This window comes from Paroedura picta, chromosome 4, assembly GCF_049243985.1.
Source record: "Paroedura picta isolate Pp20150507F chromosome 4, Ppicta_v3.0, whole genome shotgun sequence".
NCBI classification, from domain to species: domain Eukaryota; kingdom Metazoa; phylum Chordata; class Lepidosauria; order Squamata; family Gekkonidae; genus Paroedura; species Paroedura picta.
Window position 1 is genome coordinate 140482043 of NC_135372.1, and position 71355 is coordinate 140553397.

The following is a 71355-nucleotide window of genomic DNA, read 5'->3' on the forward strand; positions in this document are numbered from 1 at the left end:
TGGACACTGTGTGAGACAGGATGCTGGGCTAGATGGACCCCTGGTCTGATCCAGCAGGGCTCTTCTGATGTTCTTATGAAGGCCTCGGCCTCCCTGCCCTGTTGTTGGCCCTCCAGAGGAACTAGTTGGACACTGTGTGAGTCAGGATGCTGGGCTAGATGGACCCCTGGTCTGAACCATCAGGGCTCTTCTGAAGAGAAGTCCTTGACCTCTATGTCTTGTTATGGGCCCTCCAGAGGATTTATTGATTTATCATACGGCACCCATGTTCAAGTTTTGCAAAGTTGATCTGCAGTTCTGTAAACGCCTGACTGGCTCATCTGATCCGGGCCATCTCGAAACGAGGGATTAAGAAGAATAATTATATTTGACTTGAAATCAGCTGAGTTCTTGTATTTAAGGAGACCGGACGATTCAGCAACTCTGTGCCCGAAGTGCGTTTGCTTTCTTTTTTTTTTAATTGGATTGCAGAGAAATGACATTGCCTTCCAAAGCACTTCATTTGAAACTAGCCCAGTCAGCTGATTTCCCAAAAGCTACTTAGGGCCTGTCAAAGAAGGTGAAATGGTCGAAACTGAGATAGCGGGAAGTGTTTAGATTTCAAAACAGGCGAATCACAGAGAGTCTGAGTGGGAAGGGAACTTGGAGGCCCTCTACTCTGGGCAGGACTATACTGCTATTCTCTCGGAGAGTGTAAGGCCCATTCCGCACAGATTCATTGTAGTAGGAGTGTGGCAAATTGTACTCACTACTAAAATGTAGTTATGCACAACGTTGTACACAATCTGCCACAATCCTGAAACAGTCCCGCTAGAAGCGCTTTGTTGTAGCGCTTCCAGGGAAATCCCAAAAAGTGGATTCACCCTCTGGAAAGCGCTACACTCTTGCAACCAATCTGCAACATTAGTGAAAAAGTTCTGTGCGTTACCAGTGTTGCGGTTTCAGCAAAGTCCCTTCCCCTGGCTCTCTCCTCTGAACTTCCGGCGGAGCGATCGCCATTTTTTTTTCTCCGAGCGAGCGGAGAGCAACGAACCGGTGAGCCTTCATTCATCCAGCGAGGCTTCCCCAGCTTCAGTGTTTTAAGTCACCAAGCACCACACAGCCCCGTTTGCTGGTTCCCTTTATTTTCGGCCAAAAATCACACCCGATTTTTTTTTCACTTGGGGGAGCAACGATGAAATGGCAGCTCACACGCCACCTGCCAGCTAGATGGGTCTCTCCGTTGCAACGAATCAACGCAGATTCGTTGCAATGTGTGTGTGTTTTTTTTTAAACCTGCCTTAAAGGTAAAGGGGCTTTTCAGGAGCATGATAATGGCCGCCCATTGGCTGCTCGTTTGATTGACGGCCAGGGGCGGGACAAAGCTCGGCAAATATCGCTTCCTGGCTAGCAATTTTTTCCGAGACCAGAAACCTGTGGGAAACGATTGAAACGCAACTGGATTCCACTACAAAGGCAGGTATGCATAACGTCGAATTCCACGTTTTTTCTTTCCGTGATCAATTTACCACATTGATCCTGGTGCGGAATGGGCCTAAGACTATGCCACTACTTTCCGTCAGACCACCCAGCCTCAGTTTGAAGACCTACAGTGTAGGAGACCCCAGTACTTTCCCACCGAGGAACAATTCATTCATTCATTCATTCATTCATTCATTCATTCATTCATTCATTCATTCATTCATTTTTGAATTTATCAGCCGTTCCTCGTGAGCTGGTCTTGGGGCAGCTCACAACAATTTAAGAACAAAAACCCACACAATATAAATTACAAAGCATTATATTTTCAGCTCTGGCTCCAGCCTGGTAGAATGAGTGGCCAACACAGATTGGGCCCTTTTGGAACTATGAAAATGGCCCTCTTCCCCTGGGTTTATGGTTGAGGCCAAGGCCAACACCTGAATGGGCTCCCTCTATCCCCTCCTGTCCCCTCCATTTCAAGCCAGGGCTGTAAGACCTGATCTACCTGCCCCCAGATTTTAGTGATAGAGCATGTTTTTTTTCTTCCTTTTAACGGATACCGTATTAAATGGAAATGATTTATATATTTGCATGGAATCTTAATCTGTTGTTAGCCACCCCAAGACTGCTCCTAGAGAGGGGCAGCTTTAAAATATAAAACTAAATAAATAAATACAGTGGCCAACCAGTTCCTTTGGAGGACTAAAAACAGGGCATAGAGGCATTCCTAAGGGCATCAGAAGAGCTCGGCTGCTTCAGTCCAGGAGGCCATCTAGTCCAGCATCCTCTCTCACGCAGTAGTCAGAACTCCAGATGCCCTCCCACTGCTCCATATAGGAACATAAAGAGAATCCATGCTGGATTGAGCCAAGGGCCCATTCACTCCAACGTTCTGTGTCACAGACTGTTCCAAACCCAGGGGTTATTAGGTGGTCCGCCCAGATGGCCAGAACTTCAGAGCTCTCCCATAAGAGGGCATAGAGTCTGAGGCCTTCATAAGGATGTCAGAAGAGCCCTGCTGGATCAGAGCAGTGGTCCATCTAATCCAGTATCCTGTCTCACATAGTGGCCAACTAGTTCCCCTGGAGGGCCAACAACAGGGCAGAGAGGCCGAGGCCTTCCTAAGAGCATCAGGAGAGCCCTGCTGGGTCAGACCAGGGGTCCATCTAGTCCAGCCTCCTGTCTCGCTCAGGGGCCAACCAGTTCCTCTGGAGGGCCAACAACAGGGCAGAGAGGCCGAGGCCTTCCTAAGAGCATCAGGAGAGCCCTGCTGGATCAGACCAGGGGTCCATCTAGTCCAGCCTCCTGTCTCACTCAGGGGCCAACCACTTCCTCTGGAGGGCCAACAACAGGGCAGAGAGGCTGAGGCCTTCCTAAGGACATCAGGAGAGCCCTGCTGGATCAGACCAGGGGTCCATCTAGTCCAGCCTCCTCTCTCACACAGGGGCCAACCACTTCCTCTGGAGGGCCAACAACAGGGCAGAGAGGCCGAGGCCTTCCTAAGGACATCAGGAGAGCCCTGCTGGGTCAGACCAGTGAGGGTCCATCTAGTCCAGCCTCCTGCCTCACACAGGGGCCAGCCAGTTCCTCTGGAGGGCCAAGAACAGGGCAGAGAGGCCGAGGCCTTCCTAAGGACATCAGGAGAGCCCTGCTGGGTCAGACCAGGGGTCCATCTAGCCCAGCCTCCTGCCTCACACAATGGGCCAGAACTCCAGAAACCCAGAAGCCCCCCAAGCACCAAGAAGACAGAGCATCTCTGCCCCAGACGAAATGTTCCATCTATACCATGTGGCTAATAGCCACACATGGACCTGTGCATAAGAGCATAAGAGAAGCTGAAGCTTTTGGGAGTCAAACCCTCCCTCCATCAAATGGAGACAGAAGATCACAAGCTAGATATACAGTTCGATAGATCTTCAATCTCCTTCGCATCTCAGGAAGGGAACGTTGACTCTCCAAAGCTTCAACCGCAAACGTCTTATTTTTTTTGTATTTGAGCTGCTACTGGCCTCCAGTCTAGCTTCAGGAGAGGCTTCCTGGCTGGCTGTCCTGGCTCTGGACCATATTTGGAGGACCCCGAAAGGCAATCAGTGAGCCGGGTGTGAAGGGGAGGTGTCACGGTGTCTATTGACTGCTGGGGCTATCACCACCCTCCTCCCCGACACCATGTGCCTCCTGGTGCTGGAGGGCAAGTTGACGGTGCGCGGACGCGCATAGGGGGAGTGGATGCCATGTGGCCTGCGCAACTGGTGGTTATGCCCCCGGGCACCTGCCAATCTTGTGGCTTCACAGCTCCCCCCCTCCCCTACGCCTTATACGAATCTACGGCGTGCCGGTACGTCCGCAGGGCTGCCGAGATGTCTTTTTCTGCTCCCCTGCCTTGGCGCTGACTCGGTTTCGCTTTTGTCCTCTGCCTAAGAAGCGGCGGTCTTTGCCGTGAGGCCTGGAAGCCTCCCATAAAGCCCCAAACCGGATTAGAATCACAAAGGGGCCCTGCCACACTTCGGGGAGGAGATTCGGGCCTCATTAAATTAGCGGGCACAGCTAATGGGCTTTAGACACTCCAGAGCCGGAGTTTGCCCCCCCCCCTAAGTCCAGCTGTCGTGCAAAGGGGGTGTTAAAAATAAATATATCGAGAGGGGCCCGGGCCTTGAGGGCTCTACTTTGTCCCTCTCTTTCTCTCTCCTCTCCCCCTCTCTCTTTAAGAAATTTATTTCAATAGGAGGGGTGGAGTCGATCCCTGCCAAGTGGTGAGCAATTAAGACGAAACAAAGGGAAATGAATTCGCAAGGCTAATTGTATGGGGTACAAAATCCAAATAAGAGGAGTTGAAGAGGGAAAGAGGCGGGCGGGCGGGTGGTGGTGCGGGGAGCAGGGGTAGGGGGGAGAGAACAAGGGTGTCCGCGAATCCTGGAGAAAGCCATCGGCTGGCGCGCTCCTGGATCTGCATACATTTCTTGGAGCCTCATAAAGGAGCCAAGAGAGGGTGGGAGTTTTTGGGAATGTCCCCAAGTGAGTCATTCTTTAGACGTCTGTCGGCTTGGAGCGGCCCATGGCCTCCTCCTCCTTCTTCGCGGGGCCTCCTGCGCAAATGGCGAGCGAGCGAGAAGCAAGGAGGCGGGGAGGAGGAGGAGGAGGAGGAGGAGAGAAGGAGCTGTGCTGTTCTGGGGAGTTGTTCCGAGGGACGGTGGGAACAATATGCTCTCAAGTCCAATCGCAGGGTGCTAATTGAGATCGAAAGCCTTGCCTCCTCCTTAAACTGAACGGAACTTTTCATGTTGGGCAAGGTGGTAGAGTGGTTAGAGCAGCCTTTCTCAACTTTTGTATTATTGAGTAACCTCCAAAACAGTCTTTGGGGGTTGAGAAACCCCAGAAGAGGTGCAATTGTGCAGAATAAGGGTGGGAAGTAGAGCCACCTGGTACCCTTCCCCTTCCTCCAGACCCATTATGGACTATTTTGGTAAAGGTAAAGGTATCTCCTGTGCAAGCACCGGGTCATGTCTGACCCTTGGGGTGACGCCCTCCAGCGTTTTCATGGCAGACTCAATACGGGGTGGTTTGCCAGTGCCTTCCCCAGTCATGACCGTTTACCCCCCCAGCAAGCTGGGTACTCATTTTTCCGACCTCGGAAGGATGGAAGGCTGAGTCGACCTTGAGCCGGCTGCTGGGATCGAACTCCCAGCCTCGTGGGCAGAGCTTTCAGACTGCATGTCTGCTGCCTTACCACTCTGCGCCACAAGAGGCTCTCTATATGGTCATATTGCCTGATAAATGTTTAACAAAATATATTTTAATAATTAACTTCCACCCACTCAGGAAACCCTTCCCAGGGTTTCACAATTCCCTGGTTGAGAAAGCCTGGGTTAGAATCTTGGACGTGTTTAGGGGAGATCAAGTTTTGAATTCTCCCTCGTTCCTAAGAAAAATAATTGGTTTTATACCACGCTTTTCAGTACCCGAAGGCATCTCAAAGCAGCTTATAATCACCTTCCCTTCCTCTCCCCACAGCAGGCACCCTGTGAGGTAGGTCTGGTTGAGAGAGCTCGGACAGAACTGTGACTGGCCCAAGGTCACCCAGCTAGCCATAAGTGGAGGAGTCGGGAATCAAACCTGGCTCTTTAGATTAGAAGCCACCAATCTTAACCACTACACCCTGTTGGCTCTCAAAGCCAAGGCCTTCCACTGATGCTGCCTCCTGGCTTTGGGAATCGGAAATTTAGTATCTATGAAAATTGAGGTTCCCTCACCCCCTGTGGCTAGTAGCCATTGATAGGCGCCTTCTCAATGAACATATCTCTCCCCCTTTTAAATGTTTGTTCCTTCTCTCGATCGCTGACTCTTCTGGCAACGAATTCCATGTTCTAAACCCTCCCTGTGTAAAGTAGTATTTCCTTGGCTTGCAAAAGCCTTTTTCTAGGCATTTTCTCTGAGAAGAAATTCCGAGTGGGGACAAATGGGAGGAGCCAATGGGGGAGTGCAGCAGATTCAGTCCTTCTTGTTCTGCGGCGGTCTTGTTGGATTCACACACCATGGAAAAGGAAGGGGAGGGAAGAACTGAATCTGCTGCACTCCCCCATTGGCTCCTCCCATTTGTCCCCACTCGGAATTTCTTCTCAGAGAAAATGCCTAGAAAAAGGCTTTTGCAAGCCAAGGGATTCAGATATCCAAGCAGGAGAGGACTGTGTCCAATGCCACAGTCTGCCTTCCAAAGCAGCCGTTATCTCCAGGGAAATTGATCTCTGTAGTCTGGAGAAGACCTCCTCCTCCTCCTCTTCCTCCTCCTCCTCCTTCTTCACCCTGTTGTCAGTCCTCAAGAAGAACTCATTGGCCATCTTGTGAGGGAGGATGCTGGACTGGATGGACCACTGGCCTGATCCAGCAGGGCTGATATTCTTATGAAGGCCTCGGCCTCTCTGCCCTGTTGTTGGCCGTACAGAGGAACTGGTTGGGTACTATGTGAGACAGGAGGCTGGACTAGATGGACCCCTGCTCTGATCCAGCAGGGCTTTTCTCATGAAGGCCTTGGCCTCTATGCCTTGTGGTTGGCCCTTCTGAGGAACTGGTTGCAAGTGATGGGAAAGACCTCCACCTGAGACCCTGGAGAGCGGCTGCCAGCTTGAGCAGACAATACTGACCATGATGGACCAAAGGGCTAACTCAGTAGAAGACAGTTTCATGTGTTCTGTAGAGCAGCGTTTGCTGGCAGGGGCTCATGGGAAAGGTAGTCAATGAACATCTGGAGGACCACAGGTTGACTACCCCTGCTATAGAGTCTGCCTTCTGAAAAAGCTATTCCCTCTACGACAGTGGTTCTCAACCTTCCTTATGCCGCGACCCTTTAGTATAGTTCCTCATGTTGTGGGTACTCCCAGCCATAAAATTATGCAAGGGTTCTTTCACAGAAATTGATCCAAAACTGACCAATGGCGTGAAGATCCGTTGTTCAGGACTGTATATAAATTGAGGTTTTTTTGCGGTTTTTCAGTTCAGTTCTGCCTCTTGTCCCACCATGCCGATCTCGCTCTTTTCCGCTGCTCCAGACAGACGAACGCTCTATCTCAATCTACCCCACAAGGCTGTTGTGTAGATGGCACCCCCCCTCCCGGCCATGCTGCTTGCCCTGCCGTGACCCCTGTGAAAGGGTTGTTTGACCCCCAAAGGGGTCCCGACCCCCAAGTTGAGAACCTTAGCTCTAGGGAACCTGATCCACATAGGCTGGTGATCAGATGCCATTCCAGGAAATCTCCGAACTCCACCCGTTTCCCTCTGTTCCACTCCCCGATTGGCCCAAGTTTCACTCTTCGATTTTGTCTTTTGCCCAGAACCCCCTGTCCAACTTGGAGGGATCCGCATACGTTTATGTGTGTGGGTGGGAGAACCTCAAAAACTCCAATTTTCCAAATTGGATCCATGGACTTTGAGGTGGCTCAGAAACATCACGGATACATTATACCTTGGAGTGGATCTCGACTTTGGGTAGGGGTGGGTGGGAGAAAAGATGAAAGCACACAAGTGTCTGCCTGAGATGTATCTTTGTGGAGGCGTGGAGGGCCGTACTCGTAAAGGAGTCCTTGGTCAACATCAGTGGAAGGGGGGGTCATCTTATTTATTCAGCAATCATTGGCCAAGGCTGGGCCCATGCCAAGTGCTTGTTTTAAGCGTCTCCAGGACAAAAGAGACACACTCTCCTGTTTCTCAAGGCTGCGCTTTTGAGAAGAATGCAAAACAACTGAAAAATGACTGGGGGGGGGGACGGGCATGACGACGACACCCCCTCAGTTACACTGTCTTTTCCCAAAGCAAAAGAAACAAGGAGGAATTATTCATTGGTCAACACACATTCCTCTGATGCTTTCTTCCGTTGTGATTGCCAGTCACGTTCAGCCACAAAACGATCTGATTTATGTACCGGCTTCTTTTCGACTTGTGTTCATCCCTGGCGGGAGCCTGAAGCAACTCATGTTGTCCTCCTGTTCTCCGTTCGGCCTTCACAACAACCCTGCGAGGGGCTGGCAGAGTTTGAATCGGCAGAAAGGGGTGCAGCACCAGGCTGCTGAAAACAACAAAATAGTGTTTTGTTTTTTTAAAATGAAGAGAAACCACCATGTATAGAAAGAGAGGGAGAAAGACAACTAGCTAGCTAGCTGTAGTCATTCTTGCTGGGAGTGGTGGTATACAAACTGAATGAATGAATGAATGAATGAATGAATGAATGAATGAATGAATGAATGAATGAATGGATGGATGGATGGATGGATGGATGGATGGATGGAGGATGGATGGGTGGGTGGGTGGGTGGGTGGATGGATGGATGGATTCTTCAACTAAATTCTGGAGTCAAGCAGGGAGGAAGTGCACTCAAAAAGCAGGTATCTCCTTTGAACCAAACCCCCCTCCCCAACTTAGGGCTCAGCTAATATGAACAGGCTGGTGATCCCTGGCCCTTAAGAGCTACGTTTAGCCACATCCAGGGACAGGGGACCCTTCAAGAGTTAGCCCAGTTTTGAAGGGCCGGCAAGCTAGAGCTCTTCCGGCAGGCATTTGGGGGGGGCATTGATTAGAAACATCTCCATTGGCCCCCTCCTGTGGCGATCTCCCCTGGATAGGAGTAATTATGGATCCGCGACTCCTAGATACTGCTGGCAATCGAATTTTAAAGGTTTGTTTTAACTGGTTTCCCGCCCTCTAATTGGCTATTTGATTGCATAATTGTTTTACGTTGAAATTGCATTTTAAGTTGTGAACCGCTCCGAGCCAAATTGCTGGAAGGGGCAGCATATAAATACAACAGTAAACAAACAAACAAACAAACAAACAAAGACAGACAGACAGACAGACAGACCCTGGAGGAAATAATTTGAAAATCATTCGGAAGTTCCTATCCTAACTATGCTAAATATACATGTCCTACAATGCCCCCTGCAGGATATCCCTTATATTCTGGTCAATTATGCGCACTGCTGATCTGGCATATTCCAGATGAGGCAGGGGAGGCGGAGGGCGCTGCCCAAGGCCCCCCATCGAGCTTCCAAGGCTGTGCGGAAATTCAAATTTGTGTCTCCCTGATCCAAGTCTGGCACTTGAACCTTTACGCCACACAACAGTTGCATGCCTAGAAGGCAGAAATCGTGTACATGCCAAGAGTTGCTGAGCTCTCGCCCTCCCCGATCAAAAGCAAAGGGGAATCTGAGCATTAGGGGGTATAATCTGACTTCCCCCTGGGCACACGCATGCCACCAGGGCAGGGGTAGTCAACCTGTGGTCCTCCAGATGTTCATGGACCACAATTCCCATGAGCCCCTGCCAGCAAACGCTGGCAGGGGCTCATGGGAATTGTAGTCCATGGACATCTGGAGGACCACAGGTTGACTACCCCTGCCTTAGGGTACTGGCCACTTTCTGCGAGATCACATGAAAATGGGGAGCCCTTCCCTGGACTTTGCTTTTAAGAAGGACGGACAACCTCATCCAGTGACTGGGAGGCTGGTTTTATTGATTGTGTATATTTTATATGATTTCATGGTTTGCGAACGGTATTTATTTGTCTCTGGGTCCTGGGAAATGATTGCATCCTAAATTATAAAAATCGAATGAATGAATGAATGAATGAATGAATGAATGAATGAATGGATGGATGGATGGATGGATGGATGGATGGATGGATGGATGGATGGATGGATGGATGGATGGATGGAGAAAAACAGGAAGAAAAATCGTGACAACCACGTGGAGCTGGTGCCAATTTTTACAGCTATTCTGACCTGGCTGGCCCAAGCTGGTGTGATCTCAGAAGCTAAGCAGAGCTGGCCCTGGTTTGGGATAGGAAGAGAGACTATTCTTTTAAGCAGCCTGGTGCTCCACATTCTTGCATATTTAAAATCTGTGTTCACACAAACCTCTCTTGCCTTGAAAACCATTCGAGGCCACCAATAGTGATGTGTAGAATCTTAGAACCCTAGAATTGGAAGGGTCCATGCAGGCCATCTAGTCCACCCCCCTGCTCAATGCAGAATCAGCCTCAAGCATCCAGGATAATTACCTGTCCAGCTTCTGCTTGAAGACCGCCAGTGAGGAGGAGCTCTCCTTAGATTTCACTGGTAAACTATTCAGTGAAATTCACCCCCTCCGCTGATATCTAGCCATTATAGTTCTTCACACGGTGTAAACACATCCTTGCAGCTCCTAGCCTCTGATGCCATCAGGAACCTTTCCCTGCCCTCCTCTGAGTGACAGCCTTTCAACTCTAAAGGTAAAGGTAAAGGTATCTCCTGTGCAAGCACCGAGTCATGTCTGACCCTTGGGGTGACGCCCTCTAGCGTTTTCATCGCAGACTCAATACGGGGTGGTTTGCCAGTGCCTTCCTCAGTCATTACCGTTTACCCCCCAGCAAGCTGGGTACTCATTTTACCGACCTCAGACGGATGGAAGGCTGAGTCAACCTTGAGCCGGCTGCTGGGATTGAACTCCCAGCTTCATGGGCAAGGCTTTCAGATGGCTGCCTTACCACTCTGCGCCACAAGAGGCTCTCTACCAACTCTATCAGTGGTCTATAACTTGACAGTGCCTTCCACCACCAACGCAGGTGCTGGGGTGACCCCTATGGCTTTTCCAGGAAGACAACTGGAAGGAACAGCATTTGTGTTCAGGCTTGCTGGCATTTGCGTCACGGACCTCTGGCATGCCGACACAGCATTCTGGATTTCAGCAAGGCTTTCTTTGCGGGGTGGGGACAGCCTTTGGGCCTTGCCCGTCTCGGCCAGGAGTGCTGGCGTCTCATCCATTTCGGATACCTGAGCTCGGATTCCGCTGCAACCGTGTATCTGCTGCACAGATCTCCTTGCATGCCCTGTTCCTGCAACGGTGCACATTTCTCCCTGACCGGACATTCGTTTGCTTCTATGGATCTGCCCTACGGGGAATCTGAAGGCCAATGACATGGGGGGGGGGGGGGAGAGAAGAATTTACAATCAAGAAAGCTACTCACTGCCTGGTAAAGGAGAACCTTCCAGGGGTTTGGGCTGCAGACCCCCAGCTCTGACGCTGACCTTGCTGCCGAGAGGAACAGGCATCTATGGGGAGAGAAAAGAGGGAATGGAAGGATTTCTGAGCAACTCCTGGACAAAAATGCCCCCTCCCTGGCACGACACACAGGCGTGTGCTGTCAAGGACGGCGACATGAACGGCACATACTGTGCGCCTCCAAGAGCTCTCCACGCGCTGGGGGGGAAGACGCAGAGCTCAGAACTATAAAAGCCTTTCTGAAGCATCATTGTTCGGCCACCTGGACCCGGGGACCCGGCAGATTTCTCTGTCTGGGCAGAGCCTGGTGCTCCCCAGGCCCCATTTGCCCCTCCTGTTAAGGCCTAGGGGGGGTTTTGGGGTGGGGGGAGCAGTGACGACGGCATTGGTGGTAAGGAATCTGCATAAGCATCTGTATGCAAATTACATGCTGTCTGGGGGAAGGGGAGAGGTTATGAATGGAGCACGACTTTGATAGGAAGTTTATTGGGGACTTGGAAGACGGAGTGGTTTTCGGGGTTGGCAACTCCAGGTGTTGGCCTGCCAGGTGAGAACTGGGGAATCCCTGGAATTACAGCTCCAGACTGCAGAGATCTGTTCCCCTGGAGAAGACGGAGGCTTTGGATGATGGATTCTGTGGCATTGTACCCCACTGAGATCCCTGTCCTCCCCAGACTCCAGCCCCAAATTTCCTGGAGCTTCCCAACTTGGATCTAGCAGCTCTACCCCCATCCCATGCTGGTAGCTGGTGCGGGGGGGGGGGGACATGGGGAGGGGTTTCTCTATGCTCTGTAGATGGTCCTCCAGAGGAAAAGGTTGTCCACTTTGTGAGACAGGATGCTAGAGGGATGCTTGGTCAGATCCATCAGGGCTCTTGAGAGCCAGCTTGGTGTAATGGTTAGGAGCACCGACTTCTAATCTGGTGAGCCGGGTTTGATTCCCTGCTCCTCCTCCACAAGCAGCCAGCTGGGTGACCTTGGGCTTGCTGCAGCACTGATAAAACTGTTCTGACCGAGCAGGAATATCAGGGCTCTCTCAGCCTCCTCTCCCTCACAGGGTGTTTGTTGTGGGGAGAGGAATGGGAAGGCGAAGGTAAACCGCTTTGAGCATCCTTCGGGTAGAGAAAAGCGGCATATAAGTACCAACTCTCTTCTTCTCTTTTGAAGACTTTGGCCTCTAAGCCCTGTTATCAGATCTCCAGAGGAACTGGTAGGCCACTGGGCGAGACAGAAATCCATAAGAAAAGTAGCCCATGCCCCCTTGGCTATTCATTTGACGTGAATCAAAGTCAAAGCATCCATAACTACAGTCTGAGTATTTGGTATCCCAATATCTGCCGAATTCCAGCTGATGTTGGCCTCACTGTGCTAAACAATTGGTGTCGTCAATCCGGATCAAAGCAGCGGAAACGTTGGGAGGGCCTCCATGCACTTGCCCCAGTGTCTTTTAAAGGGCTGATCCTGCGTTGAGCAGGGGGTTGGACTAGATGGCCTGTGTGGCCCCTTCCAACTCTATGATTCTATGATTCTATGATTCTATGAGCTGATCCTGCGTTAAGCAGGGGTTTGGACTAGATGGCCTGTGTGGCCCCTTCCAACTCTATGATTCTATGATTCTATGAGCTGATCCTGCGTTGAGCAGGGGGTTGGACTAGATGGCCTGTATGGCCCCTTCCAACTCTATGATTCTATGATTCTATGAGCTGATCCTGCGTTGAGCAGGGGGTTGGACTAGATGGCCTGTGTGGCCACTTCCAACTCTATGATTCTGTGATACTGTGATTCTAAATGGTAGCTCTGATTCCAATGGAGATCACTCCCAGGAGGGAAGAAGTGCTTAAACTCTTTCATGTTCATCAAAGCCACCCACCATGCTGGTGTGAGCTCTTCAAAGAGAACCCAATAAAAAAAAGAAAAAAAAACAGTCAAAAAAAGACAGTCTCCTTTTTTTGAAAGAGAGAGAGAGAGAGAGAGAGAGAGAGAGAGAGAGAGAGAGAGAGAGAGAGAGAGAGAGAGAGAGAGAGCTGCTAATAGCTTGTTTTAGAATTTTAGAGGAACAATGTGGAGATGGGAGTGCGGAAGCTAAGATGAGCACAATAACTCATAGAATGGTTGGGGGATGGGAGGTAAGGGGGAGGACATGGGCAATGCCGTGATGTCACTTCCTGGTACAGCCCAGAAGTGACACGATGTGGCTCTAGACAATGTCGGATACCCTAAACCGCATAACGTTCATTTGTAGGGATTCCTTCCAGGCATTCTGTGACAGTCGCAATCGGACATGGGCACCCCCCTCCCTCTCACTCCGTTATGAGTTGTCTTTGGGGCTATTGAGAATAGTTGTTTTTCTGCCGTATCTTTTTTTTCTACTTTGATTGCTCTACAATTGTGATTTTATGTCTGGTTTTAATTGGGGCTTTTGTGGGGGGTTTTATGCATATGCATGTAACCCGCCACGAGCCGTTAGGGAATGACAGGTAATAAATTGAAGGAATAATAATAATAATAATAATAATAATAATAATAATAATAATAATAATAATAATAATAATAATAATAATAAGACCCTGATGGACCTCTCCTACATAGTTTCTCCAATCCCCGCTTGAAGCTGTCTGTGCTTGCAATAGCTACCACTTCCTGTTGCAGTAAATTCCACCTGTTCATTCCTCTTCAGTACCTGATTCTCTCCTTCTTCAGTAAATATCCGAATCCTACTGGCAGGAGGCAGCATCAGGGGAGCACCTTGGCCTACATGCCCTATTATTCGACCTCCCAAGGAACTGGTTGGCCACTGTGTTGGCTACAGGATGCTGGACTAGATGGACCCCTGGTTTGATTCAGCAGGGCTCTTCTGATGTTCTTAGGAAGGCCATGGCCTCTCTGCCCTGTTGTTGGCCCTCCAGAGGAACTTGTTGGCCCCTGTGTGAGACAGGAGGCTGGACTAGATGGACCACTCGTCTGACCCAGCAGGGCTCTTCTGATGTTCTTAGGAAGGCCTCGGCCTCTCTGCCCTGTTGCTGGCCCTCCAGAGGAACTGGTTGGCCCCTGTGTGAGACAGGAGGCTGGACTAGATGGACCCCTGGTCTGATCCAACTGGGCTCTTCAATGTGTGTTCAATCTGTCATCACAACAGCCATTCGAGGTACGCTTAGCTGAAATAGGATGACTGACCTAAAGTTTCCCAGTTAGTCTTGAAGCAATGAGGAATTTGATCCCAGGCTTCCCTCATCAAAAACTCTTCCCACTACCCCACAGGATCAAGGAGCAAAGGGTGAAACGATCACGCATCTCACACCTCTCCCCTTGACCAGAGTAGCAAGCCTCAAAGTCAGCCCCAGGGGGTGATGGGGAAGCTTGATTTCCAATTAGATTTACAACCTGATCATTTTTAAGGTCTCCTGAGACTCTCACAGTGATGGCTGATTTGCCCATGTTGGTGACCTCCCCTTTTGACCTTGGCAGGTCTCCTGCCAGAAAAAGAGGGCCACCCATCTTGAGAAACCTGCTCTTCCTCCTTTGAAGAACAGCCAGCCATAAACCGGAGGGGAGGGGAGGTCTTGTTAGATACCACCGTTTGGAACCGAACTCAGACGAACGTGCGCCTTGATTGGTGTCCGGTTCAGAGCCAACAGTGTGCTTCAGTTGCAATGCCAGAGGTCAAAGGCTGATTCATTCATGGCCGTTTCTACCCCGGTTTCCTCTCCTCCTTTTTCTCTCTTGACCTTTGTGACCCCCGCTTCATGATCTGGCATCCTTTCAAAAGACCCCTTTCAAAAGGGGCCTTAATTAATGGGGAACTTCATGTGACAACGGTTTGCAGTACGGAACATCTGCCGGTCACGACAGCTCTGACTTTCACATTCCCTGTTTTAAAAAAGAATTAAACTTTCCAGAGGTTTGTAAGTGAACCAATGCATGGTGCTTTGTAAAAAATCCGATTACAGTTTTTGTTTTGTGTTTTAAAGATAGTTGAAAAATGGCTATAGGTGGTGGTGGTGGGGAAATATCTGGGAGGAAATATTTCATTTTTTTTACAGTCCCCCCATGGATATTCAGTGAGTTAGAACTGATTTGGATCCTAAGTCTGCAATAGAAGGAGACGAGTTGGTTCTCATCTGCTGCTTCTCTCTACCTGGAGGAGTCTCAAAGCGCCTTATGTTTGCCTTTCCTTTCCTCTTCCCACAACAGACACCCTGTGAGGGGGATGATCGTGTTACAATGCTGCCTGTAAGAAAAAAATCAGTCTTTATTTTAACACAGCGTTGTAACGTGATAAACGAAGGATTATTTTTCAAAAAATACATCCAGTATAACCAGGGGGAGGTGAGGAATGGGGGGGGGGGGGAGGTGGTCAGTAATGAAATCACGTCTGAGGAAGGGCATAGAATGGTGGAATGAGACAAATGGGGCCAGTTGGGTGATCTTGGGCCCGTCACAGTTTTCTCAGAGCTCTCGCAGCCCCACCTCCCTCACAGGGTGTCTGTTGTGGGGAGAGAAAAGGGAGGCGATTGTAAGCCACTTTGAGACTCCTTCGGGCAGTGAAAAGTGGAGTATAAAACCCAACTCTTCTTCTTCTTCTTTGGCACACAACTGCACATTCTTTGAAGTATCCCTGCTACTGCAGACTCACAGCATGCGCCACTGTGTGGCCCATCTCCGTTCAGGATCCGCGTTATGTTAACGGGTCGCTTAAAACGGCGCAAGCTCTGTGCCCCTGTTCGCTTAACTTCTCCCCTGTTGTCTGGCGTGCACGAGTCAAATCAACCACCGCCAGGCGGGGAGCGGGAGAGGTGTGTGTGCGTGTGCGGAATCCACCTCAATGCATGTATTCAGATAGGCCTCCCTAATGGACTTCCAGGAGCAGGGCTGTTATTTCCCCATAATGGTGTGCGTTTTCCTTCCCTGCGCTTTCCCCTCTCGGCTGCCCTCTTTTAAAATGCATGCGCTCACTCCTGAAGAGGGGTTGTGCGTGTGGCGGGGTGGGAAATTGCTGCAATCAGAGAGCCCTCACCATTAACAACATCTGGGCCTGTGTTTTTCTAAAGCGTGGACCCTTTGCTTCCCCCTGAAACAATTACCGCTAATAATCAGCGAGGAGAGGGTGGGCTCTAAAAGCCCATCAGGACGGCAATTGGATTCCGTGCCCGTCGCCCTGCAATCCCCCCCTTTTCCTCCCCGACCCCTTTTCAAGAGGTTAGCCGGCAGGACAAACACAGCCAGCTTCTGTGGGTCCTTTCTTCCCCTGGATAGAGAGTTGGCAACTTTCTGGTGAGTCCTGGAGATTTCCCGGAATTGCAACCGATCTCTAGACAGCGGAAGGGTTGTGGCTTGGCGGAAGAACCACTGCTAGGTGCACAGAAAGTCCCAGGTATGGGGAGGGCGTGGAGGCAGCTTGGCTTGGATGTGCTGATTGGTAGATGTGGTGAATAGGGCGGAGCTTTGCCCAGTCATAGAATTGTGATCCAGATTCCAATAAATGAATCTCACTCCACCCTCCCTCCCTGCCCTGAGAGCCAGCTCAGTGGTTAGGAGTGCCAACTTCTAATCTGGCGAGCCGGGTTTGATTCCCCGCCCCTCCCTCATACGCAGGGTGACCTTGGGCTCACCACAGCACTGAGAAAGAGTCCTTTCCCTTTCGCAAGGGGCCGGCTTGTCCAGCATCATGCATGTAGGGGTTTGAGGGCATTGTCCTTGCAGGAGAGACCCGCACAGATGTGTCCCCATGGAAAGCCATGTAGAGAGTGTGAGAGGAGAAGGGAGAGAGGAGGGGACGGTGGGCAGCTCCCAGGATAAGACAAAAGGGGGAATCCCATTCAAGGAGAGAACACCTGCACACATTTAGGGTGATGTGGCGCCTCCCAATGTCCAGGCAGGCTGACTCCGACAGTGATGCCACATGGAATCCTCCCTGCAAAGCAGGCTAGATATCAGGAAAATAAATCCCCCAGTCCGAGTAGTTCAGCAGTGGCGTCGGCAGCCTCAGGAGGTGGGGAGCTCCCCCTCACTGGCTGTCTTCAAGCAGCGGCTGGACAGATCCTTCTCCTGGATGCTTGAGGCTGATCCTGCACTGAGCAGGGGGTGGGACTAGATGGCCTCCATGGCCCCTTCCCACTCTAGGATTCTAGGAGTCTAGTTCAGCAGTGGGATGGGCTGCCTAAGGAGGTGGGGAGCTCCCCCTCACTGTCGGTCTTCAAGCAGCGGCTGGACAGATCCTTCTCCTGGATGCTTGAGGCTGACCCTGCACTGAGCAGGGGGTGGGAATAGATGGCTTTAAGGGCCTCTTCCCAGCTCTAGGATTCTGTTTCCTACAGGGCCTTACGCTCCACGGGGACTAATTTGTTGGTTGTTCCCGGCCCCCAGGAGGCGCATCTGGCCTCAACCAGGGCCAGGGCCTTCTCGGTCCTGGCCCCTACCTGGTGGAATGAGCTCCCGGAAGAGCTGCGGGCCCTGAGGGATTTACCAGCTTTCCGCAGGGCCTGGAAAATTGAGCTCTTCCACCAGGCTTATGGCTGAGGTCGGTGCCTCCTGATGAGATTGGGTCCCCCTCTTCTGCAGTCCGTTTAGGCTATCCCTGGTCTCCTCTTTGGGTAATGTCTCCGTGTTGGGTTGGCTGAAGTGTTTATGTATTAGAATGGTTTTTATGTATTATGGGTTTTTATCGGGGGTTTTATATGTTGTTACCTGCCATGAGCCTTAGGGGAGTGGTGGGCTATAAATCCAAATCCAAATCCAAATCATAATCATGATTGTTGTCATCTCAAGTTCCATGTCCATTTTTTGAGAACTCCAGGCCCCACCTGGAGGGTGGCAACCCTATTGGGAGGAAAGGACACTTTATTATATCATATGGAGATTCGCTCTTGCTCTCTTGGGCAGTTTTATGAGGCAGGATTAGGGCACAGGCTGCTGGCAGTGAGTCCAGAAAGAGGGTACACACATTTGCATGAAAATTTAGATGTGTCCCTCAGATGTGCATTTCAAAAGGAATATTAAAAAAGGTTTAAAAGCTTTATCCGAACTCTGGAGTTTTGCCAGCTGTCAAAACCATGTAATTGTTTTCATCTATAATGTAGTCCAGCATCTCATCTCACACAGTGGCCAGCCAGTTCCTCTGAAGGGCAAACAACAGGGCAGAGAGACCAAAGTCCTCACAAGAACATAAAAGCCTTGATGAATCAAAGCAGTGGTCCATCTAGCCCAGCCTTCTGTCTCACTCAGTGGCCAACCAGTTCCTCTGGAGGACGGACAACAGGGCAGAGAGGCTGAGGCCTTCCCCTGAGAAGAACATCAGAAGAGCCCTGCTGGATTAGTCCAGTGGTCCATCTAGTCCAGCCTCCTGTCTCGCTCAGGGGCCAGCGAGTTCCTCTGGAGGGCCAACAACAGCAGAGAGGACAAGGCCATCCTAAGAAGATCAGAAGAGCCCTACTGGAGCAGACCACTGGTCCATCCAGTCCAGCAACTTATCTCCCACTGTGGATGACTAGCTCCTAGGTCAGCAACGAGGCATGGAGGCTGAGGCCTTCCCCTGATGTTGCCTCTTGTCTCTGGGGTTCAGGGGATTATTGTCTCTGAATGTTCCATTGAGAACTTAACATTGTCCTAATATTTGTCTCAGTGGGCATAAAGATACCAGCCTCCAGGCGGGACCTGGGGCTCCCCCAGAACTGCAGATCATCTCCGGAGTACACAGATGTGTGCCCCCGGACAAAAGGAGGAAGGACTCCAGAGGATGGACACAACACCAAGATCCCTTCCTGTCCCAAATCCTGCCAATTCCTCTCCTTGCTCCCAAAGCCTCCAAGCATTCCCCAACCCAGATCTGACAGCCCTTCTGGATCTTGATGATTTTAAACTTTTTCTTGGCTTGACTTTGTTTGAGGGCTGGTTCTTTACTTGAGTGAGATTGTGCTGAGAATTGGCTAAATGTCTGGTTGAGAAATACCTGGAGAATTTGGGGGTGGAGCCAGGAGTGGGCGGGATTTGGGGTGGGGAGACCTCGGTGGAATAGATTGCTACGGAGTCCCCCTTCTGAAGCAGCCATTTTCTACAGGGGATCAGATCTCGGCCACCTGGAGGTGAGTTTTAAAACCGAGCGATGGGGCCGGGTATCCCTATTGGGCAAAGGTACCATCCGCTGGGTCTCGAACAGAGTTTAAATATGCAGAGAAGCAGAGCACCAATCTGCTTAGAGAAGAAATGACTTTGCTGTTAAGAGAAAACTGTAAAGAGAGTTGCAAGAGTCCTAACCGTCTAAGTCAGGGTTAGTCAACCTGTGGTCCTCCAGATGTCCATGGACTACAATTCCCATGAGCCCCTGGCAGGGGCTCATGGGAATTGTAGTCCATTGACATCTGGAGGACCACAGGTTGACTAACCCTGGTCTAAGTGACTCACTTCTGTTCTTTCTTTCGGGAGGCTCACTGTTGCCTCAGGGAGATGCTTTCTTCCTCCCCGTTTCTTTTCTCCTTCATCGATTAAACACCAGATTGGGGCAGGGAGTGGTCCTAATTCACTTACGGCCCCCCCACACCCGTCCCATCCAATTTTTCTCTTGCTGATATCCCCAACCCGAAGAAAGCTGGGTGTTCTGTCTCCGTTTGGTTGAGTAGGCAGCTCAAAGAGCACATTGTGGGAGAGTAAATAAATTATTCTCTGCCCTCTTGCCCTTTCTCCCGTAGCAGACGGCCCAGTTCCAAACAGCTGCCTTTTGCGCATGGGCAGAGCTGGGCTGGGCGAAAGGGGGCAGGATGCCTTAGCTGCATCTGGCACGCTTCGGGGTCAAGCCTGGCCTTGCTTGGGGCTTTCCTCCCCCCCACAGCCCTCGAAATGCTTCACTAGGGTCACACATGTCTTCATTCCTGGGTGTTGTGTGACCACTTTTTCTACGAGGAGGAGGAGAAAGTTAACAATGTTCTAACTCAGGAGTAGTCAAGCTGCAGCCCTCCAGATGTCCATGGACTACAATTCCCATGAGCCCCTGCCAGCAAACGCAGTTTGACTACCCCAACTGATTAAAAACTTTCTTTCTTTCTTTCTTTCTTTCTTTCTTTCTTTCTTTCTTTCTTTCTTTCTTTCTTTCTTTCTTTTTTGTCTGTCTGTCTGTCTGTCTATCAACTGCTTTGAAACTTTTAAAGCTAGAGGAAAGCTGAGTATAAAAACCAACTCCTTCATAGAATCATAGAGTTGGAAGGGGCCACACAGGCCATCTAGTCCAACCCCCTGCTCAGTGCAGGATCAGCCCAAAGCATCCTAAAGCATCCAAGAAAAGTGTGTATCCAACCTTTGTTTGAAGACTGCCAGTGAGGGGGAGCTCACCACCTCCTTAGGCAGCCTATTCCACTGCTGAACTACTCTGACTGTGAAAAATCCTTCCTTTTCTCCCTCTCTCCCTTCCTTTTTAAGCTGCTTTGAGACTCCTTAAAGTAGAGAAAAGTGGTATATAAAGACCACATGCAGCTGGCTGGGTGCCCTGAGGCTAGTCACCGTTCCGTTAGGGAAGTTATCATAGAACAATTCTGTCAGAGCTCTCTCAGCCCCACTTACCTCATATGGTGTGTTGTGGAGAGAGGAAAGGAAAGTGATTGTAAGCCACTTTGAGACTCCATTGGGTCGTGCAAAGCGGAGTATAAAAAAACTTTCCTTCCTTCCTTCCTTCCTTCCTTCCTTCCTTCCTTCCTTCCTTCCTTCCTTCCTTCCTTCCTTCCTTCCTTCCTTCCTTCCTTCCTTCCAGGGAAAAGTGAACAAAGACCAGCTGTCCGGTTTATCTGAAACGGACATGTTTGGCAAGTGAACAGGCCTCTCATTCCAATGTGACCCATTTTGTTCCATCTTTGCCGTACGACTTATCTTTTTCCGCCTGCCCCCGTTCCGGGTCCCTCCGGAAAGGCTCATTGTGAATGCACAAATACCCTAATCGCGCTTTTGAATTACGAGGCTGCACGAGTGGAAAGGCAAATACGGGCCTGTGACTCAGGAAGAATGCTAACCAGGGTGTTTTTCTCTTTTTAAAATTCCCTTCTCTAAATGGCCACTTTCTCCTTAGCGCGATGCTGCCGGTTGAAGGGCAAACTTCCGATTTCAAGAGAGAGGCTGTTATGACTTTGGATATTTCCATTAGAGGCCAAGCTGGCGTTGCATCCTGGCGCCTTTGGAAAGATGAGAATCTTTTGCATGGGGGGAAACAAATGCCTCTGCAGGGTCCCCCTTAACACGTGCGTGTAATTATATTACGAGGAATTGATAGGGGCATATTATTTACCGATCTCACAATACAAGGACTCAAAGACACCCGGAATACTTCAGAAAGGTCACTTTGTGAGATCTGTTTTTTTTTTTGTTTCCTTTCCCACCTCGAAAATGCACCATGGCTCGCTTACTTGAGCCAGCTGATTTCCAACTTCCTTTCTCGGCATTGGTCTGGCTTTCTCTGTGGGCAGAAGGAGCTGCTGGAGGAGGCAAAGGGCTTCCTCCCTTTCCCCCAAGCATCTCTTGCTTTTCAAGATGACAGCCAGGTTGTTGCATTTGTGGAAAGCAAAGAGACGGTTCGTTGTGAAATTTCAGTTTCAGCGGAAATGTTAGAGAGGTGTGTGTCTTAAGTGTCACTTTCAACTTATTTATCATGCCCCCTCCCCTCAACCTCCCTTTCTCTATACTGAACTTTCCCAAGTCCCTCAGCCTTTCCTCACAGGGCTTGGTCCCCGGATCACCCTTGTCACACTCCTCGGCCCCATCTCCATGTTGTCCACATCCTTTTTGAAGGGAGAACTGCAAACATTCTTCTTCATTCTATAATGACAATAATATTTTATTTGAGTCCCATCCTTCTTTGGTCGGCTCAGGACGGGTGACAATCAACTTTAAACAGTCCTACAAACATTAAGCATTAAAACATTTAAAAAACTGTGTCCGCTTGATAATTCAAGCCCTTCTGATGTGACTGTAAGCCGCTTTGAGACATGTGGCCAGCTGGGCGATCTTGGGCCAGTCACAGTTCTCTCAGAGCTCTCTCAGCCCCACCTACCTCACAAGGTGTCTGCTGTGGGGAGAGGAAGGGTAGGTGATTGTAAGCCGCTGTGAGACACCTGCAGCCTGCTGGGTGACCTTGGGCCAGTCACAGTTCTCTCAGAGCTCTCTCAGCCACCCCTACCTCAGAGGGTGTGTGTTATGGGGAGAGGAAGGGGAGGCGATCGTAAGCTGCTTTGAGAGTCCTTTGGGAGCAAGGGGGAAAAAGAAGGGGGCAGCTGCCTTCCCCAGACGAGGAAAGCCCTGCCGACTTCCCAGAGAAGAGAGTTCTGTTTCTCGCGGCTCCAGTTCCCCCCCAAGCCCACGGCGCTCGCTTCCTGATGGAGAAGCTTGTTTAATGTTGCCGGGGGCCGCCAAGCAGATGGCGCATCCTTCCCCAAAGGGAGCCAAAGGATGTTACACGGCAAATTGATAAAGCTCATGGCGTGATTTCAGCTCCCTGTGGGAGGCCGACGCAGGGCCCTGGAAGGACAGACGTTCCCCAACAGATTAGCAAGGGAAACGGAGGCGCCTGCCAAAGGATCCGCGGGGTTACAGTTCCGCGTGCCGGAGAGCCGTGCCAAACCTGAATCGTGGGAGTGCCATGCTCGCTGCAGGACCAACGGATCAATGCAAAGGCCGTGCATTGGCGTAATACGTCCAGAGCTCACAGAACACGGGACTGGGGGGACCAGGAAATGGCTCGGCCTTAAGTGTCATTGGGGTGGGGTGGGGGTCAGAAATGTCCTGTCTGGTGAGGGTATGAGGGCGGGGAGGAAAACTTCCGGCAAAGATGGAGAAATCAGAGGTGGACAAGGATGGCAGAAGCGTCCGTGGAGAGTGGTGGGATGTAAATCTAAATAATAAACAAATAAGAGTGGTTATCTGTTTCTCTCTTTTTTTACTACCTTCAGGAGTCTCAAAGCGGCTTCCAATTGCCTTCCCTTTCCTCTCCCCACAACAGATACCCTGTGAGGTGGGTGAGGCTGAGAGAGCCCTGAGATTACTGAAGAAGAAGAAGAGTTGGTTCTTAGATGCCGCTTTTCTCTACCCGAAGGAGTCTCAAAGTGGCTTACAGACGCCTTCCCTTTCCTCTCCCCACAACAGACACCCTGTGAGGGAGGTGGGGCTGACAGAGCTTTGGGAGGACTGGGACTGATCAAAGGTCACCCAGCAGGCTTCATGTATCTCTCCCTTCCTCTCCCCATAACAGACCTCCTGTGAGACAGAGGATGTTCTTATGATGTCCTTAGGAAGGCCTCGGCCTCTCTACTCTGTTGTTGGCCCTCCAGAGGAACTGGTTGGCCACTGTGTGAGACTAGAGGATGGACTAGATGGACCAGTGGTCTGATCCGGGAGGGCTCTTCTGAGGTTCTTATGAAGGCCTCAGTCGTTATGTTCCGTTGTTGGCCATCCAGAGAAACCTTTTGGCCACTGTGTGAGAGAGGAGGCTGGACTAAATGGACCACAGGCCTGATCCAGCAGGGCTCTTCTGGCATTATTACGTTATTATACCCCACTGAAAGAGCCTCTTGTGGCGCAGAGTGGTAAGGCAGCCGTCTGAAAGCTTTGCCCATGAGGCTGGGAGTTCAATCCCAGCAGCTGGCTCAAGGTTGACTCAGCCTTCCATCCTTCCGAGGTCGGTAAAATGAGTACCCAGCTTGCTGGGGGGTAAACGGTAATGACTGGGGAAGGCACTGGCAAACCACCCCATATTGAGTCTGCCATGAAAACGCTAGAGGGCGTCACCCCAAGGGTCAGACATGACTCGGTGCTTGCACAGGGGATACCTTTACCTTTACCTTTATACCCCACTGAAAGCGCTCTCCTCACCTGCAAATCTCCAGGAATTTCCTGATCCAGAGTTGACAAATCTATACTTCTAGAAACCCAGCAGTTGCCTACAGACATTTGGAACATGCCCAGGTACTACGGGATAGGGAAGAAAATAACTGCATCCTATTGGTAGGAATCACATCTCCTGCTTTTGGCAAAATAATCAGATTTGGTTTCTCGCTTTGTTTTATGAGGCATCTGTGAAATCTGCAGAAACGTTTCTTTTTCCTGTCCTCGTTCAGCAGATTCGCTCAAACGTTCCAGCTGCTAATTCCATACTCAGCAGAGGATTCTTTTTATGTTGCGTGTTTTGCTTGCCAGGGCATGGCATCGCTGAGTCCCCGCACTGCCTCATTGTCTCCGTAGTCTCCTACCGGCAGAAACACAGCGTCCCTGTGTGCTCCACGCGCCGTATTTTAAACAGCGTTGGGTGGAAAGGTAATATTGGGATTTGGCAAAATGAAGAGGTGATTTGTCGCCCGGGAGCACGGCAATAAAGACCGGGAGGGGATACAGAAATGTTGGTTGCTATGGTGCCGAAAACACGAAAGAGGTGCCTGGATGCAGCGGATTCAATGGAAACATCGCCGACTTCAGCAAGTCACCTGGCAGCTCTCGACTGGGATTTGGCTTCGCGGGGAAAAGGGCCAAGGCCACCCAAAAGTGACTTGAGAGTGATGGGAGGAACTGTTTTGCAACCTCAATTTTAGAAAAACACAAAATCCCCATCCCTATCAGGGATGGAATTGAAATTCTTCTCATGCCACCTAGATTTTTTTTTTAAATCTATTTTGATTTTGCTTCTTGTGTGTGCAAACAGAACTGTCTTTCTTTACATAAGAGGTCAAGCTGGCCTAGCCCCAGCCTGGTGGAGGGAACTCCCAAGAGAGATCGGGGCCCTGCAGGACCTAAAACTGTTCCGCAGGGCCTGCAAGACGGAGCTCTTCCGCCGCGGCCAAAAATAACATCCAGGAAAGTAGCTGGCCTCAGCGTCAGAGGAGGAAGAAGTGGAAGATAGAATCATAGAATCATAGAGTTGGAAGGGGCCATACAGGCCATAGAATCATAGAATCATAGAGTTGGAAGGGGCCACACAGGCCATAGAATCATAGAATCATAGAGTTGGAAGGGGCCACACAGGCCATCTAGTCCAACCCCCTGCTCAACGCAGGATCAGCCCTAAGCATCCTAAAGATCTGTCTCCTGCCAAACCTCCCCCTGTCCTATCTCTGTTTGGTTGAGGAGGCTGCTTGACTTAGCAGGACTGGCAAAAACTGGAATGTTTTCATATTTTCACCTTGTATATGAATTTAAGACTGTAGCCTGGCCTGAGCACTGGAAGGGTGGGATATAAATAAAAGGTGGCTAACAATTCAAATCATAACGATTTCCCCATAGAAACCCCATTAAAACCCCATTAAGCGATAACAGTACACATAAAGACCCACAAGATGGCGGAAACAAATTATCACCCAACATAATTTACTAAGTATAGACAGACAATTAGCATTAGTTGTTATATATTAAAAGGGATGCTCAGCTAGGGTGGGGCCCTTGATCATGAGTTGGGGAATCCCCAAAAGTGGATTCCCCAACCTAAAAAATGCTATTCCCCAGCGGACAACCTGCAGGACAGCAGTGAAATAAATGTGTGGAGGCAAAGAAGTGCTACATCCGCCTCCAATGTCCCACTCTCTCACTCACCTCCCTCTCCCTTCTTCTGGGGACAGGAATTTCTTTTCTTTTTTTTAAGACAAACTGCCTGGAGCAACGAATAGGCGGACACACGCCTCGGCAAGCCTGCAGATACACAGAAGCACTTTATAATCAGGTTCCCATTTCACACTGGTAACATTTTAACACATCCTCGCCAACGCAATATTCTCATTGTGTACGTGGGAAACACACCCCCCCCAGAGATTGTCTACACTCCTATGAATATGTGAATAGGCATTCAAACTAATAAGTATATTTTTTAAAAATTGGCAATTGCTGGAAGTGCTGGAAGGGGATTGGTTGCCTAAAGTGATTGACAGTGCTAGGCAGGCCAAAGCGCAACAAGCCTAAAGCGCATTGCTCTCTCTTCTTGCTTTTCTGGCAGCGAGTGAGGAGTGCAAGATGCACGAAAAGCAGCCAGAAACATGTGAGATGGGTCGAGAGGTGTGGAGTGTCAGTGAATCACGATTAATTCTAGCGCTTTGTCATACAGCAGGCTTCACGCTACAATGCCCAATGTGCGGAAAGGCCCTAAGAATCTCCCTCGAAACACTCTCTTCTGCACCATCTAGTTCTGGCAACTCATAGGACTAGCAATGTGGGTGAGATAGGAATGTATCAGACACTGCTTTTTTAGAGATTTTTTAATAGAATTTATAGAGTTGTGTTAACAACACTGATTTTATCTGATGTGCATCGGCCCAAGACGGCCGGGCTGAATTTGCACTGCCCTCTTTGAGAAAAGTCATCGAAACCATTAAAAGTAGAGTTAAAATCCATACAAAACGTTAGAAAGAAACGCTACCAGTTTTGGAAGGAGGCATCATCGAGCAAATCTTGTGTTAGCTAGAGGAGAGTTGGAATCCACCACCTCATTAATATCAGTTCTAATTACTTGCTCAGCCACTCCGGAACGTCTCCCCAATCTCCTCCAACCGTGTCCTGATACGCTCTCTTTCCCCCAGAGTCTAGTTAAGCTCCCCGAGTCGGTCATTAATTCAAACACGGCGCTGGATGGAGCCAAGGCCCACCTCTCCCTAAGCGGATCTAATTAACGGAGCCCCTCTCCTTCCAGAGTGGCTCGGCTGATTATCAACCCACCATATGGCCCTGGAGACCGGCCGCAGGGTCAGGGGTTGGAGGGGCAGGGGACGCTCCGAAATTCCGTCTTTCTTCAGCTTTGACCCGGGTAGGCAGCTAATCTGGTGGTTCGCCAGAGAGTCCTGCAAAAGGCCATGAACACACTTCCCTCCGCAGCCCTTTCAAAGGCGAAAAGGGTCACGGGGAGTCTGTCTCCCCCCCCCTCCGCCCCTTCCTCCCCAACCCACTTTGGGGATGTTTAACTGGCTCATTGGAGAATCTCCACCATCTGCAGCGAGGTCCTTACAAGTGATCTTGAATGTACTCAACGGCTTAACGCAGGCGACACTTTAATTTCATTAACATTTTAATTAGTTAGCAGATTCAGCGTGGAACGGGGAGAAGAAAGGAGGGATTGAGTGGGGAGCACGTGTGTTGGCGGGATGAAACTGCGCTCCTGGAAGGAGGAATTGCGGGCCTGCATTTCACTGGGAAACGGTGGAATAATTTCAGGTGGGGAGCCATGTTGGCCTGAAGCAGCAGAACAAAGTTCCTCTCCAGGAGCACCTTGAAGATCAACTAAGTTTTATTTGAGGAATATGTCTTTGGGTCCATACACACCTCAGATAGATTCAGGTGGGGAGTCACGGTGGTCTGGAGCAGTAGCACAAAGGGCCCCTTGTAGGTCAACAATATTTTATTCAAGCTGTAAGGTTTGTTGGTCTTAAAGGTGTCCCTGGGCTCAAATTTTGTTCAGTGGGATAACTTGTTTTTTGAAAAAGGGAAACACTATGCTTGTATGCTGGAATTCCCTGCGTTCCATAAGGGAGCTAGATTTGAGTCCAGAAAGATTTTCCTTTTGAAGGGTCACCGTTCTCCTCCTCAGGTGATATAGAATCACAGAATCAGAACCATAGAGTTGGAAGGGATCTCCAGGGTCATCAAGTCTAACCCCCTGCACAATGCAGGAACTCATAACTACCTGCCTACCCAAAGTGACCCCAATTTCATGCTCAAGTGATTCCCTCCTCCAAAAATCACTGAATGTAGCCTGGCCTGGAGGAAATTCACCTACCATTCCACAGTGCTGATCAGCAATTCCCTGGGGAAGAAGAAGAAGAAGAAGAAGAAGAAGAAGAAGAAGAAGAAGAAGAAGAAGAAGAAGAAGAAGAAGAAGAAGAAGACGACGACGACGACGACGACGATGACGACGAGGTGGTGTTGGAGGAGGAGGAGGAGTGGATTCTTACATGCCACTTTCCTCTCCCTACAACAGACACCCTGTGGGGTAGGTGAGGTTGGGAGACCAGTGATATTACTGTTTGGTCAGAACAGCTTTATCAGTACTGTGATGAATCCAAGGTCACCAAGCTGGCTGCACATAGGGGAGTGTAGAATCGTTCCCGGCTCGCCAGATTATAAATCCACACTCCTAACCACTTCACCAAGCTGGCTGCAAGGAAGGGCCACAACACTGGCACATCCCTTCCTGACCACCCACTCCCAATCTGCCTAAGTTAATAAAATCAGCATTTCTGTCATATGCCTATCTAGCCTTTGCTTAAAAACGTCCAGAAAAGGAGAACCCACCATCTCCTGAGGAAGCCTGTTCTACTGAGGAACTGCTCTAAGTGTCAGAAACTTCTTCCGGATGTTTAGCCAAAAATTCTTTTGAATTAATTTCATCCCATTGGTTCTGGTCGGTCCCTCCGGGGCAAGAGAAAACTCTGCTCCATCCTCCATATGGCAGCCTTTTAAATACTTGAAGATGGTGATCATATTACCTCTAAGTCGTCTTCTCTCCAGGCTAAACAGACCAAGCTCCCTCAAACTTTCCTCATAGGACTTGATCTCCAAACCCTTCACCATCTTTGTAGCCCTCAGTTACTCTACATCTTTCTTCAGTGTGTTTGACCCCCCAAAGGGGTCCCGACCCCCAGGTTGAGAACCACTGATCTAGTTAGGAGCTAATCTACTCAGACCCTGCACATCTGACAGAATTGTCTCCATTTAATGCTTTTTCCCAATGACATCATCTTTCCTGGTAGCTTTTCCCCATCAATTGCTGGTACATTCAGGTGAGACCACCATGTCTAGGCATCCACTTGTCCCCGAGAATCAAATAGGGCCAACACATGAGACACTCCCTGTGTATTACACCAACTCTGGAGGTCTCCCGGTAAAGCAGTGAAGGCATGATTGCCAAAGCCTGGCTCACTGTTAGCAAAGTCTTTGCTTCGTTTATTTTGCAAAATTAATCCTACCAAGACATTGTTGCTGGGCTGCCATGTCCAAACATAGCCTGAAGATATAAAAAAGGGACAGAGACTAGCCATCCCTGTTCTTGTGATTTTGGCTCTCAAACTTGTGATTTTGTTCTGTTCTTATGATTTTGGGTCTCATACACAAACCCAGCCTGCAGGCTGGGCTTCTGCTGCTTCTTCTACTCCCCAGTCCTGGCCTGTCTTCACATTGGATGGTAATTATAACTTTCTCTGACCCAGATCTTCATTCCCTATCGCAAACGATCACCTCTTTTGTTTCCTCTGCATTTACGCGTTAGCTTAAATTTGTGTGTTTGTATAATAGGGACTTTTAATTTTGTTTTCAAATTTAAATCCTTAAAAAAAAATTAATTTCCAAAAATTGCCTCTGCCTGAGATTTCCAGCCAGATACTCTCCCTACTTACAAAGGTGGAGGATCTCACTAGTAGCTCCTCTCACAAAACTTTATCTCCTGGAATTGGCCCTCATAAATTCAGGAGACAGGTCTATTTCAGGTAACCTTTTTGGACCCCAGCTCAATCCGCTAGCAGCAGATCTTTCCAAAGGCCCACAAAAAATTAGCTCCATAGGGGCTCAGGGCCAGCAGGAGGTGCTCGGGATCCAAAACCCTTGAGAGGAAAGGAGGGAGAAGGCGAGAAACTCTCTTTCCCCAGTAAGATAGTTTCGTCGGCAGCGAGACAATTGAGATATTTCCAGAAAATAAACGGCATTAGCGAGCCAGTGAGGCAGTTCAGCCATCACAAGATCTAAACATAAATAAATGATTTAAATCAAACTGCGCTAAGAGAACTATGCAGGGAACAGCTATTCAGTGGCTGTCGAGATGCAAGTTTCATTAATGTTTGGCAACTCTGAGAGGTACACACAACGGATGCAGACAATAGTGCTTAATTGCCTGTCAGCTTTCTTCGAGGTGTTCTGTTTCTGGAGCCTTGTTAATTCTGGAGGGCGGAGTGGCGCCTGGGGGAATGGCGCCGCTTTGCAGGCAGAAAGTCCCAGGGTCAGTCCCCACCGTTTAGGGTTGCTAGTCTCCAGGTGAGGCCTGGAGTTCTCCTGGAATTATGACTGACAACAGCGATCAACTGGGATCAGAACTGACCACTGAGTCCCCAGCTGGCCCTGAACGCTGCCTTCGCTGGGCTACACCCCAAATCTCCAAGAATTTCCCAAGCCAGAGAAGAAAAATCTACCAGCATCTCTACTTCAGTGTTCAAGACATGTATGTGTGTTTAGTGCCATAGAATTATAGAATTGGAAGGGACTTGAATTCATAGGGCCACGAATTCATAGGGTCATGGTTAAGGGTAACACATACACACACACAGCGCATGCATGCATGCATACATGCACACACTGGAATGATCTAAGTGGGAGTTTTTGGGGGGAGGGGGTAACACGAAGATGATCTGGGGCCAAGGGACCAAGCCCTATGAAGATAGGTTGAGGGACTTGGGAATGTTCAGCCTGGAGAAAAGGAGGTTGAGAGGGGACATGATAGCCCTCTTTAAGTATTTGAAAGGTTGTCACTTGGAGGAGGGCAGGATGCTGTTTCCGTTGGCTGCAGAGGAAAGGACACGCAGTAATGGGTTTAAACTACAAGTACAACGATATAGGCTAGATATCAGGAAACAATTTTCACAGTCAGAGTAGTTCAGCAGTGGAATAGGCTGCCTAAGGAGGTGGTGAGCTCCCCCTCACTGGCAGTCTTCAAGCAAAGGTTGGATACACACTTTTCTTGGATGCTTCAGGATGCTTAGGGCTGATCCTGCGTTGAGCGGGGGGTTGGACTAGATGGCCTGTATGGCCCCTTCCAACTCTATGATTCTATGATTCTATAATTTCAGTTTCTAAATGTCTGTGTAGAACAATAGACATCTTCTCTGTGAGTTTCTTCCCTTCATGTAGAAAATATGGATGATCATTCCATCATAACAAGAGAACAAAATCTGGGTCCAGGGACCAAGCCCTAGGAGAAAAGTTGGAGGGACTTGGGAATGTTCAGCCTGGAGAAGAGGAGGTGGGGAGGGGACAGGAGAGAAGAGTGGGATATGAACCGAGTAACGAAAGCCTATGATTTGGAAGAGCAAAAATTGAGTCCAGGGGCACGTTTAAGACAAACAAAGATTTATTCAAGGCGTGACCTTTCATGTGCAGGCCCTCTCCCTCAGACAAAATTGATTTGGAGACATCAGTAAAGGGATGTGGCCCACTTTGGGTCCCCTTTAGAATCATAGAATCATAGGATCATAGAGTTGGAAGGGGCCATACAGGCCATAGAATCATAAAATCATAGAGTTGGAAGGGGCCATACAGGCCATCTAGTCCAACCCCCTGCTCAACACAGGATCAGCCCAGAGCATCCTAAAGCATCCAAGAAAAGTGTGTATCCAGCCTTTGCTTGAAGATGGCCAGTTCTCTTTGTAGAGAAGGGAAGGGGAGAAGCCAAGAAAACCAATGATTTGGGGGAGGCGACACAGGTGGGCTTGAGAGTAGAGCATCTTGTTGCGTTTGGGCCAGGCCAGGGCATGTGTCCAGCAAGGGCCACTCTCCGGCTGCCTCCTCGGGCCGTCCAGCTTCGGCCACCCACTCCCCACCCAGCCGGGGCTGGACCCAAAGCTGCTTGCCCTGCCACAACCACTGGGAAAAGGTTTGACCCTCAAAGGGGTCCCGAACCCCAGGTTGAGAACCACTGATATAGATATATTTGGCAGAGAAAAATGAGTCTACACAAGTCAACAAGAAGGTATCAACCTTCCCCCCCCCCCCATGGGCCCAGTTAGGAAAAACCAATAGGAAACTCCAACCCTCGTCCATCTGCTCTTTAATTCCCATTCCGTCGAAGTCACGCGGCTGGCAAAAAAACAACGTTTTAATTTAAATTCAATTTCTGATCCCGCATTCATTCCCCGGCACGGCCGCAGAGAGGGGATTTCATTAAAGGGTTTAATAGATTTTGCAAGAGTTGTCAGATCCAAAAAGGTTATGGAGCAAATGCATTCTCTCTGCTTCTGGAATTTCAATAGCAGTCCGGTAAACAAATTTACCATGAAAATAGAAAGGGGAGGGTCAGGAGGCTCCCCATGCAAATCTTAGGCCTCAAACCTTATTGGAATGACTTGAAGATCTCCGGGTGAAGAGTTAAGTTCCTTTACTTCTCTTTATTGTTTGCTACTGTGCGACATTTGGGAAGAACATAGGGGGACAGAGAGAAACATTAAGATACAAAAGACATCTGGGGTTGCCAACCTCCAGGTGCAGGCTGGAGATCGGACGATTGAGCTCCCGGTGACCTAATTCAGTTCCCCCGGAGAAAATGGCCATACAGGTGGACTCTACGGCCCTGTACCCCCACTTTATATGGCCCTGTACACTCCACTCGCAGAGTCTCAGGGAGGGTAACAAGAATAGGATTTACAATGAAACCTGCTCGTTAAGGAATAAAATTAAAGAATAAAAATACTCATTTAAAATACCAAGTGGACACTGCATCTCCTCCATAAAACTGACTACCGGATCCCCACCTCATTGATCTCAGGGTGGGTATAATAGGGCAACCTGGGCAAAGGTGGTAAGAATTTTACCCTGGAGATAGAGGGGGCAAAGAGAAGAAGAGTTGGTTCTTAGATGCCGTTTTCCTCTACTCGAAGGAATCTCAGAGCAGCTTACAATTGTCTTCCCATTCCTCTCCCCACAACAGGCACACTGTGAGGGAGGTGAGGCTGAGAGAACCCTGAGATTACTGAAGAAGTTGGTTCTTATATGCTGCTTTTCTCTACCCGAAGGAATCTCAGAGCGGCTTACAATTGCCTTCCCTTTCCTCTCCCCACCACAGATACCCTGTGAGGGAGGGGAGGCTGAGAGAGCCTCTAAATCCTGCAGCCAGGAGGCAACCTCAGGGGAATGCCTCAACCTCCGTGCCCTGTTGTTTGCCCTACAGAGAAAGTGATAAAATGGGCCACTGGTTTGATTCAGCAGGGCTCTTCTTAGGAAGGCCTCAGCCTCTCTGCCCTGTTGCTGGCCCTCCAAAGGAACTGGTTGGTCATTGTCTGAGACAGGATGCTGGATTGGATGGACCCCTGGTCTGATCCAGTTGGGCTCTTCTGAGGTTCTTATGAAGGCCTTGGCTTCTATGCCTTGTGGTTGGCCCTCCTGAGGAATTGGTTGGCCAGCATGTGAGACAGGAGGCTGGACGAGATGGACCACCAGTTTGATCCAGCAGGGCTCTTCTTACATTCTTATGAAGACCTCAGACTCTATCCCCTGTTATTCCTCCAGAGGAACTGGTTGGCCAGATGCTGCCATCTGACCCAACAGGGCTCTTCTTAGATTCTTATGAAAAGGAAAAACAGAGTGAGGCTTAAGCATCACTCATGAAAATGGCCTTTGCATTCCCCTCTCCCCACCCTTGTAAATGAAAATATTCTTACGTTCTTATGATCCCTCACCATGGACATCAGTTGTTATTCCAGATCTCCAGGTCCCACCTGGAGGTTGGCAATGCTAACCATTGTTAGGACACCAACCACACAGTTCCTAGATGGTACAGAATGACAGGACACCCAATCAATGGTATTGGAGGTGCCTATATTTAGCCAGGCCTCAATGGATTTTATTTTCTCTTCTGCCACCTACTGTTTGTAATACGCAAGGACCACTAATGAAGAAAAGCGTTTTCTCACCATGGCATCTGCAGAAGGGGGGTTCTGACCACAACATTTCATAGAGAATCATAGAATCATCGAGTTGGAAGGGACCTCCTGGGTCATCTAGTCCAACCCCCCGCACTAGGCAGGACACTCACAACCCTCTCGCTCATCCACTGTCACCTGCCACCCCCTTGAACCTTCACAGAATCAGCCCCTCCGTCAGGAATAAACATTGTTCATCTTTAAGGCGCCACACTGAACTTCGGGTTTCTTTCACGAAACACGAAGCCGGCAGGCTTGCCCTCTTCTCAACTAATAAGATTTGGACAGATGTCCTTTGTGAGATTCTGAGAGCCATCCCAGTGGGAAATGAAAGCACATCCAATGGCCCCCTCCTCCGCCCCTAGGATCAAAGTGTTTCAGAAGGCATCTGGGTGTGCCCAGATTTACTATATGGCTGATGGTTGCTGTTACAAATATGAATGGTACATGGCCTACCACTGAGACCGCTGAATTGCAACTGAGAATGAAGCAATGCATCCCTCCTGGACTTAATCGAGACCTAGGTTTTCTTTTTTATTGCCAGTGCTGTTTTCCCCAGGCCTCCTACCCCTCAGCAGATCACACCTAATCCAATCACACCTGAGATTGTCATTCACCTGCCGTTGTCATTTCCTTTGGCACCTGAAATTCACTCAGCTCTGTGATATAAAGACAGGGGGAATCACATTCCATCTATATCTGAAGAAGTGAGCAGTGACTCATGACATTTTTGCTACTTTTTAAGGTGCTCTATATATCCTCTCGCCCAGGAAGGGCTGATCCATGTGATATTTTGAATGGTCTCTAGGAGTACTGAGTTCAGTTTTGGGCACCCCCATTGAGGAGGGATGTAGACAAACTGGAGCGTGTCCAGAGGAGAGGAATAAAGAGGGTGAGGGGTATGAAGACAGGGTGGGGGAGCGTGGTCTGTTTCACCTGGAGAGGAGACGACTGAGAGCGGATCTGATAACCATCTTCAAGTATTTAAAAGGCTGCCATGTGGAGGATGGAGCAGAGTTGTTCTCTCTTACTCCAGAGGGACAGACCAGAACCAACGGGATGAAATTAATTCAAAATAAATTCCGTCTAATCATACAGAAGAAGTTCCTGACAGTGAGAGCGGCTTCTCAGTGGAACAGGCTTCCTCGGGAGGTGGAGGGTTCTCCATCTTTGGAGATTTTTAACCAGAGGCTGGAGAGCCATCTGACGGAGAGGCTGATTCCATGAAGGCTCAAGGGGATGGCAGGTGACAGTGGATGAGCGAAAGGGTTGTGAGTGTCCTGCATAGTGCAGGGGTTGGACTAGATGACCCAGGAGGTCCCTTCCAACTCTGTCATTCTAGGATTCTATGATCTACACATCTGCATCCTGCACACAACAGATCTTCCACGTTCTAGCAATAACTCCACACAGTCCCCCTTCCCAGGGGAACTGGTCCAGAGGTCCAGAGATCAGCGGTAATCCCGCGAGACCACCAGGCCCTGCTGGGGTGTTTGTGTTCAGCAGCCTTATCCGGCACCCGTACGTGCAAGCGGAAAGCTCAATAGGTGTCACTTAGCACGGAGAGAGCTTACGGTCTCTGGCCTTTCAGCCCGCTCTGCTAGTCCAAGCGTGGCAGACAAGTGGAAACATTAATTTCTCTTCCGGGCGGGTTGAAGGCTGAGATGATGGAGAGGACCTACTGCTTGCTGGCTGTGCAGCGAGGAAGCTGGCTCCCATAAATAAAAAAGCAGCAAATCAATCCCCGGGAAGCCGAGCAAAAGAGTGACCCACACAGGCCTCCCTCCACTTCACAGTTCAATGAGGCCATCCCCGCAGTGGCAGGCCTTGAACACATGGCCCTGCAAATTAACGGCCTGTTGATTAGTCTCGACAGCCGCCCCTGCCCCCCTGGCCTATTTTTTAAATGTTGACCGGAGTGGAGTTTTTTTTGTTTTCTGTACAGAAACTGGGGAAAGCCTCTCCTTTTAGCTCAAGGGCGTGACTTTGGGGAATCGGCAAAGCTAGCGATCGACGAAACATAATAAAAATTGTCATCAGTATAATCGTCTTCCGGGTCGCTCAGGGCAGATTAGAATATATTAAAATAATCCATAGTTAAAACCAGGATTGTTGTTGTTAGGTGCGAAGTCGTGTCCGACCCATCGCGACCCCATGGACCTTGATCCTCCAGGCCTTCCTGTCCTCTACCATTCCCCGGAGTCCATTTAAGTTTGCACCGACTGCTTCAGTGACTCCATCCAGCCACCTCATTCTCTGTCATCCCCTTCTTCTTTTGCTGTCGATCGCTCCCAGCATCAGGCTCTTCTCCAGGGAGTCCTTCCTTCTCATGAGGTGGCCAAAGTATTTGAGTTTCATCTTCAGGATCTGGCCCTCTAAGGAGTAGGCAGGGCTGATCTCCTCTAGGACTGACCGGTTTGTTCGCCTTGCAGTCCAAGGGACTCGCAAGAGTCTTCTCCAGTACCAGAGTTCAAAAGCCTCAATTCTTTGACGCTCGGCCTTCCTTATGGTCCAACTTTCACAGCCATACATTGCGACTGGGAAGACCATAGCCTTGACTAGATGCACTTTAGTTGGCAGGGTGATGTCTCTGCTTTTTAGGATGCTGTCTAGATTTGCCATAGCTTTCCTCCCCAGGAGCAAGCGTCTTTTAATTTCTTTGCTGCTGTCCCCATCTGCAGTGATCTTGGAGCCCAGGAAAATAAAATCTGTCACTACCTCCATTTCTTTCCCAAAAACCAGGATACATATCAATTTGAAGTCCTAAAAGTAAAATTATTAACAATATTCTAGATACAGTTGCAGAAGTCAGCTGAAGAAAGATGTAGACAAACTGGAGCATGTCCAGAGGAGGGCAACAAAGATGTTGAGAGGTTTGGCGACCAAGACGTATGAGGAAAGGTTGGGGGAGATTGGTCTGTTTAGCCTGGAGAGAAGACAACTAAGAGGTGATATGAGAACCATTTTCAAGTACTTGAAGGGCTGTCATAGAGAAGATGGAGCAGAGTTGTTCTCTCTTGCCCCAGAGGGACAGACCAGAACCAATGGGGTGAAATTAATGCAAAAGAAATTCCATCTAAACCTCCGGAAGAAGTTCCTGACAGTTAGAGCGGTTCCTCAGTGGAACAGGCTTCCTCGGGAGGTGGTGGGTTCTCCATCTTTGGAGATTTTTAAGCAGAGGCTGGAGAGCCATCTGACAGACAGGCTGAGTTTATGAACGTAGGCAGATTGTGAGTGGATGGGCAGGAAGGGATGTGCCAGTCTCTTGTGGCCCTTCCTTGCCTACCCAAGCTAATTGCTGGTGTGGGATGGTAGGTGAATTTCCTCCAGGCTGGATACGGAGATCTGGGGGGGGGGGGGAATCACTTGGGCATGAAATTGGGGTCATTGTGGTTTGGCAAATAGGCATCTTTCAAGGCAAGTATTCCTCTGCAGAGCCTTCCTTGGTGGTCTCCTTTTCAGGTACTGACCCTGCTTAGCTTCTCAGATCTGACCAGAGCAGGCAATATTATGTCCTCTTCCCTCCTGAGGTGTGTTAAAGGGCCGGAGGAAACCGAGCTGGCTCTGCAAGTTGAGCCTCAGCCCCAATCAACGGGGTGTGCCGTGAAACAGAAGAAAGAGACCTTTCACTCCTCTGAAAATCTTACAGGCTTCTAAAACAGACCCAGGTGGGCATGGGAAGAAGTGCGTCTACACACAAAAAACGTATACCAGGAATAGATTCATAGAATCATAGAGTTGGAAGGGGCCATACAGGCCATAGAATCATAGAATCATAGAGTTGGAAGTGGCCATACAGGCCATAGAATCATAGAATCATAGAGTTGGAAGGGGCCATACAGGCCATAGAACAGGGGTAGTCAAATTGTGGCCCTCCAGATGTCCATGGACTACAATTCCCAGGAGCCCCTGCCAGCGAAAGCTGGCAGGGGGCTCCTGGGAAATGTAGTCCATGGACATCTGGAGGGCCGCAGTTTGACTACCCCTGCCATAGAATCATAGAATCATAGAGTTGGAAGGGGCCATACAGGCCACCTAGTCCAACCCAAAGCTTGTTGGTCTTAAAAGGGGCCCCTAGAGTCAAACTTTGTTTGGAAGTTTCCACAAAGCCACTGGTTTCTGTGTTGTTATGCCTATAAGCCACAAGGTGGTAGTGAAGTACCATGGAAGAGAACAGCTAAGTTTTGCTAATGCACCAGGAGGCTGTATTAGCCCTGCTGAATCAGGCCAATAATCCATCTAGTCATTGAATCTCAACTCACACAGTGGCCAGCAAGTTCCGGACCCCCAACAAGAAGGCACAGAGACGGAGGTTTTCATAAGGACATCAGAGGAGCCCTGCTGGATCAGACCAGGGGTCCATCCAGTCCAGCTTCCTGTCTCACACAGAGACCAGACAGTTCCTCTGGAGGGCCAACAATAGGGCATCCCTGTTATTGCCGATCCCTGGCCCTCAAGAGGTACATTTGACCTCAATCAGGCACGGAACCTTTCCGGTCCTGGCCCCTTGCTCATGGAATGAGCTCCCGGAAGATTTGCGGGGGCCCTTCAAGAGTTAGCTCAGGTTCAAAGGGCCTGCAAGACGGAGCTCTTCCGCCAGGCATTGGGTTGGTGCCGGTAATTTAGGAGCATCAGCACTGGCCCCCTCCGGAGACAAATTCCCCCTGGAAACAAGAATGCTGATTGGCCATTGTTAGATACTGGTTGGCGACAGGATTTTAAATAAATGTTTGTCTGGTTTTATAGTTAAGTAACTGTTTCATAGTTTTAACTCTGTGTGATCTATTTCATGTTGTTAACCACCCCCAGCCGGCTTTTGGGAGAGGCAGTATATAAATCGAATGAATGAATGAATGAATGAATGAATGAATGAATGAATGAATGAATGAATGGCAAATCACATAGGAAGCGGACACCTCTTTGTCCGTTTCTGGGCCCTTCACTAAAGCGCACTGCACCTGCCTCTCTGTCTGGCGAACAAATGCTGCCATGTTGCTAGCGCATGTGACTGATGCAGAACAATGGCTTTGCTCTTAAGCATGACAACGGGCCCATTCTGCTCGGCAGGTGTGCGGAATCTCGCTTCCTGAGGCCGCCTGCAGCTTTCTAAGCTGGCTCTAAAATCACTCCATTCTGCTCTGTCCCTCTTTGAATTTGCATTTTAGTATGGAATAGTGGTTAGATGAGAAGCAGGAAGAACTGGGTTCGAAGCACAGTCTGCCGTGGCAGCTTGCTGGGGGATCTTGGGCCAGGCTGTCCCTCCCCGCTAGTGTTGCCAACCTCCAGGTGGGGCCTGGGGAGAACCCAGAATGACAGCTGGACTTCAGACTACAGAAATCAGTTGCTGAGTAGGGGAGAGACTTACCCGTCGCATGAAAGATACAAATACGCACTTGCGTTTGGCAAAGGCCACAGTTTTATTAATTTAAGCACACATGAGCGAAGGTAAACATACACCTGGCCCACTCTCCTCCCTTCTTGGCTACATAATAATGGGGGGGGGGGGAACCCTTCCGGCAGGCCTACCTGCGGGGTCCAAGCAAAACACCTGTTAAGCTCCCCCCACCCTCTCCATCAGGCATACCGGACCGCAAGGGAGGTGAACCCACGGCGTCAGCCTCAATTGGGGTCCTTCCCATCCACCTCGTTACATGTGGCCTCTGCCTTCCCATCCCATAAGACGCTGATACTGTGGCACATGCACAGCCTCACAAGGAGACTCCTGTGACTCGGCCCTAAAGTGTTCAAACCCACTGCTGTGACAAGACATAAAACATTAAATTTAGGGAGGGAGGGTGGGAGCAACTGTCACGAACCAGGCAGAAATTAATGGGATGAAATTAATTCAAAAGAAATTCCATCTAAACATCCGGAAGAAGTTCCTGACAGTTAGAGCGGTTCCTCAGGGGAACAGGCTTCCTTGGGAGGTGGTGGGTTCTCCATCTTTGGAAATTTTTAAACAGAGGCTGGAGAGCCATCAGACGGAGAGGCTGATTCTGGAAAGGTTCAAGGGGGTGGCAGGTGACAGGGGATGAGCAATAGGGTTGTCCTGCATAATGCAGGGGGTTGGACTAGATGACCCATGAGGTCCCTTCCAACTCTATGATTCTATGATTCTAGAAGACACCACTGTAAAGTCACTGGAACAATCACTTTGTCGTGACCAGGGTTGTAGTGAAATCCAAGAGGAGTATTTATTCAGTAAACTAGAACAAATAGGCATCCAAGGAGAAAGTTTGATGAGCAAACTCCTTGGTAGAGACAGACCAAAAGCCCCTGTGGAGGTTTTATACCTGGGGACGGAAAGAGGGAAAGAGCTGGGGGATTCACTAGGTGGGAAAATGCAACAGTTCTCAAGGGGACAATTGGGAACACTCTTTGATCTAAAAGTTGCAAGTGTTGAGAATTCATGGAGACCTGCAAGGCCAGGAAGCGATAAGGGCCAACTGGTGGGGAGACTCTTTGGAATGTAAAGGGAGGTGAATAGCAAACCGAGGGGTTTATGAATTTATGGCTTTGGAGGAGACCAGGGGGCCAACAACCCGGGAGCAGGCGGGAGATAGCTAAGAAACACGGGTCAGGAACTGGGGTTCATGACAGCAACAAATCCACTGATGGGCAACAACAGGAGAAACCCGGAAGCTGGGGCGCCTTTAAATTTGCCGCGCCGTAAATCTGCCCCGCGGCTGTGCTGCTATGAGCTTTCCCCCATGTGTGTCAGTGCCACTTGGAAGAAAGCACATGTGATCGCTCCTTCTTTTGCAATGGGGCTCTCGCCCACCTGAGCAACGGCTCCTGTGTGCCCAGGTAGAGGGGGAGGCATGTGTGATGGAGCTTCCCATGATGGAAATGGCTAGTGGGGGGAAGGAGCTAGGAATTTATGGCATTTCGTTAGGGATGCCAACGTCCAGGTGGGGACCTGGAGATCTACTAGGATTACAGCTAATCTCTAGACTGCAGAGGTCTGTTCTCTTAGAGCAGCCTCTCTCGACTTTCTTACTGCTGAGAAACCCCTGAAACATTTTTCAGGTTTCGAGAAACCCCAGAAGTGGGGCGATCATGCAGATTATAGGGTTGTGTACGGCGGCGGCCGAATCGGCTGTTCCAGGCTGATGCAGCCAGCGCCGCTCCCTCTGGGTCGAAACATGCTTGGTCCATTCTGTGTTGGTCTATTCGTCCCTGGCCCCAAGGAAGCACGCCTTGCCTCGACCAGGGCCAGGGCCTTTTCGGTCCTGGCCCCTACCTGGTGGAATGAGCTCCCGGGTGAGCTGCGGGGCCTGCGGGATTTGCCATCTTTCCGCAGGGCCTGTAAAACGGAGCTCTTCCACCAGGTCTATGGTTGAGGCTGGGGACAGTGAACCTCCCATTTTCTTCTCTTCATCTTATACTAATAGTGATGAGGGATGGGGTTTTGCTGTCATGTTGGTAGGTTTAATGTTTTAATGGGAATTTTAATGGGGTTGAGATTGATGTGACCCGCCTTGAGCCTATTGGGAGAGGCGGGAAAGAAATCCAACGATAACGACAACGACACCGACAACGACACCGACACCGACACCAACACCACCAACAACAACAATAACAATAACAATAACAATTCCACGTGCAGTTAGAAATGTGATGTTTTTACATTATTAGGGGCCAAGCCCATTGCTTTGGAACGCCAAAGCGAGGCTAAAACAAGGGATGGCTCCTAGTGCGGAAACAGTCCTTTCCTCCGGACATCATGGAGCCGTTCAGTAACCACAACGGAGGGGGGCAGAGAGAGCCACGTCCCCCACCCACCCAGAGCCCCTTGACGGAACGGCCGGGCTGTAAAGCACTGAGTAAAAGAAACAGATGTTCGCCGTCTCAAGGACTTAAAATCAACCCCAAGCAAAACGATTCCCTTGACAAGCCTTATGAATTATTTTTTTTCCAAAACAGCCGGCCCCCTCGCTTCCATCCCCACTTTTAATCTCACCTTTCCAGGACCGCCTCGGGTTCTTTGGCTGATCTCGGTGAAAATTAGTTTCTTCTCATCCCATCAGATAATGTTTTTGCTTCCCCCTAAAGCGCTCTCTCGATTGCTTTCCCCTCCCTGCTCTGTGCCTTACAAGAGTTTCCAGCCAAAGGGAAAAGGCCTTCAAATACGGGTTCCCCAACCTGGTCCCCAGGAGCACCACGGTGCCCTGACACGTTTTCTGTTTTTTAGGGAGTGGTTGTGGCTGGGTGGGGCTTTTGTCCGGCAAAGTTTCTGATTGGCTGTCGAAGATCTGATCGGATGTTCAGATTTTTTCTTTGAAAAATCTCTGCATTGCTTTGGCAGCAGTTGTCTCCAGAGCACAAGTATCTTCACTGTGAAACTGAAAGCAAGCTGCAGCAGCCATTTTGTCTCTCACAGTCCGTCTGGAGGGCCAACAACATGGCAGAGAGGCCGAGGCCTTCCTAAGAGCCTCAGAAGAGCCCTGCTGGGTCAGACCAGGGGTCCATCTAGTCCATCATCCTGTCTCACACAGGGGCCAACTAGTTCCTCTGGAGAGCCAACAACAAGGCAGAGAGGCAGAGGCCTTCATGAGAACATCAGAAGAGCCCTGCTGGATCATACCAGAAGTCCACCTAGTTGAAAATCCCATCTTACACTGAGGCCAACCATAGCATTCCACACCACTGAATTCCCTCCTAGGGTTGCCAGTCCGTCTGTCCTCCAGCTACTGGTGGGGGATATGGGGGTAAGGTTGGCAGAACCAGGTTAGGATAGTACTGGAGATTTGGAGACGGAGCCTGAGTCAGACCGGGACCTCTGTGAAGTACAATGCCACAGTGTCCACCTTCCAAAGCATTCATTTACTCCAAGGGAACAGATCCCCAAAGCCTGGAGCTGAGTTTTAATTTTGGGGGATCCCCAGGTCCACCTGGAGACTGGCATCTCTAGCCCCTCCCCTTTGTCAGAATCCAGTTGTTTATAACCATTATTTAGCGATGTTTATGTAGTCAGGGATATAGCAATTAGCCTTGTAGGAATTGGGAGCAGCCTGTCTCCTCTGCCTACTTTATGGCCTTCATGTCCCCTTCCTGCATTCCACCCGACCCCTTTCACCTCTAACCATCTGCTCCATTCCCTGTCCCCCCCCTCCATGTCTTGGAGCCAAATCCCTTATCTGAGTATTATAGCTATGTAATGGTCTCCCGCTTTTCTGGATTCCCACAGGAGAGGGAGGTGGGAGGGGGAATATATGTAAAGACCTGCATCTCGGGCCTCAGTTTCAACAATGGTTTGATGAGCGTACTTCCCTGCTCAATAAAGGAAATCTTTTGCTTCAAGTCAAGAGTTTGCTTTACTGGGCACTTGAAGGTCTTCACACCCTCCCTCAACCTTGCTCTCCCTGGGCTTCATTCCCCCAAATCTCCAGGAATTTCTGGCAATCTTATATCACGATCCTGTATGAATTATCGTTATCTGTTGTGTTAGCAAGTCCATCTGCCAAAATGCTGCTCTGCTCCACCAGCAAGGCTGATTAATCAGGATTTGTTAGAGATGGATGATGCAAAGAAAATGTTGGGGAAGGAAGAAGGCTGCTGAGGATCCTGTCTCTTTCTCTCTCCCCTTCGAAACCAACGACAAAGGAAGGAAGGCAAGAAGGCCCCGCCAGGTGTTGTCAGCACAAGAAACAATGCCAAGGAGCGTAAATGAGTTGTACGTTGGACAGGCCATTGCTATCCCCAAATCCCAGCAAGGAAGCACTGGAGGGGAGGACTCCATCTTGGCAAGAAATGAAGGCTGTAGGGGTCAGTTAAAAGGACCTTTGAATGGAATGGAGCCATGCTCCTCATTTTCATCTCTCCGATGAGACCAAGGATTAAGCCCTATGAAGGTAGGTTGAGGGACTTGGGAATGTTCAGCCTGGAGAAAAGGAGGCTGAGAGGGGACATGATAGCCCTCTTTAAGTATTTGAAAGGTTGTCACTTGGAGGAGGGCAGGATGCTGTTTCTGTTGGCTGCAGAGGAGAGGACACACAGTAATGGGTTTAAACTTCAAGTACAACGATATAGGCTAGATATCAGGAAAACATTTTTCACAGTCAGAGTAGTTCAGCAGTGGAATAGGCTGCCTAAGGAGGTGGTGACCTCCCCCTCACTGGCAGTCTTCAAGCAAAGGTTGGATGCACACTTTTCTTGGATGCTTTAGGATGCTTTGGGCTGATCCTGCGTTGAGCAGGGGGTGGGACTAGATGGCCTGCATGGCCCCTTCCCCCTCTAGGGTTCTAGGAGTCTAGTTCAGCAGTGGAAGGGGCTGCCTAAGGAGGTGGGGAGCTCCCCCTCACTGGCGGTCTTCAAGCAGTGGCTGGACAGATCCTTATCCTGGATGCTTGAGGCTGATCCTGTGTTGAGCAGGGGGTTGGACTAGATGGCCTGTATGGCTCCTTCCAACTCTATGATTCTGTGATTCTGAGTTGCTGTGGCTCCATTCAGCACCACTGGATAAATATGAGGAGTTACAACCAGAGTTGAAGATTGGAGGTAGAGTTGCCAACTCTAGGGTGGGAAATATCTAGAGACTTTGGGGAGAATGTGGGATTTGGGGCAGGGACGGGACCTCAGTGGAGTATAATGCTATGGAGTCCACCCTCCCAAGGAGCCACTTTCTCAGGGGGACCGATTTCTTTAGTTTGAAGATGAGATGTAATTCCAGGGGATCCCCAGGTCCCACCTGGAGGCTGGCATCCTTAGATGAAGGGATGAAGCACTGGCTGCTGAAAGAATAAATACATAGCTTTGTTGAGAAGAGGAACAACTTTGTAAAGACAATGTCATGGCCCCTCCTGCCAGCTGTGAGAGCTCCTCTGAGGAAGAGCTGGACATGTCTGCAAGGACAGTACAGGCACCTGAAATTAATCAGCTCCCCGCCCAGCCAGAAACAAGCAGCAGGGCATTTGAGATGGAAAATACTCAGCCAGATGTAGTTAGTCAGGCTTCTGTCAGTTCAAGAGCCTCTTGTGGCGCAGAGTGGTAAGGCAGCAGACGTGCAGTCTGAAAGCTCTGCCCCTGAGGCTGGGAGTTCAATCCCAGCAGCCGGCTCAAGGTTGACTCAGCCTTCCATCCTTCCGAGGTCGGTAAAATGAGTACCCAGCTTGCTGGGGGGTAAACGGTAATGACTGGGGAAGGCACTGGCAAACCACCCCGTATTGAGTCTGCCATGAAAACGCTGGAGGGCGTCGCCCCAAGGGTCAGACATGACTTGGTGCTTGCACAGGGGATACCTTTACCTTTTTACCTGTCAGTTCTGACTCTTCTCCTCCAGCTTGTAGGTGCAGATAGAGACTTAGGGTAGAAATACAGAACAGGCAAAAATCTGCCTGTGTGCAAAGCCAGTGTTGCTTGCAGAAAGCAAGCTCTAAATAGTTGCAGAAGCAACCCCCAGGTAAATGGCACACTAATATTTTGGACACTTCTGGCTCTGGTAATCCCCTAGGCTTGATTTCTTGGCTTGTTAATGACTCCAATAATCGGGACACTCCTTTCAGGATAGCTGTGGCTGCAGGAACTTTAGTTCCAGTTCCGACTATGTTCAGCAACTGCTCCAATTCAAGGTCTCTCCTCTGAACCAGCACTGCTGCTGTGGCAGCAGCACACCTGACCTGACCACCAGCACAGAAAGAGAGGAGAGTAATAGTTCCAACTGTTTAGCTGACTAATAATTCTTGTAGAGGCAATGAAAGAGGAAGTGTGCTCAAAGGAGCAGGAAGTCTTTAAAGGCAGTTGGGAGATTATTGGGAAAACACCAGGAAGTCCCTGATTTAAATATGCCAACTACAAATCTTCTTTGTTGATGCTCCCAGTAGGATATTCTTCATATGCTTTTGATTCATGCGCGCTGCATAGTCCGGGGTTCATAACAGTAGCACTGTGAACAGGATTCCTGCAAGAATTGATGCTCTGAGATACCAAGGGAGGAGAGAGAAAGAGACAGGTGTGTTGGACAGCCTCCTTCCTAGCCAGCTCCTCCAAGAGCGAGGGAGTTTGGTCACAAATCACTTAGAGCTCCCTGCGGTTTGGCCAGAAGCAGTTCAAGTCACTCCCCTCCTACTGATGTGGCAATAGCTCTAGAGAGGCTGAAGCTGGAAACGTTGTCAGCAAAGGGGGGGGGAACAGAGTGCTCACTTGCTGTCCTGGCTTCTGCCAGCCGCTCCGAAAACAGCTGTGCCGGGAACATGGAAGAAAATTGCTCCCCGACGGATTTTGGTGGCTGCAATAAAGGAAAAGCAGAAGGCCAGTCTGCCGCGATGCTCTGGCATGCGGCTCAGAAAAATGGCTGTGCTGAAAACTGTGGGGCCTCAAGGCAACTGAGGACCAGCATGAAGCAAAGAGGGAAATCCCCAGGCCCACATGGCCAACCAGATATCCTCTTGTGTACACCCTGGCCCAGGACTTGCAAACTGGGGTCGTGACTTCTAGCGTGGTGTCATAGGTAAAAGCAGCAGGTGAGGCAGGTTTGATTCCCCACTCCTCCACATGCAGCCAGCTGGGTGACCTTGGGCTAAGTCAGATTGATGTAGTGAGAGCCAGCTTGGTGTTGTGGTTAGGAGGTGCAGACTTCTGATTCCTCCCCCACATGCAGCCAGCTGGGTGACCTTGGGCTTGTCACAGCACTGATAAAGCTGTTCTGACTGAGCAGTGATATCAGGGCTCTCTCAGCCTCACCCACCTCACAGGATGTCTGTTGTGGGGAGAGGAAAGGGAAGGCGATTGGAAGCCACTTTTCTCAGGTAGAGAAAAGTGGCATATAAGAGCCAACTCTTCTTCTTCTTCTAGTCCTGTTAGAGCCGTTCTCACAGAGCAGTAATCTCAGGGCTCTCTCAGCCCTACCTACCTCACAGGGTGTCTGATGTGGGGGAAAGGGAAGACAATGATAAGCCACTTTTTCTTCAGGTACTAAAAAGTGGGGTACAAAAATCCAGCTGTTCTTATATTGTCCTCCTCTCTGCCATTTTGTCCTCACAGCAACTCTGTGAGGTAGGTTAGATTGACAGTCTGTGACTGGCCTGAGCTCACCCAATTAGTCTCTGTAGGAGGGGGGGGGGTGGAATTCGGCCCTGGAATTTCCCAGTTCCTCAGATTAGATTTAGCAACTGGCGGAGCACCTACAGCATCGTTTGGTTCACGGTTTCACCTATCACACTCAGCAGAAGAGCATAGCATCATGCCATTCTCATGACGAGATACCTGGCTTGATAGTGGTGCACGCGGAAAGGACTTGAGAGTCGTGATTGACAGTGAGTTGAAGATGAGCCAACGGTGTGATACGGCAGCAAAGAAGGCGAATGCGATCTTAGGCTGCATTGCAAGGAGCATAGAATCTAGAGCAAAGGACGTTAGAATTCCATTCCCTTTTGGAAGACTGTGCCCAGTTCTGGGGGGCCGGAGCTCAAGAACGACAAGACAAGTTGGAAGATATTCGAAGAAGAACAACGAGGATGGATGAGGAGTTAGAATCCAGGCCTTACAAGGAGAGGTGGAGAGAGCTGGGGATGTGTTGCTTGGAGAAGAGGAGGGCCGTGTGTGTGTGTGTGTGTGTGTGTGATAGCACAGCTGTGTTTAACTACGTCAAAGATAGACATGTCAAAGAGGGGGCTAACAGCCTTCAATACAATGACCAGGAGCCAGGGCTTCAAATGAGTGGAAAGGAGGTTCCACTGAAATATTAGGAAGCATTTCCTGATGGGGAGGGCTGTTTGTAGGTGGAACAAGCTCCCTGAAAGAGTGGTGGACGTCTCCTTCATTGGAAGTTTTGAGGAGATTGGATGAGCACCCGTCAGGTGCGGGTGATTTTCAAGTTCCCGAGAAGGTGAGGGGCTGGACTGGATGGCCCTTGGTGGTCTCTTCCAGCTCGGTGGGCGATTCTGATTCTGACGCCAAATGCTGACGTCTTGGAGCACTCGGCAACTTTGCCCACCGCTGCTTTCAAAAGCGCCAATCCATGGCTCATGCTCCATGCATGCTCTCCCTTCCCTGAATGACTTCCATGCTTCCAATTAGCAAAGATTTCTACGCAAAGGCCAAATCTATGACAAAGAGGCATGCATCTGAAAGTAGCCAGACAATTATCGGGAGGCGCTGTTTGCCAGGGGTTGTGCTTGTGTTTGTTTGGAATTAAGCTGAAAGTCAAATATCTTAAAAAATAAAAAAAACCTTTCTTATTTCTGGAGGCTCTGAAAGGGAGGGCGGGGGAGAAGAATGCAGGCAAGGTGGAATTAGAACTGCCCTCCGGAAGAGAACCGCTCTTGAATGAACCCACCAATTTCCAAAAGGCAAACAAAACTCTCAAGGTGAAGGAAAAGGGTGACTTTGCGATGCTGGGGGGGGGGGAAGCACTCGCTGTTGCCGTAGCAACCTGGAAGATGAAAGTCCGGGGCAGCATCCTGTTTCTGTCCTATTTTATGGAACATTCCATCCATCCAGCTGAAATGGTCCCACCTAGGAGCCCCTCCGTCCAGGCCACATTCGTGTAAAGACGCCTGACCTTTCCGTCTCTTGCATTAACAATGAGGGCACAATTAGAAAAAAGCACACACATGCGCACACCCCAAATTGAGCATGGAACATGGTGTGCTGAGACTCTTACTCCAGCGAAAAGGGGGAGGAGGGGATAAGTTCCTGATCGGAGGAGAGCGACAACCAGTTTTGCAGGGACCGGTTTCCGGCTAGCTGTATGTGAAACTTGAGATATCAAATTAGTCATCAAGGGCGCCCGGGTTGGGTTTGATCTTTTAACTGTGTTTATTTAAAACATGTCAGCCTTAATACAAAGTGCCGGCTGGTCAACGCCGTTGTCTTATTCCCTATAGCAAGCTATGAATGCAAAAGCTGGGCCCTGAAGAAGGAAGACAGGAGGAAAATAGATGCTTTAGAATTATGTTGTTGGAGACGAATGCTGAGAATACCCTGGGCAGCCAAAGTTACCAACAAGTTAGTTTTAGAGAGGAGCAAACCAACTATGTCATTATTACGGCTGAAGCTCACTTACTTTGGACACATCACTCGATCAGACTCATTAGAAAAATCATGAATGCTCAGCATGGTCATTGGCAAAAGGAAATGTGGTCACCAAAGGATCAGCTGGCTCGACACGATCAAAGCCGACACAGGGATGACCATGAACCAACTGAAAGAAGTGGCCAGAGAGAGGGGCACATGGTGAAGACTTTCCTATAGAATCGCCGAGGGTCGGACATGACTGAACCTCATCAAAACATGTCTAGCCTGCTTGCCCGCCGGCGTGGTATAATGGTTAAGAGCTGCACACTCTAATCTGGAGAACTCCCCTGCTCCTCCGCCACAGGACGCCTGCTGGGTGACTTTGGGCCGGTGGCAGTTCTCTCAGGACTCTCTCGGCTCCATCTGCCTCACAAGGTGCTTGTTGTGGAGAGAGCAGATGGGGTTAAGAGCTGTGGATTCTAATCTGGAGAACCGTGGTTGGTTCCCCACTGTTTCTATGAAGCCTGCTGGGTGATATTGGGCCCGTCATGGTTCTCTCGGCTCCACCTGTTGTGGGGAGAGAAAGGGAAGGTGAAGAAGAAGGAAAAGAGTTGTTTTTTATACCTCGATTTTCATTACTCAAAGGAGACTCAAAGTTGCTCACAGTGGCCTTCCCTTTCCTCTCCCCACAACAGACACCCTGTGAGGGAGGTGAGGTTGAGAGAGCCCTGAGATTACTGAAGAAGAAGAAGAGTCGGTTCTTATATGCCGCTTTTCTCTACCTGAAGGAGTCTCAAAGTGGCTTACAATCGCCTTCCCATTCCTCTCCCAACAACAGACACCCTGTGAGGGAGGGGAGGCTGAGAGAGCCCTGAGATTACTGAAGAAGAAGAAGAGTCGGTTCTTATATGCCGCTTTTCTCTACCTGAAGGAGTCTCAAAGTGGCTTACAATCGCCTTCCCATTCCTCTCCCCACAACAGACACCCTGTGAGGTGGGTGAGGTTGAGAGAGCCCTGATGTTACTGAAGAAGAAGAAGAGTTGGTTCTTATATGCCGCTTTTCTCTACCTGAAGGAGTCTCAAAGTGGCTTACAATCGCCTTCCCTTTCCTCTCCCCACAACAGACACCCTGTGAGGGAGGTGAGGCTGAGAGAGCTCTAAGAGAACTGGGATAGGCCCAGGGTCACCCAGCTGGCTGCATGTGGAGGAGGAGCGGGGAATCAAACTCAGTTCTCCCGATTAGAGGCTGCCACTGTCAACCGTGACACCATGCTGGCTTTCGCTACACCCTGCTGGTTGATTGGAAGCTGGGTTTTTTGACTTCTTTGAACCAGAGAGTGCTCCTTCTCCTCTTCTTTCTCCTCCTCCTTTCACCAACTGTGTCGAGCCAAGCCAATGTCTCTTTTGTCTGCCCATTGCGCTCTGGGAAAAAATATTTTGCCAGAAATATTTGTTATCTGGTATCAAATATTTGGCCCTCACCCAAGTGGCTCAGGCTTGCTTGATCTCATCAGATCTTGGCAGGTCACCCGGATCAGCCCTGGCTGATATTGGGACGGGAGAGCCCCAATATAGTCCAGGGTTGCTACGGAGAGGCAGGCAAGGACAAGCCACCTCTGAATGGCCCAGGTTGGCCCAATCTTGGCAAAGCTTGGAAGCTAAGCAGGGTCAGCCCTGGTGAAAACTTGGATGGGAGACCACCAGAAAAGTTCAGGGTTGCTATGTAGAGGCAGGCAAAGGAAACTACCTCTGAATGCCTGCCCTGACCTGGGTGGTCCAGGCTAGCCCAATCTGGTCAGATCTCAAAAGCTAAGCAGGGTCAGCCCTGGTGAATACTTGGATGGGAGACCACCAGAAAAGTTCAGGGTTGCTATGTAGAGGCAGGCAAAGGAAACTACCTCTGAATGCCTGCCCTGACCTGGATGGTCCAGGCTAGCCCAATCTGGTCAGATCTCAAAAGCTAAGCAGAGTCCATCCTGGTGAAAACTTGGATGGGAGACCACCAAGGTCAGAATGCAGAGGCAGGCGAGCCTCTCTTAGTGTCTTGCCATGAAAACCATACAGAGTCTCTATGCATCACAGTCGCTAGGAGCGTGGGGCCAGAGAACTGATGTTCATGGTGTGCTAATCGAAAAAGCTTGCTACACAGTGGGCAGCTCAGCTTCGGCATTACTCTTTGGCGGTTGGCTTCATGGACATGTGGAGCTACCTTCTACTGAATCAGCGCCGTGGTGCGTTAAGGTCAGCATTGTCAACTCAGACTGGTAGCTGCTCTCCAAGATTTCTGGTGGAAGGCTTTCCCATCACCTGAGTCTCAGGCATAGGTCTTTCCCATCACCTACTGTTTGGTTCTTTCAACTGGAGATGCCGGGGATTGAACCCGGGACCTTCTGCATGCCAAGCAGAGGCTCTACCCCTGAGCCACAGCCTCTCTCCTTGGCTCTTCAGTGTCTCAGGCAGAAGTCTTTCCCATCACCTGCTGTGTGAACCTGGTGTCAGGAACCAAGTATTTGAGACCCAGCAGATTCACTCTGCAGACATCACTCTCGAGCTTCAGGATGAAGTTTTAGGGAAAAGTCTTTATTGGGAGAATCAGGACAGGGATCAGCATATCGGGTAAGCTCTTAGGCAGAAATCTTGACAGTGACACCGAGGAGGGGGGTTGCATAGAATTTGCACCTGGGCCTGGAAAGGAGGGCATAGAAATGGCTTTTGGCAGGAACCTGGATTCACACAGGAAAAGGGCAATAGTGTCCTCGAAGGTGCCAAAACAGCTTAGCCGGCCATCTGGTGTTTAGACTACCTTGCTGGGGAGGACAGACTTGGAGCAAGGAGATAAGAGAATAGAGCAGGATGGGCCTTTGAAATGTACGGGGGGAGATGGGAGGGGTTCTGCTGAGAGGACCCGGGGGATGCCACAACTCAGGGGGAGATCCGGGAGCATAAAGAAATAAAACAACCTCAAAGAAGACGAGAATCCCGGGTCAGGAACTAGGGGTTCAAGACACCTGGTTTTTTTATATTGATTCCAAACACTGTTATATAATCTTATGGGGGGGGGCATTTTCAGAACTCCTTGGATCCATTAAAAGAGGAGGGGACCCCCCACTCTACACACACAGTTTATTCTTTCCATTTTGCTCTGCACCATCATTCTGCACACGTTGAACAATGCACTTTCAATGCACGTTAGAAGGAGATTTTTTGGCGTAGGTGAATCCGGCTTCACGAGCACATTGAGGCTGCATTCTCCGGCGTGTGCGGAATGACAGAAAATCATTCTATATTGCAGAGCGCTGGTGCTCCGAAGGGAATAGGGGCGTTTCTCCCCCTCACTCTATTTAGTTGTTCGGCATTCCTAGGGAGAGCTCGGAACACTTTACGTGCAGCTCCCCAGGTAGTCTCCCACTCAACAAACTCCCGCGGCTGGCCTGCCTGGTTTCCAGAGGAGAACCATGTAATGTGGCAGCAGCCTAAGTGGTAGGCTGTCAGAATTAACAAACGGCAGCACAGAATGCTAAACAGATCGGTGCAACCAGCTAAAGAGCTCTTGAGTCTTGCACGCCCCCAGTCAATCAATCGAAATGGAGTCCCCAGTTGAACCAGAGATCTCACGCTTCCCTCTGGTGGCAGGAATTGGGCGACTTTATAGAGTTGCTTCTTTTGTATCCTGCTTTTTTACTATCCAGAGAAGTCTCAAAGTGGCCTACCCTTCCTCTCCCCAATATGGATACCCTGTGAGGTAGGAGAGGCTGAGAGAGCTCTGAAAGAAATTGTGACTGGTCCAGGGTCACCCAGTATGTCTCATGTGACTCATAGAAACATAGAGTTGGAAGGGACCTCCTGGGTTATCTAGTCCAACCCTCTGCATTATGTAGGACACCCACAACCCTCTTGCTCACCCACTGTCACCTGCCACCCCCTTGAGCCTTCACAGAATCAGCCTCTCCGTCTGATGGCTCTCCAGCTTCTGCTTAAAAATCTCCAAAGATGGAGAACCCACCACCTCCTGAGGAAGCCTGTTCCTCTGAGAATCCACTCTGTCAGGAACATCTTCTAGAGGTTTAGACGGAATTTCCTAGAATCATAGAATCTGGGTCATCTAGTCCAACCCCCTGCACTATGCAAGACACTCACAACCCTCTCGCTCCTCCACTGTCACCTGCCACCCCCTTGAACCTTCACAGAATCAGCCTCCCTGCCAGATGGCCATCCAGCCTCTGTTTAAACATTTCCAAAGAAGGAGAACCCATGGTAGGGTCACTCTGGATCAATCATGCATGTTGCAGAGGGAACATTGAAAGCGCCCAAAATCAAAACGGAAGTCGAATTCCGTGTGGACGGCAGGGATTTATTCGAGCTGGGAGTGGGTAAAAGCCCTGTGCAGACTACACCCAAGATCTCAGGCAGAGGTCTGTCACATTACCTCCTATCTGATCCTTCTTCCTGGAGATGCTGGGGATTGAACCAGAGGCCTTCCCACACGCCAAGCGGATGCTCTACCACTGAAACAGTCCCTCAAGGAGTACTGTCTACTCAGACTAGCAGTGACTCTCCAGGCAGAGGTCTTTCCCTTCATCTCCCACCTGATCTTTTTAACTGGAGATGCCGGGGATTGATCCTGGGACTCTACCACAGGACCAGTTTGAATCCTGCTGTTTTGCTACAAAGGCTGACCAACCCTCTGTTCACTTGGTGTTGCAGTTTAGAATCATAGAATCATAGAGTTGGACGGGGCCATAGAGGCCATCTAGTCCAACCCCCTGCTCAACGCAGGATCAGCCCAGAGCATCCTAAAGCATCCAAGAAAAGTGTGTATCCAACCTTTGCTTGAAGACTGCCAGTGAGGGGGAGCTCACCACCTCCTTAGGCAGCCTATTCCACGGCTGAACCACTCTGACTGTGAAAAAAAATTTTAAAATTTCTTTTTAAAATCTTTAATTCCCCGCTCGTCCTCCACGTTCAGCCAACTGGGTCACCTTGGGCTAGTCACAGTCCTGTTAGAGCTGTTCTCACAGAGCAATTTTGTCAGAGATCTCTCAGCCTCCCCCCCCTCACAGTGTGTCTGTAGTGGGGAGAGGAGGGGAAGGCCCTTGTAAGCCACTCTGTGACTCCTTCAGGTGGCGAAAAACAGGCTATAAAAACAAACTCCTTCTTCTTTGCTCCGGATCGAGGTCTCACAAATAGCTCTGCCTCAGCCCGCCCCGTCCCACCCACTGCGCGGCATCCGAAGCGGCTGTTCTGCTCGGCGCTTCTGAGAATTTGCTGAACCGAGGACATTAGCAGCCCTTTGGGTCCTGATGACAAAGCGAGCAAACAGAAGCTGATTAATATTTCCCTTTATTACAATTAATTGCCTCAACGTGCCGTGGTTAGGATGCGTTGGCAAGGCATCAGCCTTTGTTCCGCCCCATTACACGGGAGTACCACCGTCATGACGGGCGGCTGCCGCTTGTTTGTGCCGAGGAGGTCGGCTGTGGGTTGAGGCAAAACAAAATATTTCGACGGGGCTTGGGAAGAACGGTTTGTTTACCTCTCTCCTGTTTCCCTAAATAATCCGGGGAGAAGCGTCACAATTATCGGAAGGGACAATGGTGCCCGATCAATTGTACTGTTTGTTCCCTCTGAGTTGTTTAATGCTTTTTTTTTTTTTCACAGCACCCAGGCCTGAAATATCACTTTCCTGGAAATGAGACGAGCAGGTTCATTCGATATAGTGAGAGTTCTCTTTTCACCGCAATCTGGCCGACCGGGCACGGCAGGGAGGTATCATAGAATCATAGAATCATAGAGTTGGAAGGGGCGATAGAGGCCATCTAGTCCAACCCCCTGCTCAACGCAGGATCAGCCCAAAGCATCCTAAAGCATCCAAGAAAAGTGTGTATCCAACCTTTGCTTGAAGACTGCCAGTGTCCTCTCTATCAGCCTGTTTTCTGTTGCCCCAGAGGGTATGAAGAAAAGTTGGGGGAGCTTGGTCTGATTAGCCTGGAGAGGAGGCAATTGAGAGGGGATCCTATAGCCATCTTCAAGTATTTAAAATGGAGCAGAGTTGTTCTCTCTTGCCCTGGAGGGACAGACCAGAATCGATGGAATGAAATTAATTCAAAAGAAATCCCGTCTAAACCTCCGGAAAAAGTTCCTGACAGTTAGAGTGGTTCCTCAGTGGAACAGGCTTCCTCGGGAGGTGGTGGGTTCTCCATCTTTGGAAATTTTTAAATAGAGGCTGGAGAGCCATCTGACAGAGAGGCTGATTCTGTGAAGGCTCAAGGGGGTGGCAGGTGACAGTGGATGAGCGATAGGGTTGTGGTCGTCCGGCATAGTGCAGGGGGTTGGACTAGATGACCCAGGAGATCCTTCCAACTCTATGATTCTATGATTCTATTCTATAAGATCAGCATTTCTGTCAGATGACTATCTATCCTCTGCTTAGAAACGTCCAAAGAAGAGAACCCACCACCTCCCGAGGAAGCTCTCACTGTCAGCAATTTCTCCCGGATGTTTAGACGGGATTTCTTTTGTATTAATTTCATCCCATTGGTTCTGATCTGACTGTCTGGGGCAACAGAAAACACAAATGCCTCTCTTCCGCAGCACTATGTCAAAGCAAATTTCTCAGCGAGGAGAAAGCGTTAAAGCAGCGAGCTCTCTTGAAAACAGTCTTTATTTCTTCTGGTGCAAAAAATGGGAATACAGACATCTGAAGCGCCACTCTCTGAAGCATTATCACCCGCCGTACACAGACAGGCTTAATTACTGTTTTCAAAACCTGCACTCTGGCTGGCCAGAGACGACAGCCGGATGAAAGCGGTGCGGTTTCGTCTGTGAGGCTAGCAAGGACAGCGGTGCCCCTTTCAGCCGTCTTTATACTCTCGGTTTCTGGCCTTTAAATCAGCGGCACCTGGGGAAGCGGCAGGCGGATAAAAGCAGCCAGCTGTTGAAAGATGTACTTGGCCATTTCATTTCACAGCCTCTTCAAACGGAGGCAGACGGAATGTTTGGAGTGATAAGTGAGGGGCCACGAGCCTCTCCCCAGAGGGCTCCTCTCCTTCCTGTTGACCCCAAAGTGACTGAAATTCTGCTGCACAAAAATTGGCTTTCTTTCTTTCTTTCTTTCTTTCTTTCTTTCTTTCTTTCTTTCTTTCTTTCTTTCTTTCTTTCTTTCTTTCTTTCTTCCTTCCCTCTCTCTTCCCTTCCTTGCCTCCTGGCTTCCATGCTCCCTTCCTCCCTTCCTTCCTATCTCTCTCTTTCTTCCTTCATCCCTTTTCTTCCCTCGCTCTTGCCTTCCTTGCTCCCTCCCTTCCTCCCTCCCCTTTCCTTCCCTCCTTCTTCCCTTCCTTGCTTCATTGCTTCCTTGCTTCTATGCTACCTCCTCCCCGATTTTTAGACCACCCTCCCAGCAGGCCGGCTGACTTTGCCCCTCTTGTGTGGCAGATGGACAGAAACTTGGCAGATTACTGGAGACGGAGATGCTCAAAGCCCCACTGCTTGTCCTTGGGTTCCGCCTGCAAATTGGAAACAGATTTTTGTCCTTGTCAATCTGCTCGAGCCTGTTTGCCAGGTTGCCTTTGGTGTTATCCCCACCGCACCGCAAGAGCAGGAGGCATTCGAGCGGGAGTTCATGTATTTCGGAGTCAAGGGGAATCTGAAGGCCTGGACTCCGGAGAGAGGCACTGTCTAAGTATGCAGAAAAGCTGAGCACACGCTGCTTAAGAACAAAATAGGTTTATGGAAGAATAGAACAGACTTGATAGGAAAGGGTAATTGGGAATGCTTCTGGTATTCTAGCCCTGCTGGTGGACCTCCTGAAGGTCCCTGGGTTTTGGACACTGTGCCACAGAGTATAGAACTAGACAGGCCATTGACCTGATCCAACATGGCTTCTCTTATGTGAGCGGAGGTCCATGAGTGAGTATTATATGGGGTTGATATCCATGAGTGATTATTAGCCACAAGGTATAGATGGAATACTCTGTCTAGGGCAATGATGCTCTGTATCTTTGGTGTTTGGGGGAGAACCATGGAAGGACTTCTGGTGACCCCTTGGTGGACCTCCTGATGTCCCCTGGATTTTGGACACTGTCACAGAGTGTAGAACTAGACAGGCCATTGACCTGATCCAACATGGCTTTTCTCATGTGGCTAGAGGCCCACGAGTGACTATTATCCACAAGGTATAGCTGGAATACTCTGTTTAAGGCAATGATGCTCTGTACCCTTGGTGCTTGGGGGACAACTATGGAGGGGCTTCTGGTGGTTCCCCTGGTGGACCTCTTGATGTCCCCTGTGCTTTGGCCACTGTGTGACACCGAGTGTCGGACTGGATGGACCACTGGCCTGAGCCAACATAGATTCTCTGACGTTCTTACATTCGTAACCTTCTGTGTCTTCAAGCTACCAACATTCAGCTCAGACATGTTCTGCAGTACAGAAGACAAGGGTAGATTTGGGATTACGGAGTAATGAACGTACGAAGCGAACGTCGATTTCACGGCAGGCAATTAGGACGAGACAATTGTCGGATCAGTGTTCATTATGCCTTTCCTTGTTCCCCTCGGTGCTCGGAGCGGACTGTTTCTTCTCGCAGTCAGGCTCAACGTCACCCAGGTGTGCCGGCTCTCCAGAACTGCAAAGGGTCTTTTCCGATGTGATAATTGGGCATGTGCAGTCGCAAAGAGGGCTGATGATGTCTTTGCATGTAGGCCTGGCAGGAGCTTGATGGAATGAGACAGACGATGTTCATCTCTCAAATAACTTGAAGTTCAATCGGGAGAACAACTGAGCAAGACCTCCTCTTCTCTGCACATGAATTCAGCGACTTTAGCTCAGGTGTCCGGCAGAGACAAGCCGAATGTTTTAATATTCTGGAGTTCTGGAGGCCTCACTTCAAGTAGGAAATGGATAAAATTGAAAGGGTACAGAGGAGAGCGAGGAAGATGATCTGGGGCCAAGGGACCAAGCCCTATGAAGATAGGTTGAGGGACTTGGGAATGTTCAGCCTGGAGAAAAGGAGGTTGAGAGGGGACATGATAGCCCTCTTTAAGTATTAGAAAGGTTGTCACTTGGAGGAGGGCAGGAGGCTGTTTCTGTTGGCTGCAGAGGAGAGGACACGCAGTAATGGGTTTAAACTACAAGTACAACGATATAGGCTAGATATCAGGAAAAAATGTTCACAGTCAGAGTAGTTCAGCAGTGGAATAGGCTGCCTAAGGAGTTGGTGAGCTCCCCCTCACTGGCAGTCTTCAAGCAAAGGTTGGGTACACACTTTTCTTGGATGCTTTAGGATGCTTTGGGCTGATCCTGCATTGAGCAGGCGGTTGGACTAGATGGCCTGTATGGCCCCTTCCAACTCTATGATTCTATGATTCTATATGCCAGGTCTGCAGTCTGCATGACTGTGTGTGGATTTTTTTTAATGGGTTTTAATTGAGGTTTTATCGGATGTGGGAGTTTTATTTTGTAACCTGTCATGGGCTGGCTTGTTGGGAGTGGCAGGAAATAAGCCAACAAACAAACAAACAAACAAACAGATTCCTCTGCATATTTAAGGAGAAGCGTTGGTTTTATACCTCACTTTTCACTACCCAAAGGCATCTCAAAGTGGCTTACAATTTCCTACCCTTTCTCTCCCCACAACAGACATCCCTGTGAGGTAAGTGAGGCTGAGAGAGATCTAAGAGAACTGCCCTGCAAGAACAGATCTCAGAGAACTGTGACTGGCCCAAAGTGACCCAGCTGCCTGAATGTGGAGGAGTGGGGAATCAAACCCAGTTCTCCAGGTTACAGTTTGCTCCTTTTAACCACGACACTACGCAGGTGGTCAGGGGGGTGGGCAGCTTTCTGACAAGAGGTCTGATTTTGCTCTGGAATGACTGGCAATTGGCAGAGTTGGTGATATGGACAAAGGATATTAAATGAAAAAAAAGATGGTACTTTATTTAGTCCTTTTATTTATTCCTGTCCCTTTAGGCTGTGCCTTAGTGGTAGACCATCTTCTTGGCGTGCAGAAGGTTCCAGGTTCAATCCCCACCTACGGGTGTCCCAAAATAGTTTACAAACACCGTTCCTTTCCTCTCCCCTCAGTAGACACCCTTTGAGGTCGTTGGGGCTGAGAGAGCTCTGAGAGAACTGAGATGGAATAACAGCTCTAGGTGAACAGTGACTAGCCCAAGGTCACCCAGCTGGCTTCATGTGGAAGAAGAGTGGAGCATCAAACCTGACTCTCTGACTTAGAGCCCTTGAACCACAGTACTAGGCTGGCTCTCAATTAGAAGAACTTCACCCAAATTGCAGAGGAGGTACATCAGCTGCTATCAAAACATTAATTCTCTGGCTAAGTGGGAACCTCCCTTGATTACCCTGATTAGCGAAGCCAGGAAATTTGCCACTCTGTCTGCCTCCTGCCTCCCTCCTGCCACCCACTTCAGGTCTCAGAAGGGCTCCGTCAATATTGTTCGGGTGTGATTCAGAGACCAGCCCCGCACTCATCTGTGCCAGTTCTGCACGGGCTGCAGTCATGGGATGTGGAGCTAAAATTAAAATATCGCCTCGTTGCTTCAGTCACGAAGGCCGTGCGAACGACGAACGTGATGTCCCTTGCCATTTCCCTGCCTCTGTTTTGCAACTTGGTGTAGTGATTAAGAATCTAATCTGGCATGATTCCCCACTCCTCCTCTACACGCTGCCATCTGGGTGACTTCGGTCTAGTCACAGTTCTCTTAGGGCTCTTTTCACAGAGCACTTCTCACAGAGCTCACTACCTCACAAGATGTCTGTTGTGGGGAGAGGAAGGGAAAGGGGTTTGTGACTCCTTCGGGGAGCAAAAAGCAGGGAATAAAAAACCCAGCACTTCTTCTTCCCTTGAAAATTCTATGGGATTGCAAAAACTCAGCTGTGACATAATGGTCCTTTCTATTCACCCCCCCCCCCACACACACACACATACACACACCATTTTGTCAACCATATCTGGTTCTGGAGTCTCATCATTCAGTTCTTTTTGTGGATTTCCCTGAGCCAGGAAGAAGAGGAGGAGGAAGAAGAGTTGGTTCTTATATGCCGCTTTTCTCTTTCAGACAAACCCTTAAAACAGCTTACAACCACCTTCCCTTTCCTCTCCCCACAACAGACACCCTGTGAGGGAGGTGAGGCTGGGAGCACTCTGACAGAACTGATCTGCGACAACAGCTCTAAGAGAACTTTGCCTCAACCAAGGTCACCCTGCTGGCTGCATGTGGAGGAGTGGGGAATCAAACCCAGCTCACCAGATAAGAAGTTGCCACTTTTAACCACCACACCAAGAAGAAGAAGAGCTGGTTCTTAGAGGCCTCTTTTCTCTACCCAATGGAGGCTCAAAGTGGCTTACAATCGCCTTCCCTTTCCTCTCCCCACCACAGACACCCTGTGAGGGAGGTGAGGCTGAGAGAGCCCTGATATTCCTGCTTGGTCAGAACAGTTTTATCAGTGCTGTGGGAAGCCCAAGGTCACCCAGCTGGCTGCATGTGATCAAACCCGGCTCACCAGCTTAGAAGTCTGCTCTCCTAACCACTACACCAAGCTGGCTCTGAGGAGTTTGGCTGTACGGCAAAGTCAGAACCCCTTTATTGATGAGTTTGCTAAGTACAACATTGAGCTAAGCTTGCCCACAATTTTCTTGTACGGCCCTCACAAAGCACAGCCCTTCTGCCGGCTGTTCTGCGACCACATATCACACGAAAGTAGCAGGATATGCCGTCAAGCAGATCTGTCCTCCAGGACCTTGCGAAAAGACATTTGTAAAATTAAAACGCTGATTTATGCTAAGTTCTTTGCATAAAACAAACACGACGCTTCTGGAAGACGTGATCCTTACTGATACTCAAGGGCCGCCTTGCCTCGGTATAACGAAGGCAGCTGAAATTAGACACAGGATTCCTCATTGCAAAAAAACCCCTCCCTGCCTCGATCCCAATTAGAAAGTGCATATATTTTCTCAGAGGGCCTGCCTTGGAGGGATCTGTCGGCACCTGTTACATTATCCCCTAATGCAGGGGTGGGCAAACTGTGGCCCTCCAGATGTCCATGGACTACAATTCCCATGGGCCCCTGCCAGCGAATGCTGGCAGGGGCTCATGGGAATTGTAGTCCATGGACATCTGGAGGGCCACAGTTTGCCCACCCCTGCCCTAGAGGAATGGGAATTAGGTGCATGGTTCAACAGACGTGGCATTCCTAGGAGTTCATCATAACCTGCCAGTGAGATTGTTCCCTGTGTCGTTTGAGGCTGTGCATGTTCCGATCAACAGCTACTTGCACAGGGTGGGATGCGCACTGGTGAGCCGGTTATCTGCGCCATCGGTGCCTGTTGCTGGCTTTCGCTGTGCAAATGATTCAAGAGGGCTTTTCTGCACAGGACGCAGAGTTGCCCTGCATTAAATGATTCACCACATTTCTGGGGGGGAAAGCCATTAGGGACTGTGCTGTTTGTTGCTGGGGACAGCGTGCAGAAATGAGGCTGCTGATACGGAATGCATCACATTCACCGTCGTGCCTTGCTGGTTCTCTGTTTGCAATCTGATTGCATCCTGTCGAGTTTATTGACTCGCCCTGTGTCATCCGCCTTGGGTCCAAACGAGAAAGGCGAACTACAACTGGCTTAAATGAAAACAAACCAATAAAGGAATTGGATTCTTCATCAGCAATCCTCCCTTCCAGTTGGCAAGTGGATCCGGGAGGAGGAGGAGGAGGAGGAGGAGGAGGAGGAGGAGAGTTGCTTTTTATACTCCGCTTTTCACTACCTGAAGGAGTTCCAAAGTGACTTACAATTGCCTTCCCTTCCTCTCCCTGCAACAGGCAACCAGTAAGGCTGCAGGGCTGAGAAGGTTTTGGCAGAACTGCTTTGCACCAACAGCTGTCAAAGAACTGGGACTGGCCACTCAGCTAGTTGCATATGGAGAAGCGGGGAATAAGACCTGGTTCTCCAGATTAGAGACTGATGCTCTTAACCATGACTCCATGCTGGCTTTCAGGAGGGAGGGCTGTGATCTGAGGAGAAGTCTGGGTCCTTGAACAGCAATTGACAGCATCGGCAATATGGATAAAGGATATTAAGCCCAAAAAGATGGTGTCTTTAGTCATTTAATTAATATCTGGGCCTCGAGGCTGTGACTCAGTGTTAGCTCTCCCTCACTGGCAGTCTTTAAGCAGCAGCTGGACAGATCCTTCTGGATGTTTGAGACTGCTCCTGCATTGAGCAGGGGGTGGGACTAGATGGCCTGCATGACCCCTTCCCAATCTAGGATTCTAGGAGTCTAGTCCAGCAGTGGGATGGGGCTGCCTAAGGAGGTGGACTCAGTCTGAGTAGTTCAGCAGTGGCATCGGCAGCCTCAGGAGGTGGGGAGCTCCCCCTCACTGGCAGTCTTCAAGCAGTGGCTGAACAGATCCTTCTCTTGGATGCTTGAGGCTGATCCTGCACTGAGCAGGGGGTGGACTAGATGGCCTCATGGCCCCTTCCCACTCTAGGATTCTATGAGTCTAGTTCAGCCATGGAAGGGGCTGCCTAAGGAGGTGGTGAACTGCCCCTCACTGGCCGTCTTCAAGCAGTGGCTGGACAGATCCTTCTCCTGGATACTGGAGGCTGATCCTGCACTGAGCAGGGGGTTGGACTCAATGGCCTGTAGGGCCCCTTCCTTCTCTATAATTCTATGATTCTAACAACTTTTTGGAATAATTGGTGGAAAGAAAGGCCTTTTGAAAGCTTACTTTAAAAAAAAAATCCCAGTTTGACTTTGTTTTCTGCAGCCTGGCCAGAGCGGTAGATGGAACAAATTAATTCCCCATCTTTCAGCCATCCGACGTAATCAACATTTACTTCCTGAGTGGTTCCAAGTGCTTGTTAGCTGCCTCCCTTTAGTATCCATGGTAGCCCTAATTTCAAGGGGGAGGAAAAAGACAGGTGGCCATGAGCAAAGCCATTGCTATGCCGGTTCAGAAAAGCTAGGAGGCTTTTTTGGGGTTGCTGTTGTTAAGCAGATGCTGGCGTGCTTGTGTGTTTAAAAAAAAACACAACAACCTCTCTTTAATTTACATCAAAACTTTCATAGAAAATCAGATCTGGAATCAGGTTTGACATGATCAAAGCACAGTGCCGGTCTGTGATTCGAGGTTTCATCCTGACATTCTTTTAGGGTTCAGCATGAAGATGCCAATATAGAAATATCAGGGAAAACGAGAAAGCCTATGTAAAAATCAGAGAAAACAATGTTAATCCAGAGATGAATTTAGAAGAATTGCTTCTTATATGCTGCTTTTATCTACCTGAAGGAGTCTCAAAGAGGCTTCCAATTGCCTTCCCTTTCTTCTCCCCACAACAGACACCCTGTGAGGGAGGTGAGGCTGAGAGAGCCCTGATATTACTGAAGAAGAAGAAGACTTGATTCTTATATGCCGCTTTTCTCTACTCAAAGGAGGCTCAAAGCGGCTTCCAATTGCCTTCCCTTTCCTCTCCCCACAACAGACACCCTGTGAGGGAGGTGAGGCTGAGAGAGCCCTGATATTACTAAAGAAGAAGAAGACTTGATTCTTATATGCCGCTTTTCTCTACTCAAAGGAGGCTCAGAGTGGCTTCCAATTGCCTTCCCTTTCCTCTCCCCACAACAGACACCCTGTGAGGGAGGTGAGGCTGAGAGAGCCCTGATATTACTAAAGAAGAAGAAGACTTGATTCTTATATGCCGCTTTTCTCTACTCAAAGGAGGCTCAGAGTGGCTTCCAATTGCCTTCCCTTTCCTCTCCCCACAACAGACACCCTGTGAGGGAGGTGAGGCTGAGAGAGCCCTGATATTACTAAAGAAGAAGAAGACTTGATTCTTATATGCCGCTTTTCTCTACTCAAAGGAGGCTCAAAGCGGCTTCCAATTGCCTTCCCTTTCCTCTCCCCACAACAGACACCCTGTGAGGGTGGGTGAGGCTGAGAGACCCCTGATGTTCCTGCTTGGTCAGAACAGCTTTATCAGTGCCCAGGCGAGCCCAAGGTCACCCAGCTGGCTGCATGTGGGGGAGCATGGAATCAAATACAGGTCGCCAGATTAGGAGTCTGCACTCCTAACCACTACACCAAGATGGGTCTTTAAACCCTCAAGGTGTAAGGTTTTAAACTGATGAATGAAATAAGCTTCTTTTTCTTTGTAATAATTTAGAAATGTCAGTGCTATTGTAATTTTGCCCCTCTTAGTCAATACAAAAAAAAAATTCATATCTTCCGGTTTGTGATTTTGTATTAAGAAATGATCCACTATTGGTGCATCTCTGATGTTAATTTTTGTTTTAGGTTCATGTTCTAAAATACAAACTCTAATAGGGTTTGTACTGGATCCTATGTGCACACATTATTGACTAAACGACATTCTTAGAATTACAGTTTGTGAAGGAAGTGAGATCTATAATAGGACTGTTACGTTTTCTCTGATTTTTGAATAGGCTTTCTCATTTCCCCTGATTATTTTAGGGTTGCCATCTCTAGGCTGGAATATACCTGGAGACTTTGAAGGTGTGGGCAAAATTTGGAGGCAGGGGTAGGGACCTCAATGGAGTATAACATCCCAACTTTATTAACATTCATTTAAGACCAACTGTAATACACATAAATAATTTAAAAGGTGCAAAAATAGGAAAACAATGAAACGAAGACCATAAAACCACATATCTCTGTATACAAATACTATCCTCGGAGGTTAATATGTAACTTTTGTTGATGTTAATTGGGGTTTTTATGGGGATTTTATTGTGTTTTAACTATTTATGTTGTAAACCGCCCTGAGACCTATTTGGAGAAGGGCGGTCTAAAAATTAAATAATAATAATAATAATTTAATAGCGGCCACATGACATTTAGCAGTATATGCTGTACTTCGAAATTCCAGCAGTTTTTTTCATCTGAGGACGGGCCCCAAAATCTTTCCAGTACTGGTTGTATAAATTTATCTCGTAGCATGGTATATATGAGGCGACGGAGTAGAAAATCCATGACATTGTGCGCCACTGAGGTCTCTCCCCAAACCTCACCTTCCCCACTCTTCACCCCCAAATCTCCAGGATTATTCCAACCAGAGTTGGCATCCCGATGTCTGCCCCTCCACCTGTTTCTTCTCACCTGAGTATTTCCCCCTGATCTTTCCTGACCTCCATTGCTGAAATCACCGAGGTGTAAAATCCAGATCCTAGAATCATAGAATCATAGAGTTGGAAGGGGCCATACAAGCTATCTAGTCCAACCCCCTGCTCAACGCAGGATCAGCCCAGAGCATCCTAAAGCATCCAAGAAAAGTGTGTTATTATAATACTTGATTCACTGGTGCTATATATTCTTGATCATAGAATCATAGAGTTGGAAGGGGCCATACAAGCTATCTAGTCCAACCCCCTGCTCAACACAGGATCAGCCCTAAGCATCCTAAAGCATCCAAGAAAAGTGTGTATCCAACCTTTGCTTGAAGACTGCCAGTGTGGGGGAGCTCACCACCTCCTTAGGCAGCCTATTCCACTGCTGAACTACTCTGACTGTGAAATTCTTTTTCCTGATATCTAGCCTAAATCGTTGTACTTGAAGTTTAAACCCATTACTGCGTGTCCTCTCCTCTACAGCCAACAGAAACAGCCTCCTGCTCTCCTCCAAGTGACAACCTTTCAAATACTTAAAGAGGGCTATCATGTCCCCTCTCAGCCTCCTTTTCTCCAGGCTGAACATTCCCAAGTCCCTCAACCTATCTTCATAGGGCTTGGTCCCTTGGCCCCAGATCATCCTCGTCGCTCTCCTCTGTACCCTTTCAATTTTATCTACGTCCTTCTTGAAGTGAGGCCTCCAGAACTGCACACAGTACTCCAGGTGTGGTCTGACCAGTGCCGTATACAATGGGACTATGACACCTTGTGATTTTGATGTGATGCCTCTGTTGATACAGCCCAAAATGGCATTTGCCTTTTTTACCGCTGCATCACACTGCCTGCTCATGGTTAGTGTACAATCCACAAGTACCCCAAGGTCTCGTTCACACACAGTGTTACCTAGAAGCGTACCCCCCATCTAGTAGGCATGCTTTTCATCCTCAGGTCTTTTGTAACAGTCTAGATCTAAAGTAATGCACAATCAGAAAATGTTTGGCCCAGGATAAATTGAATGAAAGCCGGTGGCTTTTCATACAGGGACGCCCCCCCCCCGCCCCAATCTAAAGGGCTGTTATGAAATTGCATGGCCCCCTCCCTCTTTTGCACGTTGGACTGTTTCTAACATTCCTGCGGGAGCTGTTAAACGACTTCTGGCAAGATGTAAGGTTGTGTTATTTAATTTTATCCAGCCAGAAATTAATCAAGCTTGTCTAAACTGTGAATTTCAAGTGGCATTATTAGTTCCCAAACATTTAGTGCCCGGCTTTGGAGAACGCAGAGGGAAGTGTTGCTGCTGGATAATTCAACATGCTCTGCATGCCTGAAATATTAAAAAAGAAAAAGAAACGAGAGAAAAACTGAAGTCAATGAACACATTTTGTCACTAAAGACCTTGCTATAGATACTAGTATCCAAGCCCTGTTTTAAAAACGGGTTTGAAAGGGGCACCAGGCAGGAAGGCTCCCACAGCTGGGCTGCCTGGCCTGACACAGTGCTGAAGAGCTTGGCCAGTGGCCTCCCCCCATCTCCAGTCGCCAGATGGCCTGTTCCAGAGAAGTGAGACTTACCTTGCGGATTTCAATCAGGGGGTAGGCCAGCTCTTCTCCCGCTCTGCTCACTGCCCTGGACATGGAAGCCCCTTGATTGGCCCTCAGTGGGAGAGCGCCCTCTCCCTATTGGGGGCATTCCCCCCAATGAGGGCCAATCTGGTAGTTGGTGTGTCAACCGCACGCAACCCCAGTATTACTATGGCTGCAGCTAAAAAGGTAAAGGTATCCCCTGTGCAAGCACCGAGTCATGTCTGACCCTTGGGGTGACGCCCTCTAGCGTTTTCATGGCAGACTCAATACGGGGTGGTTTGCCAGTGCCTTCCCCAGTCATTACCGTTTACCCCCCAGCAAGCTGGGTACTCATTTTACCGACCTCGGAAGGATGGAAGGCTGAGTCAACCTTGAGCCGGCTGCTGGGATTGAACTCCCAGCCTCATGGGCAAAGCTTTCAGACGGCTGCCTTACCACTCTGCGCCACAAGAGGCTCTATGGCTGCAGCTAGTACATATCAGATTATGAAGATGGATAGATGGATCAATGGACTGAGAAGGAAGGATGTCAGAAACCCAGGTTTGAATCCCCACTCAGTCATGGAAGCTGGCGGGATGACCTTGGCGGCCAGTCACGTACTCTCAGTCTAAGCTATTTCACAGGGCTGTTGTGAAGGTAAAATAGGAGACCTCCTTTAAGCCCCTCCCTGCCCCAAGTCCCGCCCACTCTCAACTCCACCCCCAAAGTCTCCAGGGATTTCCCAATGCAGAGTTAGCAAACCCTACAACAATCCCTCATCTCATTTCAGGTTTAGTTTTTAGTTATCAATGTCCAGTCTCCATGAAAGAGTACCATAGTAAAAAAAAAAAAAAACCCAGAATACAAATCTAATGAATAAATAATAAAATTTTCTCTGCGTTTGCCTATTGCCATTGCTGGATAAAAACTGGTTTTGTTTTGCTTTCTTCCCCAATATTGAATGCCTTTGAGAGTTTTAGCTTCTTCGTTTTCCCTGAAGATTTTTTTTTTAATTCCATTTGGGATTTTTTTAATAGAACGAGAGAGAGAGAAAACAATCTTTCTGAGATAACAGAGAGAGCCTCAGGTTAGTTTTGGGTAGAGGATTTTTATTATATTAGTTTTGGGCAGAGGAGTTTTGAAGTGGGGGATTTTATTTATATATTTGCTGGGGTGCTGTCTGCAAACTTGAAAACTCCAGGGATTTTTCCTCTTTCTCTTTCTTCTCCTCTTTCTTCTCCTCTTCTTCCCCTTTTCATAGAATCCTAGAATCATAGAGTTGGAAGGGGCCATACAGGCCATCTAGTCCAACCCCCTGCTCAACGCAGGATCAGCCCTCCCTTCCTCTTTTTCTCTCTGTATGTGGGCATCCAGAAAACACACAACTAACTTGTCCAGCTTGGAAGCACTAAATGGATGATTTTAAAAGATCACAGCCTTCTGGAGAAAAATTCCTTAGGACCGGATTTCGCTTCAAAATCCTTCTGATTTTGCTGATTAGGATGGTAGAATGCAGGCTGGAGTGATTTTAATTGTGAATGCTCAAAAATATCAAAGAAATATGTTCTTAAGTAAAGAACATAAGAATATAAGAAGAGCCCTTCTGGATCAGACCAGTGGTCAGTCCAGCCTCCTTTGTCACACTGTGGCCAACCAGTTCCTCTGGAGAGCCAGCAACTGGGCAGAGAGGCTGAGGCCTTCGTAAGAACCTCAGAAGAGCCCTGCTGGATCAGACCAGGGGTCCATCTAGTCCAGCCTCCTGTCTCACTCAGGGGCCAGCCAGTTCCTCTGGAGGGCCAACAACAGGGCAGAGAAGCTGAGGCCTTCGTAAGAACCTCAGAAGAGCCCAGCTGGATGAGACTAATTGTCCATCAAGTCCAGCCTCCTGTCTCACACAGTGGCCAACCAGATCCTCTGGAGGGCCAGCAACAGGGCAGAGAGGCTGAAGTGGTGGCACAAGGGTTTTTTTGTTTGTTTGTTTGTTTAAGAATTGCATTGTAATGCAATCCTACCTTCTTAAAACTTATCGTTCCTGGATGCTTTTGGGAAGGGCCAGCCAGGACGACCCAACTCTTGCTGTCCAAATGGCTGAGGCACAACATAGGCCCTGTTGACTCCAGGGGCAAGAAAGGGAATGTGGAATTATCTGCGTTTCCTTGCCACGGGGCAGACAAACACCTCTGCCGGGCCAGATCTGGGACAGCCTCAGCCTGGCTCCAACATCTTATGGTACCGAGAGTTTGCCCCACCACCGGATGAATGGTTATCGGGGGCAAATTCCTAGTGCAGAAATGGTCTTGATCAACAGCCCCTGCATAATTTACTTTCTCCCCCTCCCCTTTGAAAGGCAGCAACCCAAATGTGGTTCGATTCTCACTGCTATCGACAAAAAAAAAACTGTGAACTTTTTGTAACCTTCTGTGTCCCAACTGAGGCAGCTACTTGTGTGTCCTTTGGAATCCCGTGAGATTAAGCAGCAGAGGTGAGCATTTTGAAGATTTCAAAGGCTGGCCAAATCCTCCTGTGTTTGGCCCCAACTTTTTTGGTGCTGTTTATCGGGAAGGGTTTTGTTATAATGCTTTCGGTATTGCATCGTCGTTTTCTTCCCGCATTGTGTGTCTATAAAAGACAGCGTCTGACTGCATATGATTATCCACTATTATCGTTCATTATGTGTGGCTTTGATTGAAGGAACTGAACATGCAGAGTCCTGGTTCTCTTTATCGTTGTCCATGAATCGCTGTTCCAACTTTCCGGGGGCCTGGAAATGGGGACTGTTTCAGTGCCTGATCAAATCCTCCAGGATTTGCCCATGTGGCTGCTTAAGGAGGTGGGGAGCTCCCCAACACGAGTGGTCTTTGAGCAGCGACTGGACAAATCCTTCTCCTGAGTGCTTGAGGCTGATCCTGCACTGAGCAGGGGGTTAGACTAGATGGCCTGCATGGCCCCTTCCCACTCTAGGATTCTAGGAGTCTAGTTCAGCAGAGGAATGGGCTGCCTGAGGAGGTGGGGAGCTCCCCCTCACTGGCAGTCTTCAAGCAGCGGCTGGACAGATCCTTCTCCTGGATGCTGGAGGCTGATCCTTCATGGAGCAGGGGTGGGACTAGATGGCCTGCATGGCCCCTTCCCACTCTAGGATTCTAGGAGTCTAGTTCAGCAGTGGAAGGGGCTGCCTAAGGAGGTGGGGAGCTCCCCTTCACTGGCCACCTTCAGGCAGCGGCTGGACAGATCCTTCTCCTGGATGCTTGAGGCTGATCCTTCATGGAGCAGGGGGTGGGACTAGATGGCCTGCATGGCCCCTTCCCACTCTGGGATTCTAGGAGTCTAGTTAAGCAGTGGAAGGGGCTGCCTCAGGAGGTGGGGAGCTCCCCCTCACTGGCCGTCTTCAAGCAGCGGCTGGACAGGTCCTTCTCCTGGATGCTGGAGGCTGATCCTGCACTGAGCATTGGGTTGGACTAGATCACCTCAATGGTCCCTTCCCACTCTGTGATTCTATGATTCAAGGCAGGAGACGGTATCGGGCGGCTTGCTATCACCTGCCTCTGTTTTGCAACTTGGTGATCTCCAATCCAATAATGGACAGTGGTGATTTGCCATTGCCTGCCTGTCTGTAGCAACTCTAGGCTTCCTGTGTGGTCTTCCATGCAAATACTAACCAGAGCTGAACCTGCTTAGCTTCTGAGAGCCAATGAGATCAGGCTGGCAGGCCAGCAGAAACCTAGCAGAGAATATACAGGAAGCCAACCGCATAGAAAGAGACCTGACACCCAGCTGCATAGATGCTTCTGGGTGCTCCCAAATGAAAATTTTGGGGGTGTCCTGAGTGGGTAGAGCCTCTTGTGGCGCAGAGTGGTAAGGCAGCAGACATGCAGTCTGAAAGCTCTGCCTATGAGGCTGGGAGTTCAATCCCAGCAGCCGGCTCGAGGTTGACTCAGCCTTCCATCCTTCCGAGGTCGGTAAAATGAGTACCCAGCTTGCTTGCTGGGGGGTAAACGGTAATGACTGGGGAAGGCACTGGCAAACCACCCCGTATTGAGTCTGCCATGAAAACGCTAGAGGGCGTCACCCCAAGGGTCAGACATGACCCGGTGCTTGCAGAGGGGATACCTTTTCCTTTTACCTGAGTGGGTAGCAAAGGCATGCTTAAATTCATCAGGTTTCAGAAGCTAAGCAAAGTCAAGCATGGTTAATATTTGGATAACACCTGCAAATGAGTACTTCTGTGCTTTTCGTCCCACGCTGTACCATCATAGCCTAGTAGTAGTAGTAGTAGTAGTAGTAGTAGTAGTAGTAGTAGTAGAAGTAGAAGTAGTAGTAGTAGTAGTAGTAGTAGTAGTAGTAGTAGTAGTAGAATTTATTTCCCACCACTCTCAGCACAGCCAGCTCATGGTGGGTTACAGATAAAATAGGTAAATAGAATCCCCTAAAAATCCCCTAAAATCAACAGTTAAATATTTGTTGTTGTTAGGTGCGAAGTCGTGTCCAACCCATCGCGACCCCATGGACAATGACCCTCCAGGCCTTCCTGTCCTCTACCATTCCCCGGAGTCCATTTAAGTTTGCACCGACTGCTTCAGTGACTCCATCCAGCCCCCTCATTCTCTGTCGTCCCCTTCTTCTTTTGCCCTCGATCGCTCCCAGCATTAGGCTCTTCTCCAGGGAGTCCTTCCTTCTCATGAGGTGGCCAAAGTATCTGAGTTTCACCTTCAGGATCTGGCCTTCTAAGGAGCAGGCAGGGCTGATCTCCTCTAGGACTGACCGGTTTGTTCGCCTTGCAGTCCAAGGGACTCGCAAGAGTCTTCTCTAGCACCAGAGTTCAAAAGCCTCAGTTAAAAATACAATTACCAAAAAAAACACAGCGGCAACCAACTCCCACCTACCCCTGCTGGGGACCAGGGGGGCAGCTGACCACCACACATGGAATGTGATGGAGTACTCCTCCTTTTGTGCTTAAGGATCGCACCAGCCCCCCCTGGAATTTTCTCTTTTATTTTCTTCATTGCAAATCAGAGACTGTCCAGATAGCGTTTGGCTGCGGGACACCCAAGAACATCAATATCAATTTTACATCTTTTCTCGGGGCACGGAAAGATACCTGCTGTTCAGAAAGAGCTTC

General features: G+C 49.4%; 1 long non-coding RNA gene and 1 other non-coding gene across 2 annotated transcripts; both read right to left on the minus strand.

Annotated features, from left to right (window-relative positions):
* Positions 1 to 7884: 7884 nt before the first annotated feature.
* On the minus strand, positions 7885 to 41747 carry LOC143836897 (uncharacterized). The gene is made up of 3 exons (XR_013230825.1): positions 41553 to 41747; positions 10946 to 11030; positions 7885 to 8014 (listed from the first exon to the last, which is right to left on the minus strand). It is a non-coding gene; the product is annotated as an uncharacterized LOC143836897 (long non-coding RNA).
* A 9156-nt stretch (positions 41748 to 50903) lies between these two features.
* Positions 50904 to 50980, minus strand: TRNAA-GGC (transfer RNA alanine (anticodon GGC)). The gene has a single exon. It is a non-coding gene; the product is annotated as a tRNA-Ala (tRNA).
* Positions 50981 to 71355: the final 20375 nt, after the last annotated feature.